We start from the raw sequence: 72,089 nt of genomic DNA on the forward strand, positions 1-72,089 counted from the left end.
CCTTCCAATTCTATATAAAGATAACAGGAGACCAATCTTCTCTTCTTTAAAGGCCATTTTGCAGAAGGGATTTTCAAGGGCATCTGAAGATTTTAGTGAAGGAAAAGTAAGAGCATTGCAACAGTCCTTGAATCATTAACAAAGAGATTGAAAAGTATCTTTCCTGAGCGTATCGTGGCCCATCTGGATCGGACTATTATCATGGCATTACTAAAACTGGATAATTCTGAATCTGAAAAATGCACACACATCCAAATTTTGTTTGGTTGTTGCCAAGGTAACAGAGAAAGGCAATGTGTCTGTGAAGAGGGATGAAGGAAATGGATAGTCCTGCTATCAGTCATTCTGGGCAGAAATTAATAATAGGGTGAGAACAGAGTACTTGAGAGGCCCAGCACAGGATGGGTGGAGGGGAAATTTCTCTTCCTGGGAGGCCAGGTGTCATCTTGATCTAGACTTGAGGTTCTCTTTGTTGCCTGGAGCATTTCCATGAGAGTGGAAGGAGAGCTGGGAGTGGTGCTTGCCATGGAAGACTGGTGAGATGGGAGGCAGACAGAGATTCTGGAAATGATCTAGTCCTGGGCAGCAATAACATACTTCAGATTACTCTTGGATTCAATTGTTGATTGCTTCTGAATCTCCAGTAGTCTTTTTAAATAACCAAAAATCAAGTCTGTTCTGTGGGTGCTCTGGGAAATCAGAGGAGGAAAAGACAAGACAGGAGGGACAATGTCCTCTCCTGGAGGCCTGCCGGGCAGTCACAGGTGGTTACTCATGGAGGAAATGGCAGTTGGGGTAAGAAAATCCAGTCCCCTGTTCCCAAACAGGAGAGAAAGATCTCCAAAAGAACAGGTAGATACGTAAAGGGCAGCTAATTTCTAAAATTAAAGTCTTCAAGGGCTCCTGGTATTTTTGAATATAATTGTATGTAGTCCTCTCTGTTGCGTCAAGAAGTAATATATTCTATTATATCTATTAATGCCACTGTTTATCCTATATAATATTCTGAAAATGATTTTGAGCTAACATCTCATGGTAGAACTCACTTTGTGTCACAAGAAGGACTGCTTAAGTCTTATCTTTCACTTGGTTTTAATTTAAGCTTCTTTTCAGAAGAGTCTCTTTCCTTGCTAGCATATTTGGCCCAAATGTCATGTAAGTACTCTAGCAGAATTTTATATGGATGTTTGTGGGGCCCACACTTGTCATCTCACTGCCCATATAAGCCACTGAGGTGTGCAAGACCAGCACCTGTTGGCTGAGTTGAGCAAGGCTGTCTTCTCAGTGGACAATGAGTCAGCTCCTGCCTCCAAGGTGACTCATTATTCTTTTTTGGCCAGAGTTTCCACCTAGGTATAGAGGGTACTCTTCTCAGTGATCTTAAATCTGTTTCCTACTGAAAATAAGGCGAATGATCTGCATTTCTGAAGTTTTGTACTTTAGTTTAAAATCACTTCTCATTTTGATCTTTTATCATTGCTGTTCTCACCTTTCAAATTAAGAAAATGACAAGGGAAAATAATGTTTCATTCTCATTTTTGTATATTATCTTTTTATTTGTGACATTTTAGTTGTGAATTTGCAGTATGGAAGAAAGGGTATTAAAATAAAAGGTAATAGTATTAAATAAAAGATAGGGTATTAAAATAAGAACAGTCCAATACACTTCTATGCTTTTTGATATCTTATAATTATTTAAAATTAATTTTATTATAGAAGGCATCCAATAATAATTATATTCAAACTGAAGCTCATATTTTAAATAAATAATTTACATAGGAAAAATAACAGCAATTTTAACTTATCTCCAAGCATATTATAATTATAACCACCTATGAAGATTCTCTAGATTATAAAAATGTATTGCTCTTTGTTAAGACATAAACTACCACACTCATAGTGGACAAGTATATGCTATAGCAAAACAGGAAATTCCAAGATAATTACTACATCTAATTATTATTCAGCATTCATATTACACTTAGAATTTAACAGTACAGACACAAAATATCCTAAATATGCTTTCTTACAGTGTTTCTGGAATGGATTCCTATAACTTTTATGTTGTAGAAAATGAAGAATAGAAACATAGAGTAACTATCATACAATCATATAGTCAGTAAGATTAACAGTCTCCTGGTCTTCACAGCACAGCTGAAACAAGCAGAAGATGGTTATCTTGTGGTTTTAGTCACTAGGAAGACTATAATAATCAGGTTAGACAAAGCTGAAGTCATTGAAAACTGGGACTACGAGAAAAAAAGAAAAACACTTCAAAGATTTTTATTCCTTAAGTATTAAGGAAAGCTATATCAAGGTATAAACAGTTTGATTAATGAAGTTAATGAGCTTACTAAATCACAAAAGGTGATAATTTTGAAACTGTAGTTAGTAATCCTTTTTAAAAAATTGAGTGGGGCCTCCCTGGTGGCACAAGGGGTTAAGTACTGCACTCTGAAGCAATCCACAGCTTCTGCAGCATGAGTTCGATCCCTGGCCGACCAGGGAGCAACCCACATGGCGAAGCAGACCTCTCCTGACTCACCTGCTGCTCCTCTCAGGAGTGTATTTCAGTCCATCTGCCTGTTCTGTTTCCCACTCTGTCTCTGGTGAATCTTCTCACCCCCCTGCATCTCTGGCCTGCGCCCCAGCTCTTGTATGCATAAATAAATAAATCTTTAGAAAAAAAAAATTGAGTGGATGGTTCTCCATTTTTTCCAGAATGAAAGTCAACTCCTCAGCCTAGTATGACATGAGACTATCTGGCTAACTTAATTTCCAGCCATGGGGTTTCTTCCATCCAGGGATTTGAAATAACGTCTTTGTGTTTCCTTGACTGGGGGAGCTCTCACAAGACTCTCAGTGCTGAACTAGTGCTGCTGTTATTGACTTTGCCTGGGACACACTCATCCTTATCCCCTTTCGTCTGTTGGTTCTTTTTGCTCATAGTTCTAGAGGCTGAGGGTCCAAAGTCAAAGGTCCTGGCTGAGTTGGCTTCCTGCTTTTTTGACAGGAGACTTCTTCCTGTGTCTACACATGGGGGTTGAACTCTGGTGCCACTTCTCATAAGGACAATAATCTCATCAAGTCTGAGTCCCAATCTCCTCATTTAACCTTAATTATTTCATAATAGACTCTACCTTTCAAATATCGTCATGTTGGGGTTAGAGCTTCAACTACAAACGTTGAAGGGACACAATTCAGTCAGAAACAGAAGCTAAATGGCTAAATTGATCACAGACCAAAAAGAAAAAAAACTTCACTGAGACTTGATTTTACAGGCTTGGTAAAGGCTGGTGAAACTTGGAGTTGCGCTCCGAAGCCAGATGGGGACTGAAGAGGAAGAAATCTCCCAGAGGAGGAGACACACCAAAAGAAATTGAAAACTCCAGTTTTCTGAAGAAAAACTGTTTCATACTTCATGTATGACATACCCTGTGACTACAAATGAACTTCAGCCAAGCCCACATTTCTTTGCTCCTACCTGTTTTTCAGATAGTAAAATTTAACTACTTTGTTCTCAACTCTGGTTCCCCAAACTTTAATTACCTCATCTCCTTTTTTAATAGGGGAGGTAGATTTGAGTTACCTCCTTGCAATGGATTCTCAAAGTTGATTTTTCAAATACCTGATATCATTTGTTGCTCTATACACAAGTAGAGGACTTCACTGCTCAGTAACAAGTCCACAACATCAGCTATATTGGAGAAAAACCATTATTCACTTGTGCTTCTAGAGCCTGACTGGGTCCAGAGAATATGAGAGACTTTCCTTAAGGTAGAGGCTTAGGTTTGCAAAATGGGAAGGGAAAAGTGTTGGAGTAATGAACATTTGGAGAATTTTCTGTAATGTCAGAGCGACTCTTGTATTAAGAGGCCTCCAGGGGTGAGAGAGGTCTCTGGTAACTTGGATGCCTCAAAGAAGGAACAGAGTAACTGAATTTAGTGTTCGAGTCCTAAGAACTGAAGCCTGCAGGTTTGATGGAAGCCCCTGTATAAATTTAGGCAAACACATGACTTTGACAAAAAGCTGTTGGGGGTTTGTGGAGAAGGGAGGTGATGAAGGCCAAAGCATCTTCCCTATTTAATCTGGATTGCCTGAGTATTTTGACATTGGAACTTGCACATTGACTTTCAGGATCAGAGACATATATATAAAGGAGTCCCTCTTGAATTTAGCCTAGGGGACACAGAACTCAACCTAGAGAGAAATAGAAGAATATATGCTTGGTATAGCAAGCTACCTATTAAAAAAACATTAATGTACTGGTCTATGTTGATTGCCTTATTTCCTCTTAGACTTTGGGCCGGGAAGTGGGTTTGGTCTGTCTTCTTTCCTCCAACCCCTCACACATGCCTGGTAAACTTTGGACCCTGACATGACACTCATTTGTTGAATGGTACTAAATTTCTAAGCCTCATTACAGAGTAGAGGTGTGGTAGGTTTTCCTTTTCACACAAATTAAAAAATTGCACTTTAGTATAATTACCGTGTAATTACTTAAGCAATAATAAGAACAACAAATTCTTACAAGGGTCATATAAGGCAACAAAACTGCCAGTAAAGACTACTCAGTGTTAATCATTCATATTTTGCATATCTAAAAATAGTCAGGTATCCGAATTTCTTCCATTTTATTTTTTGGTATACCAAATGCCAGCTTATTCATGCCACTTGGGATCATTTTCCTTCCCTCGTTTATCTTATCAAGTAAGTCAAATTTGAACAGAATACACGCATTTTGTACTGACAGAAGACATTGCCCAGCATCTGATCAGAAGTGGAAGGGAGGCTCTTCTGATCTATTCACCAGTGTTCCTGGCAACCAGGAACCCGTGACCCGACCGGGACAGGGATCCCTGAAGGCGGATTTGCGTTCCCTAGTGGCAATACAGGCACAATTTCCGAAAAGGGGACGCCCGGGGAAGATGTGGCATTGAGCGCAGCTTTGAGGGCTGGGTTTGCCCCGGGGCAAACAAGGGGCGTGGGAAAGCGGGCAGAGGGTGGATCTGCGACCGCTTTCCAGCAAGCAACAGCCCCGAGCCGGCGCCTGGAAGCGGGGGGCAGGCTCGGGCAGCTCCCCAGCTTCTCCCGCAGTGATAAAACTTGAGAAATAACTAGGAGGGGCCGCTCGGCATCCCTGGGTCCAATCCCGTCTCAGGAACCAACAGGATCCGCAGCAGGCAAGCCTGAGAGTGTCTAAGGTGTCTTAAAAAACGCCTGCGAGAAACTGCTCCCGCGCGCAGCTGCACCTCCCGCGCGCCTCTCCTTGCCCTGCACCCCCGGGATGGCTGCCGCCGGGCTGCGCCGAGCCCTCTGTGGGCAGCTGCTGCTAACCCTCCTGGTAAGGGGGAGAACGGGCGGGTCGGGGGCAGGCAGCCACCCAGAGCCGAGATGGGGAAGGATGGATTTGCCCTGATCCTGTGTAGGGAGCCTTGGGGAGAAGAGAACCGAAAGGTGACGTCCCGGGCGCAGTTCATAACCACCGGGCTGGGAGGACCGCACCTGGGCCAGTCGGGGTGAGGCCAGGGCGTGAGTCTAGGAGGAACCGACCCAGGACTGCGCTTTTTGTTAGTGACGCCACGTTCGCTTATTTGAATTACGGTCGAGCTCCTCCTTGCTGTCAGGACTAGTGAGGAGTGTTGGGGCGCATTTGGGGGACAGAGATTTGGTCAGTATTGCAGGATCCCTGAGTGAGCAAAACAGACATGTGAGATGTGGTTCCAGGGACTCTCCTCTAAGCGCCCGCATCCCTTTTGACCTCGGATGGGGACCTCAGTGAGCCGAGGGGTGGGAGCGGTGCCCCCGGGTTCCTGGCTGGAGTTTTCTCTGAAAAGGAGCTTCCAGGCTTTCTCTTCTCTATAATTTATCCAGCGGGTCACCCAAGCCAGTCAACCCCGGGAGCCACTTGGTGGCAGGCACAGGGTGCCCGGGGTGCGGGGGCAGGAAGGCTGGCTGAGGGCTGAATTGGGGTCGGTGGTGAGAATGGGAGGGGGTTGGCTGAGAATAGTCAGCATGGCTTGGGGGCAGGAGGGGGGGTCTCCAGTGACCAGGAAACTTGTGACAGATCTGCCTGCAGAGGAAGTTAGGAAAAATTCTCCGAGAACTCGGGAGGCATAAAAGGATTTGGTGGCAAGATTACTCGTGGGGCTTTATACTAAGACCAGACCAGCTTTCGTGGGGCTTTATACTAAGACCAGACCAGCTTTCGCGGCGATTCGGTATGGAAAGGACCCGCAGACTCGCGACTTCTTGGCATCCAAGGATGAGCTTGGGATGTATCACTAGAGAACCTGCTTTATTTGTAAATGGGTGAACTTGGACTATGTGGATTCTTGTGTCTTCTCTACTCCCAGGTGGGATAGTGGCTCCAAGCTTTGTCCTATTTTTTAATCTGTGAGTTGTAAATATTGGATTGTATTATGTTCTAAGATATATGGGCAAGGAATTGTACCAATGAGCTCGCTGAACAGCCAGACAACTGTTCCAACAAAATGTCTCAGGTGATGAAATAACCCTTTATAAAAGGGATCTGTTCTAAAATGTGTGTGTGGGTTTTTTTTTTTTTTTTGTATTTAAAAGTTTGTGTATTTCCAAGCATACATCTAGTGATTTGTGTTTCCTCTGTGGAAAAGATTTTAGAGTGAGGAGAAGGATGTGCAGAGGTGCTGTGTTCCCATGATTTCCCATATTTGCTGGAGGGGAGGGTGTGGAAGCTGTAGAGCTGTCTTGGCATTGGCTTTGAGCTGTGTATCTGAGTGGTGTGTTGGGGGGCATTTTGTGTTGGGGTGTGGCCAGGCAAGAACCTGCATGTAAGTCTAAATAGAGATGGCATCAGCTCTGGTCTATGATGAGCTCATTGAGGATACTTTTGAAAAAGAATCTTAACGTTTAGATTAAATGGTATATCCAGAAATTTGAAAGCTAGAAAGTGTATATAGAATATTTTTTTTCAACTGTAATCACCAGTCTACATGTGCACACTTTCAATTTCTGTACAGATAGATAAATTCAGAGCTCTGTTGTTTATCCCATGTTTTCTTTTGATTCATATGACTCTTTTTATAATATTATAATAGTATAATATTAATGCCAAAACATGTTAAAAACATAGTGTTGAACTAGCTTATTTTAAAATCAAGATTCTAAATAAGTCAAAGTTTTAGTATGTTTTTAGCTCTGTGCATTAGCAGATACCTTTAAAAAAGGAGACTGTTGATCATATTGCAACACAGCTAGATCTACAGCACTGTCTGAATCACTAAATACATATAAACCCATACAAGCACACTTTTGGTCCTGTTGTAATCCTCTTGACAGCTGACATTCTATATATGGTATTTGTGGCGATCTGTGATTAATCATGCTTTCCATTTGTATTTAACTTTCTGTTCTCCGTTTCATTTGAGTACATACAGGCATACATTCCAGGTTACAGAATTTTGTTTGAACAAACTTTAGTAGACTCATCAAAGTACTAAGAATACAAGAGCTAAATCACATGATTTGCCATCAAGTGACAAGAATTTATAAGCTAATATTCCCATCTTGCAGAAGGAAATGTCCATAGGAGAAATGACAATTTAAATATTCGGCAACTATTATGCCCTTTCATTCTTGCCTTTTTTAAAAAAAGACATTTCAAATTTCTGTTCTTTAGTTTCCTTTACCTCTATCCAAAAAGGTATTTTAGAAAGACTACCTTGTGTATTCGTAGTAAGATTAAATAACAGCACAAAAGTGAAACAATTTGAGATAACTCCTTTAATTTTCACTCTCCTTTTAGCAGTAGATCTTTGTATCAGCATTGATGATTTGTATAATAAGTTTTTTGTCATATAATTGATAAATTGTATGTTAAATAATAGATAAATTGTATGATAAATAATAATTGTATGATAAATTTGGATAGCGCTATAAAATGAAACAAAGCAATTTATTTTTCCAAGACTACAGTAGACAAATTATTATCTTTAGAGAAACCTTAACTTTTTATATTTTTATTTAACCTTGAAACTCCAGGGCTTTATAAATCAGATTGTTAAAATTATCCTGGAGTGTTTTCTTTTATAATTCAAATAGCTATAATTTATTAATCTTAAAATAATATTTTGTATGTATCATTTTATGGATATATAAGAGTTATTTTAAAAGTAACTTTAAAAGTGATTAACTTTTCATTGCTAATCAAATACTGCCTTTACAGTTTTCATTTATTTTATTAAAAAAGTCCAATTCACACTTAGTATCAAATTATAATTTCAAGAAGTATAATATATCTGAAATCTATTTATGACTATCATTCCCTTAAAATTATATAACTGAATTAATTTGATGTCCTGTATGCAATAATTGTGAATGGACTTCTGTTATGTACTCAGCATGGATAAATTTCACAAAAATAATTTTAGCAAAGAAATCAAAATGCATACAAATGACCACATATATTTAAAAGTTAAAATTTGGCAAAATAAACCTGTATCTTTTTTAGGGTTACATAAACACAGGATAAAATCAAGCAGAGTGAGGAAAAACTAAGATTAACACAGAAATCTTTCATTAGTATTATCTGAATTTTTTAGATGGAGGGAGGAAATACAATCAAGGAGAGGAATATAAGGACTTAGAAAAGAATAGTAATGGTCTATTTCTTAACTTTGAAGAAAAGTGTTTTATATTTCTTAAAACACATATTTGCTATGTATAGTTTTCAGTAATTAGCATATATTTTGCAAAGGACATTTAAAATAAAATAAATAAGCAGTAGAGAGGATTAACAAAACCAAAGCTATTCTTTAAAGCTCTAGAAAAACCCTGCTATGATTGAGCAAATGTAAAATAGAAAAAGCGCACATAGAGAAATATTTGGAATAAAAGGTGGTACAGTTATAAAGTGGACAGATGTTTTAAAAAACAGACTATAATAGTAATATATTATAATTAATTTGAAAGGACAGACAAAATGGACAATTTCCTACAAAATACAAATTACTAACATTGTCTAAATAGACTTACAATCTTTAAAAACTGATTACAAGACACATTTCCACACTAACACATGCCTCACATCTTTCAAGATCAGACTTGGGTTAGGTAAATTCTTCTGTAATTATATGAAACATACAATCTCTACCTTATAGGAATAGTTTCAAAGAACAGAAAAAATGTGGAACTCCTCTTAATTCATTTTATGAGGATTGCTATAAGTTGAAAAGCAATATCATAATGTCAGTTATAGGTATATATTTGAAATGCCAAAGTAAATAACAACAAATCAAACCAATAATTATTATATCCTTGCAGATTTTTCCCAGGATGGCAAGATGATTTCACACTAGAAAAATCTATTATTGTATTTTAATATAGTTACTTTATAGCTATATATTTAGAACTATATACTGAAAAGTTTTACTACAATAAAAAAGTTAATGAAGCTAGGAATACATGTATATATATATGAATATATATATATTCACTTCAAAATAAATAAGAAATCATATTTACTATTATAAAAAAAAAATCTTAGCATACTATTCCCCTATTCTTCCCAGAGAGGGAGCTAGGGATCACAATATTTAGGCTAAAGGTTAAATTGGGGAACCCCCTAGACCAAGGACATGCTGTCAGTCTGATTACATCATTAGCTACCCACTGCCTACGGAGCAGCTGCCTGCTGATTTGTGAAGTGAAGACAATAAGTCTAATGGCTAAATGCCAACCATGTAGGCAGTGTCTCCACTTTGGGACACCACGTTGGCACCTAGGTAGTTGTCAGTTAGGGTGCAAGTCTGCCCAGGAAGCATTTCTCCTAGTGTCTAAAATACATCAACAAACAAACAAACAAACAAACAAAAAACTTAGCAAACTTAATATATGGAAATGAACTTTCTTAACATATAAGTGTGTCTAATAAAAATGAATGAATGCATGAATGAATGTAAGAAAGAAAGAAACGGAATTAATGGTGAAAAGGTAAAAGGATCCTTTTTTTAAAGTTCGAAACAAATTCATGTTGGTAGCTATTGCTGCTTCTAGTCAGCATTATGCTGAAGGTCCTGACAAGCACATGAACAAGATAAGAGTAATAATGAAAGAAGTTAAGGATTTAAAGGAAAGACATCTAATTGCCATTTTGCCTACTCATGGGAGATCCCATACTATCTTGCCAAAGTACTGGAACTAATAAAAACTAATAAAAGTAAACAAACTTCCTAGATTAAATGCTTGAAAGAATTTGTCGTGGAATTGGTCAGTTTATTAGCAAAAAAAAAAAAAAAACCCAAAAAACAAAAAAACGAATCAAGAAGGCTAAAAGAAGCAAAATCTTTAAAGGAATATAATAGGGACTGGGGTCATCAAAACAAACAAACAAGCAAACAAGCAAAACTAACAAACCAAGATTGAAGGTAAAGTTATATTAATTAAAGCTGTAGAGTACTGATGTAGAGATAAACACATCTACTGATGAAATAGTCCAGAGAGCCCTGAAATAGCTGTTGTATATGTGTGGTTATGTATATGACAGATGGGTATTATCTTTAAGAAAGGAAGAGTTATTCAGTGATGTTTCTAGATCAGCTGGCTATTGACAAAGCATTTTGGACAAGGCAATAGTTCATGAAGGTAGAGAGGCTCATGTTTTTATTAAAGGAGTATATCTTGATGTCTTGCACCAATCAGGGTCATTACAATATCATTTGTAACAGAAAAAATGAAAACCAAAAAAGAAAACACTGTAAATGACTATCATAAAAGAATAATTAGAATAAAACAGTATATTTATGGAAAAATCTTAAACATACTGAGTGGAGAAAGAAAGCTGAAAGGGCTACACATAAACACACTAAACACACTATCAACTTGTATTTTTTAATCATGTAATAAAAATATAAAAATATAAATTACAACTTAAAAGAAACTTCTCTGATAAGAGAAATGGAAATGGAATTGGGCATAAAATTCTAGCTACTGGGGCCTCCCCGGTGGCACAGAGGTTGAACGCTGGGTTGCGAAGCTTCCCGCAGCCTCTGCAGCGCCGGTTTGATCCCCGGCTGCTCCCCGGCCACCGGAGGAGGGTCCCACATGGCGCGCAGACCTCTCCTGCCTCCCGCTGCTCCCCTCAGCAGTGTACTTCGGTCCTTCTGCCTGCTCTGCTCCCTGCTCTGGCTCTGATGAATTCTCTCACCCTCTCGCGCTTCTGACTGTACCCAGTGCTTGTATGTATGTATGTATGTATCAATCAATAAAAATAAATCTTTAAAAAAAATTCTAGCTACAACTGTAAATTTTAGTTAAAAAAAAGTAGCAAACATTACAAAATTTTAATATTTTGAATATTGACATAAGCATTTATTATGTTCTCATGGATATATTGATATATAAATATTTCATAGTTAACATATTTTGAAAAGAGTTGTGATTAAAATACATTGACCATATTTTGAATGTGGCTTTATTTTGATAATTAAAAATAGCAGATAGCATGAAGATATTGAATTATTAAATTATTACTAAACTTTCTGGGAGTCTTGTCAAAAATCAGCTAACCATAAATGTAAGGGTTTATTTCTGAGATTTCAGTTTTATTCCATTCATCCTTACTTATCCTGTATTGTAGTCCACTCAGTCTTTATTGTATCTCTGTGGTAAATTTTGAAACTGGGAGGTCTAAGTCTCTAACTGTGTTTTCCTTTTTCAAGTTTAAGTCTTTGGATCCTTTTAATTTCTGCAATGATTGTCAACTTCTGCTAAAAAGCTGTTTGGGATTATGGTAGGGTTTACTTTCAATCTGTCAATGGATTTCAGGAATATGTCTGCTAATCCTTGAGCATGGAATATCTATTGTGAATGAAATTGTTGGCTTAATTTCAGTTTTATAGCTCTTATTGCTTGTGTACTGGAAGGCATTTGATTTTTTATGTTGATCTTGCATTCTCAAATCCTGCTGAACTCACTTATTATTTTTGATAGTTCTTTAGTGGATTCCTTTGGATTTTCTATGTGTAAGATCTTGTCATTGGTAAAGGTAAAGATAATTTTTTTTCTTCCTTCCCACCTGGATGACTTTAATTGCCTTGATTAGAAACCCAGTGCAGAGTTGAATAGAAGTAGAGAAAGTAGGCATCATTTTCTTCTTCCTCATGTAAGAGGAGAGCTGTCCTTCCCCATTAACTATAATGCTTGTTGTAAGTTTTTCATAGATGACCATGATCATGTTGAACATGTTTCCTTGTATTTCTACTCTGTTGAGGATTTTTTAAAGTGTAAGTAGGTCTTGAATATTGTCAATTGCTTGTTCTATATCTATTAAGATGATCATATGGCTGTTCTTTAAAAAAAAAGCAAATCTTGTTGAGGTTTGATTGACATATAGAAAGCTGTGTGTATTTTGTATATACAACTTGGTCAGTTTGGAGATAGGTATATATTTGTGAAATCATCACTACAATCTATGCCATATATCCATCACCTCCAAAAAGTTTTCTCCCACCCTCATTATTATTTTCTCATGACAGGAATAATTGTGACTAACTCTTTCAGTAAAAATTCAAATATACAGTACACAGTGTCATTAACTGTAGGTACTATGTTTTATAGTAGGTGTCTAGAATTTATTCATTTTGCATAACTGAATCTTTGTCCTTTAGACTACATTCCATTAATGTGAACTTTCTTTAATTATAGGTCTTCAGGTTTTCTTGTGATGCCTGCAAAAATGTGATATTTAAATTACCTTCCAAACTAGAGGCAGACAGAATGGTTGGCAGAGGTGAGAATTTCAAAACAGTGTTTTTTAAAAATAGACATTTTAAATAGACACTGCAAAGATGTTATCCAATATTTACCTTTTGTAATTAGTCTGAATCTATTTGTTATTAGATACAACATGAAATAATTTAAAATACATGGTTCTGTTTTTTTAAATTGAATTCTATAGCTGATTCTAGTGCAAATGCTCTAATTCATGTTTTGTGGATATTTATGTTTAAACACTAAATATTACAGAAAGAATTATATGTAGAACATGGCCTTTTCACTCTAGGATTCCAAGCACTAGGACTACAGATAAGCTGCTGAGAGAATCAGAGCATTTTTTTGGTCAGACTTGACTGCATCCAGGAACATCACACAGTGAGCCGTTCATTCGAAACTGAAGTCAGTTGGCTATTTGTACACTGAGAAGTTGGGGGAAAATTAAACTTTCCCAACACCTGGAAAGATCTGCCTAAGTGTACTTTCTGTGTGGTACAGGGGAAGGCATAGGACCTTTTTTTGTTCAATAATTTTATTGAACAAATATTACTTTTTTCCTAGGGAAAAAAAGAAAGGAAAGGTTATAAAGAGAGATTAGGGGTGTTTTCTCTATGGTACCAGACCAGATGTTATCTGCTAAATAGATATTTTATGTTTACTGTTTTAAATGTCTATCACTCTGCTAAAAGTGTGAAGAGCAAAGTATATCATCACTTCTAAGTATGTCCACTCCTCCTTGACTAAATGTTTCCAAGTGTGACAGATTTGGATTAAAGTGAAAAGTTTAAACATGGGTAGTATATGAATTTTATGGGACATTATTTCTTAAGCATCTATTTATCAGTTTGGTTTTTGTTAAGACAGTTTAAGAATAGAATGGATTTGATGCTTTTGAGGTAAGTATCAAAATACTTAGATGGATACTTATATTTTAGTAGTTTACTAGACAGCAAAATTCCCAGGGAGAGAAGACTATATAGAGTTTCAGAGGAGAGCCCTGGAAAAGTAGGAACATATAAGGAGTTGCAGGCTCCTGGAGTTCGGGTTGGGGGGTGGGTATAAGGGAAAAGCGCCATTGTGAAGAATTTAGATTTCTTACTTGACCATATGCCTAACTCATATACTTTCTCTTTCTTAAGACTTATGTTCCTTCTGGCTGACGGCAGGTGTATTTTATAAGACCCAGACTATATTGCTAAGGAAAACTTTTCTGTTTATTCAGGCTTTGAGGCGAGTGCATATAACTCAGCTTTACCATGATTGAAACATGCACAATTTTTTGTTTTTTTAAAGACTTATTTTTATTTATGCATGCATGCAAAAGCTGGGGTGTAGGCCAGAGTTGTATAGGGGGTGGTGAGGGGCTTTGAGGATTCACCGGAGATAGGGTGGAGAGCAGAACAGGCAGATCTACTGAAATACGCTGCTGAGGGGAGCAGTGGGTGAGACAGGGGAGGTCTGCTACACCATGTGGGTTAGCTCCTGGTTGGGGATTGAACTCATGGTACAGTGGCTGCCTATAGCTTCATAGTGCTGAACTTAACCCCTTTTGCCACGAGAGAGGCCCTTGCACATTTCTTTTTTAGCAAGATCATTTCCATAAGCCTTTTAGAAGCATAGAAAGGTTTAAAATACCATCTTTAATACAAGTATAGGACCAAAATTTTTATTTCTTAACTGAAAAAAAATACCATTTAAAAAAAAAAACATATAAAGAGACTGGTTAAGATACTTGGTAAATGCAAAATATTTTGTTAAATTCATTCCACTCTTCTGGTGATTGTATAAATGATTTTCACAGTTGTTTTCTTTTTGCCTGTGTTTCTACTTTAAAACTTGGATATTTTTATTTGCAGTTAATTTGAAAGAGTGCCTGAGCTCTGCAGACCTTCTCCAGTCCAGTGACCCGGATTTCAGAGTTCTAGATAATGGGTCAATTTACACAGCCAATGCTGTCGTGTTGTCTGACCAGAAAAGGTCCTTCACCATAAAGCTTTCTGACACAAAGAATCAGAAACAGAAAGAGATAATTGTGTTCCTGGAACATCAGAAGAAGGTATTTAAAATACATTGATATTTTCAGACATTTTTTTTCTATTTATTTAAATACCTTCATTAAAAATTGCAAAGACAACTGAAGGATGAATATAGCCTTTTTCTCCTCTTGCAACCCCCCCCACCGCTCTTCTTAATACTAACTTGGGGTTCAATTTAAATGACACGTCCTCCTTGAAGGATGTTTCCACCTCTGAAGTCTAACTGCTTTTGTGTCTCAGTATAAGTTTGATTACCCCTCTATTAGCATTGGGAAGCTTTTATTAGTGTGAATAATTTGCAATTGCTTGATAGCATAAATCATTCCCTTCTGACCCATAGTAAATGTATGTGTTCACGTTAATAGCAGTGATTCTGATGTTAAAATAGGATTGAAATTCCTGAGTGGGCATAAGAGTATGGACGGCAGGATATTGACCTTTATTCAGGAGATTATTCACTGCAGTTCTAGATAATGCACCCTGGAGAATACTACTATGACAGTAGTCACAAAGATGATTAAAAGCTTAGACTGGATTACACTAATCCGTGTTAAGTGTATTAGTGATAAGTTAATTTAAATGACTGTTTAGCATTTTAATAAGTATTTAATAAAGTCATTTATTACTTATCAGGAAATGGTCATTCTTGGAAAACCATGAAATGAAAAGTATATCACTGCAGAGCTAATAGAATATTTTGCAGTGATGAAATTGCTCTATAATCTGCAGTGTCTGATATGGTATTAATATCGATATTAATGACTCCTGAGCTAGTAGCATATGGCTAGTGCAAAATATTATATTTTATTGATTTCAATTTAATTAAATTTAAATAGTCACATGTAGCTAGTGGCTACTATATTGGACAGTTCACATACAGTGTTAAGGCATTGAGGGCATATGTTTTCTTTATCAGGTTCACTTTAGGAGTATAAGGTTTGAGCAGAAACAAATTACTCCCTAGAAATTGTTCTGGAGAGGATGAGTTATCTATCTCCATTTGGAACTGAACAAGAACTAAGAATATAAGATTTTCTTAACCTGAACATATAGTCAGTGTTAGAAAAGTATACAAAACAAAATTTTCTGCTTGATAAAACCTTTCAGATCTGGGTGTGTTCTTTCTTACTTTTTGATGCAAAAGGACCTAATTGTTTGGTCCTAATTATTTGGACCTAATTATTTGGAATCTCCATGATTCCTGAAACTGAACTTCCAGGAAGGTATTAGGATTCTAGGCTGCCCAATAATTTATAGCAAAGTAGGCTTGGATAGTATTGTTTATTTATTTTTTCTCTCTTTAAAATCAGGTACTGAAGAAAAGACATACTAAAGAAACTGTTCTCAGGCGTGCCAAGAGGAGATGGGCTCCCATTCCCTGTTCCATGCAAGAGAATTCCCTGGGTCCTTTCCCTTTATTTCTCCAGCAAGTAAGTTTTACATCCCTTCTGATGAGGAGTGCTTTCATTTCAGGCGTCTGTTCTGTTTAGGTTTAATAACTCTTTGAACTTTTATAAATAAATGGACGTGATCGAAGACTTTTTTAAAGAGATTTATTTATATGAGAACTAGGGTACAGGCCAGAGGTGTGGGAGGGTGAGAGAATTCACCAGAGACAGAGCGGGGAGTAGAACAGGCAGACTGATGAAATACACTGCTGAGGGGAGTAGCAGGCAAGACAGGAGAGGTCTGCCGTGCCATGTGGGTAGCTCCCTGGCCAGCCAGGGATTGAACCTGCACTGCAGAGGCTGTGGACAGCTTCACAGAGCTGTGCTCAACCCACTGCACCACTGGGGAGGCCCAATTGAAGACATTTAAACATATAACCAGAGTAAAATAAGAAAAAGAAAATCACTAAAAATCTAGTAATATGAGGAAGACTTGAATCCATTAAATATTCTTTATTAATTTATCCATTCTATCAGCAGCTAGTTTTTTAGCACCTACTGTATTCTGTGGAAAGCACTGCTCTAAGTTCTAAAGATAAAAATGAATTTAGTTATAGCCTCTGCTTTCATGAAGTTTATGAATCTAGTGAGGAGACAAGTAGCAAATACTTGCAATCCTGAGTGATGAGCATTCTGATAAAGGTAAGCTGGGCTGATCTGAGGATTCATGGGATGAGCAGTAAGTCCTGAGATGAAATATGGAAAAACAACAACAAAAGACTTGGAGGAGGAAACATCTGGGCTACGTCCTGAAGGATGGAGAAGTGTTGTGGAGATAAACATGGAAGAGAGGGGCGGGGCACAGAGGTGAAAGCCAGCATGACTCCTTGGAAGGGCTCCTGGCAGCCTAGTCTTCTTAGGAAGAACACTAGACCATAGTGAGTGCTGTGTGTTCTCCTAGGAAGTTTAATTTTCAAAAAAAACAGTAAGTTTATAAGTAGGGTCATTACTTTTCACAAAGATAAAAATGGGATATATACAATGAAAACAACTGCTGGAGTGAGGCTATCATGCTTGCCTATCTCTCCTTAAGTTTCCCCCTTAAGTTTCTTTTTTTTTTAAGATTTATTTATTTATACAAGGACTGGGGTACAGGCCAGATGTCGGGAAGGGTGAGAGGATTCACCAGAGATAGAGCAGGGAACAGAACAAGCAGACTGACTGAAATACACTGCTGAGGGAAGCAGCAGGAGAGGTCTGCCGTGCCTTGTGGGTATCTCACAGGCTGGCCGGGATTGAATCCGCCTTGCAGAGGCTGCAGATAGCTTCACAGCGCTGTGCTCAACTGCCTGCGCCACCAGGGAGGCCCTCCCCCTTAAGTTTCTATTACTATGGTTATGTCAACTATCAGTGGTGTCACCTACAAGCTACTTTTTAATGTTTTTAACTAACCTGCCCATTCCTTTCACTTCCTTTCTGTTTTATACAGTCCGAGGCTCTGGATTCTTCTTTCTCCCCATAGCTCTCTGCTCTGACCCCAGTGGCCTTCTTTCTTTCTTTTTTTTGAAAAGATTTATTTATTTATGCATACAAGAATTGGCATACAGGCCAGAGGTGTGGGGGGTGAGAGTATTCACCAGAGTGGGGAACAGAACAGGCAACTGACTGAAATACACTGCTAAGGGGAGCAATGGGTGAGTCAGGAGAGGTCTGCCATGCCATGTGGGTAGCTCCCTCGTGGGAGGTCTAATTTGTGCTGCAGTGTCTCAAATAGCTTCATAAGTTGACAACCCCTTGAGCTACCAGGGAGGCCCCTCAGTGGCCTTCTTGTTGCCACTTGAACACTCCAAGCTCACCCCTCACTTGGTCCCCTTACACGTTCTGCTCCTTCTACCAGGAGACTTATACCAGTTTATTCTCATAGCTCAGTCCTTAAATTCTTGTCAGCTTCCCACCAAAGAAACACACCAATTGGGGGCCTCCCCAGGTGGCGCAGGCAGTTGAACGCCGCACTGTGAAACTGTCCACAGCCTCTGCAGCTCCAGTTCAATCCCAGCCAGCTGGCAAGGGTCCCACATGGCGAGGCAGACCTCTCCTGTCTCACCTGCTGCTCCCCTCAGCAATGTATTTCAGTCACTCTGCCTGTTCTGTTCCCCACTCTGTCTCTGGTGAATCCTATCACCCTCCCGCGCATCTAGCCTGTACCCCAGTTCTTGTATAAATAAATAAATAAATCTTTAAAAAAAAAAAAGAAACACCAATTTGGCATTCCCTTCGCAAGTGTATGTGAGGCCCTCTTTGCCTCACCCCTGCCAACAATGAGTAAGCTTTTTTTCTAGCTCTACAAATCACCAGATGGAAAATTATGCCTTATTGTTACAGTAAGATTTTCTTTGGCTACCATTTGTATTGAACATTGTTTTCATTAAATTTGAACATTTGAAAAAATATTTTGCCAAATAGTCATTGCTGTTTATTGATGAAGGGCCAAATGTGATTATTATCTTATTAAACTCTTCTCTTTAAAATAGAAAACTGTGAACACATAAACTGCATTTATAGAAATAGCATTTTAGTTAAAAAATATTTACCTGCATTTTTCTATTTAGGTTCAATCTGATGCAGCACAGAACTATACCATCTTCTATTCATTAAGTGGGCATGGAGTTGACCAAGAACCTTTAAATTTGTTTTTCATTGAAAGAGACACTGGAAATCTATATTGCACTCGGCCTGTGGATCGTGAAGAATATGATGTTTTTGATGTAGGAGTTTTATTGATATAATGACTACAAATTATTAAACTATGTTTCTTTTGATACTTCATCTGCTCTTTCCTGTCTTCTTGCATTCTCCTCCTAAAGGGTATTCTGAAGTAAAAGGAAATAGTATTTTGAAATATTTGGTCAGCTCTTTAATCTCAATTTCTGTTAGGTAAGTCTGAAATGAAACCAAGAGGTTGAATTGTATTTGAATGTAAATTCCAGTAAGCCTTTGGGAGGTTGGTTTTATTTATGTGATGCTCTTTCTTACTTTCTCTCTCTCTCTCTCTCTCTCTCTCTCTTTTTCTTTTGTTCTTTCTTTCTTTCTTTCATCACGGTGCTTTCCCTAAGCAGGCCATGTCCTGCTTCCTCTGCCAGAAGGGGTCCTCTTTCCTCTTCTGCTATAACTTTTTTTTTTTTTTACTTCTTTCAACATGTATGACGCTGTAATAATTTCTGAGAACTAGATAAGAAACCAAGTTGGGAGACCAAACAAGGGTTACTATGCCAGCATTCTGATATGAATGAATTTACAGTCAATAGGGAGTAAATCAGACAATTTTTAGTGTAATACAGTAAATGCTATAGAGGTCAAGTGGTCATCCCTGTGGTTCATATAGAACCCCCTAGGCAAGTAGGGTTTTTTCCTAAAAAAGGGAAGAGAATCAATCTAAGCAAATGTGATTGACATCTGCCACATGACATTGCTTTTAGCTAGAAAATTTTCAACTCAATATTGTAATCACTTGCTAAATAGCAATACATTCTACTTAACATTACATTGCTTTTGGTTAATTAGCAATGTGAAAATTGGTAAATGTGTTTTGTTAGAAAAAATTCTTAACAATATGTGATTGTGAAGTACAACAATAAAAAGGATAAAGGGATTGGCAGTGACAAGAATGGGAAATGTTATTTAGATGATACAGTAGGGTTTTCCCCCACTGCAGTGAGTTTTTTTTCTCCAATAGAATATTCTAATTAAGGAGAGAATTTGGACTGTAATGCAAGTCTCTATATTTACATTTAATTCTTCAGTCAAATGGACAGAATGGTCTCTGCCTGTGATGTAATATGACATAGGTTTTATTTTATTGCTACCAAATACTAGATGCTCTTCATAGTACTTAAAATGTTTTCTCCATTTGATCATCGATGATTAAAATTATATTGAACTGAAATTTTTGAAGTAGTGTATTATAGAAAAGATTTGCAAAGAGGGTACTAGATAAAGCATAATATTCTCTCTAGTTAGAACTTTTGGTTTATGGATTTTTAAAACTTTTTTTCTTGTTTTGCAGTTGATTGCCTATGCATTAACTGCAGATGGCTATTCAGCAGACTTACCTCTTCCACTGCCCATCAGAGTGGAGGATGAAAATGACAATCGTCCTATTTTCACAGAAGCAGTTTATAATTTTGAAGTTCCAGAAAGTAGCAGACTTGGTAAGACAACTTTTAAGGGTAAAATGTATTGTGTTAAGAATATGGGCCTCCCCGGTGGCGCAGTGGGTTGAGCGCAATGCTGTGAAACTGTCCCCAGCCTCTGCAGCGTGGGTTCAATTCCCAGCTGCCAGGGAGATTTCCACATGGCGTGGCAGACCTCTCTGTCCTGGTGAATTCTCTCACCCTCCCGCGCCTCTGGCCTGTACCCCAGTGCTTGTATAAATAAATAAATCTTAAAAAAGATAATTCAAAGAAAAAAAGGAATATTTGTGTACATTTTGGAGACACTGAACTTTTTATACTCAATGTTAGATAATTCTGAAATGACACTGGGCCAGTATCTACTTACTAGGATACATTTAATTTCATCAAAATCCAATAATTGTACAACTTACAGGATATTTCAAGAGTTTGTGGGGTGGTCAATATTCAGGATAGAATATACAATAAAACTAAAATAAATATAGGCATTTTATTAGACTTTAGTGATGAAGGTTTTTAATGACAATTGGACATACAATTTTAACTCTTCTCTTAAAACTAGTACTTTTCTACTTCTGATTTAGAATAAATACTGATGTAACTTTAGAGAAATTTACTATCACATATTCTGCATCCTGAGCACTTGCTCTCAAGTGTGGAAAGGTGCTTTAGCTTAGTTGGTCCTTCATGTGGTATTCACTATGTCTTGTGAGACTTGCAATATGGAAAATAACCACGCGCAATAAAGCTGAAAGAACATAGACTCACTTGCCTATCAACGTTCCTACTCAGATCTTCACTGCACTATTATATCTGCTATTTCCCTTAATATTTTACTTTGATAAATTGATGTCATAGATGTTAACCTCTATTACTCACATGGTACAATTAAAAAATGAAAATCACTGTTTTGGAGTTTAGGAAACCTAGGTTTTGTTTCAGGGTCTGTTATTAATTTACTGTGGGAACTCATGGAAGTCCCTTTGAGTTCTCTGACCTGTAAAATGACTTAATTGCATTAGATGACCTATAATGTTTCTGTTTCACAAGTCTATGACTCTATTACAGTTTTGTTGTTGTTTTTTTTTTTTTTTCAAAGAAGGGTGGGTGGTTTCAAACTCTTTCTTGAGGATTCTATTATCTTTGGCAGTAACAGAAGAATCAAGACAAACACTTTGATGCCCAGGTCAACCCAATGTACTTTAAACATCTCACATCAGTAGGTTCAGTTTTTAAGACTGTGATATTCTGAACTAATTGGTGTGCATTGGGTTCGTCTAAACTCACAAACAGGGTTTGGACAAAGGATACCCCAATATTTGCCTCTATATTCTTTCTCAGGCCAGCCTTACATACAGGGCCATAGGAAAAGTGGATCACATTGTCATGGGAATTAGAACACCATCCTTAAACTATAAAAATACCACCTGTGTACTCTGATACAGGAAATACTTTGTATTTTATCAGGGCAGTATTCTTACATTCCATATGTATAACAAATACTAATAGCACTAACTGAAGAAACAGGTGTCTTAAATTCTCCCCAAGTGGTAAGTAGTATGAATACCCTTCTAGAGAAATTAATGGGGCTGACACTGTAGGATAGGAATCCAAAGATGGTCAGAACATACCATAGAAGGGAAAATTGGGCTGTTGAAAGTTAAACTTTACCATCTATATAATTATACCCCAAATTGGTCATCATTAATCTATTAATCAAAAGTTTATTTTAAAGAATCTGATGCTTGTAGACATGATTTTATCTCTCCAGTAAGGCTGGTTATTGAAATACATGGAAATGAGTGTTGAAATTATTCTTGAGTGACACTTAAATACATTTTTAGTAATTTATTTCCAGCAAAGTTAAAGTATACCTTGATTCCTAGCTTCGAAGTGTTTTACATGATAAATTTCAAATCATCTTCATCAGTACTATCTAAAGATGGAATTCTTCTGGTAAGAAATATATTTTAAATTAGGTTTCCATCATGGTTAAAATTTCAAAAATGTAGATACTTCTATAGAGGCATGTTTTTTTATTTATTTATTTTGTTTGTTTGTTTGTTTTTGTTTATACAAGCACTGGGTACAGTCAGAAGTGCGGGAGGGTGAGAGAATTCACCAGAGCCAGAGCAGGGAGCAGAGCAGGCAGAAGGACTGAAGTACACTGCTGAGGGGAGCAGCGGGCGGCAGGAGAGGTCTGCGCGCCATGTGGGACCCTCCTCTGGTGGCCGGGGAGCAGCCGGGGATTGAACCGGCGCCGCAGAGGCCGCGGGCAGCTTCGCAACCCAGCGCTCAACCGCTGCGCCACCGGGGAGGCCCAAATGTAGATACTTCTAAACGCATTTTCTAATTCTGGAAGCTAAAAATTTTTTTAAACATGTAGGTACAACAGTGGGCATGGTTTGTGCCACAGACAGAGATGAACCGGACACCATGCACACACGACTGAAGTATAGCATTCTGGAGCAAACACCAAGATCGCCTGGACTCTTTTCTGTGCATCCCAGCACAGGTGTAATCACAACCGTCTCTCATAATATGGACAGAGAGGTAACTTTCACACTCTGCAGATTATTCATTTACTGAGGGTTGAGCCCCCTCCCTCCCACCCATTAACTGGAATTTAATATCCTGTGAATTAGGAGCTTCTCATTTTATTTTATTTAGTCATAAGACAATAAGAATACCTGGTCATGTCACTTATTTTTAATATTACTTTTGTTTCCTTATGTAAGAGAAGTTATAAGGTATAAAAGTACCGATCCACTAGTGTTTAGGAGGAATGGGGACAAAAGATATTTCTAATGAAAGTTGTCAATATTGAATATTGTTTTATTTTTTGTGTGCAACTGGTTGGCTCCAGCTCAGTAAAAGCTTTACTTCTCCTGTAGACAATTAATGTTTTGTTCCATGAGTATAGATCCTACCCTAATTCTTTTCCAGTTATTCCAGATGTATGTTTTTTATCAGGAAAGAGTGAGTTGAGATAAAGTTGATGGATTATTAAAAATCTATAATACCATTTGAATGATAATAATAGCATATTTCATGTAAATAACACTTCAAACTTTGTGCATAAAGTTATCTTCATAATTTCCTTGTTTGTCTAGAGAGTTGTTATATCCAATCAATGAGGGGCAAACATGACTGTCAGAAAGATTGGTTTACTCGTGTCAAATTATTGTACTGAATATTGTAATTTTTGTTGTTATTTGTGCATTTTGTCAACCTATATTCAACCTATATATGCATTGAGTGAAATAGATTAATCAATTTTATATGTACAAAATAACTTTGTTAGAACATCTCTGGTTCCCATTACAAATAAAATAAGTAGAAGGAACAGTGTGACCGGAGAGAGAATATAAAGAAGAGATCAATGGGGTTTGATGCTTAAAGCAAAAAGAGTGAAGGTGAAATCGCATGAAAAGGAATCAAAAATAGAACAAAGGCTTTAACATCATTTTTATGGGGTTACAACATCTTATGTGATAAAACACATAATGGTAATAATGTAGGGGAAATTTGGGAAGGACAGAGTGAATGTGTTTTTGTGTCTGTTGAATAGCAGAGATATATGTGTGAATCCAGCAATCAAATGCATTTTCCTCACTTTTTACATACTGAAAAATTAGACGTAGAAAATTTAGACAATTCGAGGTAGACAGCTTGTAAGATACAGATCGGGGTTAAAAGCAGGTCTGTTTGCTTGTTCAAAAAAATTGAATGGGATTTTGTGGGGAACAACCACAAAGTATGTTGTGAGAACAAAAAACGAATGAAAAAATATGAACAAGTGAGATAGAGTCAATTTAGAAAAAGAGAAAACAGTAGCAGAGGGTTGTGGGACAGTTTGTGGAGAACCATTTCAGGGTGAGAATGGTTTCCAGTATGGAAGGGAGATAAGGAAAATGAAGACTGCTGAAGAGGGAGAAGGAAACCAAAAAGGAAGAAAGGTGAAAGACTATAGGGGTGGCTAAAGAATAGCAAGCTAAGGTAGAAATGCAACACAGGTGATTGTCATAAACTGATGGCAATCACATCGCCAAGGGGACTGTATTTGCATAAGTCAACAGTAGCTTTCTATTTGCCAATTCAACAACTGATAAACAATAACTATTCTCCTATTTATTGTTGGTGTGTACTATAACTCCCCCTTGCATTTCTAGTTGTTCTCTCGTGTCTCTGATTATTTTTTCTTTCTTTAGTATTCTTTGCTTTGTCTTTTTATCTCCCATGCTTGTTTGCTGCTGTCCTTTTATCTTCCACTTTTCTTTTAAACTCTCCTAGATAATCAGATTGCTATCGTAATTTCAACTACCATCTTGTAGGGGGCAGGACAGGACACGGTGCAGGTTTTCTGATCCCATGCAGACAGGGTAAAGGAGGAGTCAGAGTCCTCAGTGGGTTTTTGCAGGTCTTTTATTGGGGTTCACCAGGCATATGCAGGCAGGGGTGCTGGGGGGCTGGGAGGCTGGCAGTCCTCCCAGCCCCCAGCAAGTCTTCACTCTATCTGGGCTCTCTGGTGATCTCTCTCGGCTTCTCTTTTGGCTTCTTCTGCTTCTGCTGGCGTCCCTGTGACACCGCCCTTAAAAAGCACAGTCTTAGTGCAGGTGTACCCACTTCAGGTGCCCGCCATCAGGCATGCATTCAGGATCACAGGGTTCCCTCATCTATCCTGATGGCGGGAGGGCAGAAAAGCCTGATTTTTTACCTTACCCTACATATCTACATACTGATCACTCCCTGACACTCCCTGATTGGTTTTTTCTGGCTATGATCTCTCTTATAAATATGAGACCTTGTATCCACATGGCTTTTGGTCCTTATTTCTTAGATTTCCCATAGACTCATATAATTCAATATATGTCAAATAAAACTTATTCTTTTCACTCCTCCTTTACAACCTTGAGGAAATGTTAACTTCTTCAGAGAACTGTCTTTCCATCTGTATTTGTTGGCGATTCACCTATTTACTTATCCATTCACTGAAGACACCTGAGCATCATTCTTAACGCTCTCTTTTTTTAAAACATTATTAAGTTCAACTAAATTCTGACTCTCAAATGACTTTTCTGTCATCCTTACTCTCTGTCTTAGTTACTCAGCCTCAGATTTTTATGCACCACCTTAGACTATTTCAGAAACTCTTCAACTGATTTCTTTGACTCCAGTTCAGTTTGCTCTAAATTATACCAGACTTTTTTTTAAATGAATATTATTTCTAATAAAGTCAGTTTCTATCAACACCCAAAGAGAAACTAAAATAGAAAATTGATAATTATGTTAACTAAAATAATTCAGAATCAGATAAAACTTCAAGATGCCAATTGCACATTTGGGGACAAAAATTCCTTGAAGTTTCTTCACTACTCTTATTAAAAAAATAACTAGTCTTTCTAAAACTCAAGTGTTCTCAATTTGTCCTCCTCTATGCTTCCCACAAAGCTTTTTCCTGTTACTGCTATTTAAAGCATACATCTAAATTCTTACTGCTGCTCTTTGTAATGTAGCTTCTGTCTACCTTTTCAATTCTATTCCTATCTACCAAATGCAAATATAAAATCAAATAAATGCATGGCTATGCAAAGACAGAATAATGTACAATGAGGTTTCATTTGTAAATCTAAACAAAGATTTCAAAACTAAATATTTGCTTTGTTTTCAGGTTGCAGAAAAATACGTACTGATAATGAAAGTGCAAGACATGGATGGCCAATTTTTTGGACTGATGAGTACATCGACTTGCCTCATAACAATCAAAGATTCAAATGACAATCCACCCACTTTCAGACAAAATGCTGTGAGTCTGTTTTAGTACAACCTCTCTATACTTGGTCAATTGTCATTTGTTATTTAATTGGAATGGATAGAATATGTAGCATACTTTGAAGCATATGTGTTTATTTTATGAATACAATTAGCTGACATATAAGCCTCTTGTTAGTCAGAGTAATTTTCATATTACTTTTTACTTGTTAAAGATTAGTAACATTAATCTTCATTTATAATGAAGTTTTTCTTTCATTAAAATATAACCTTTATTAAAGAATATTATCACTTATGTTTTTTTTTAATTCAAGTAAAAAGGTCTAAGAACAAGTATTTTTGTTTTTTTTGTTTTTTTACAAGTATTTTTGTAGTGCAAGAAATTTTTAACTTTCTTTGTAAAAGTTCTTTTCATAAAATAAATTTTTAATGAGTTCTTTCTGTTTCAGTATGAAGTGTCAGTAGAAGAAAATTCATATAATGTGGAAATCTTACGAATACCTATAGACGATAAGGATTTAATTAACACTGCCAACTGGAGAGCCAATTTTACCATTTTAAAGGGCAATGAAAATGGACATTTCAAAATCAATACAGACCAAAAAACTAATGAAGGTGTTCTCTGTGTTGTAAAGGTACAGTAATAATGAATAATTGACAAATAGGCAAGTTTACAGGTTTAAGTAGCAGTGGGCACTAGGAATTAGAGTCTTATGGTGAGGTTTTTGGGACCAATACAACATAATCTCTAGCAAACTTTTTCAAAAGAATACATTCTTAAATAAAAAAGCATAATCAGTATGTCTATATCCGCACAACCAGCTTTTTTTCATATTCAGTATTCAAGGGTTTTTTTTTTTCTCCAAGAAGTTAATTATAAAGATATTAGGAAAAAATTTTCCAAATATCTTTGCACTAAAGCAATATTCTGCCAAAGTCTCAGAAAGTCACCTAAAGTAACTGGAAGGCTGTAGAAAGTGACTCTGGATTAACTGTACTTGCTACAGAGCGGCAGCTGTTTCCAGAATCCCCATGCATTTCTCATTGCCAGCATTGGCCCTGACTCTGCATGACCACAACAACACTTGGAATTTGTGAGCTTGTGTTCATGAACAACAAATAAACAGATATTTATCTTTTACCTCTCTTAACTCTCCAGTTTCTGAGATATGCATAAAAAATAAAGTTTTCATACATTTTGTAGATTCTAAGATTTGCAAGTTTTCTTGACCTCTTATTGAAGTAATGATATTAACATCTCAGCCTGCTGATACCTACCTGTGGGGAAAGGTTTTAAACAAAAACTTGAGAATTCAATTTTGATTTTGTTCTGTATTTAGCCAGTACTTGTTTTGACTAATAGAAAGAAAATCAAAGAAAAGTGCTTCAACTTTTCAGTAGAGTGTAAAATAGGATAGTAAGTGTTTCAGCTGATTTGCTGTTTAAAAATCTCTATCAAAGGATTGATTTTAAAAATTTTAGAAACTGGTGAACCAATGAAATAGTGTAGACTAGCAAAGGGACTATGATCTGGGCGTTAAATGAAATCAAGCCACACTACTCCAAACTCCAACTCAGAGTACCTTTGAGCTCTGGGAAAAATCTGTTTATCTTCTCTTATCACTGCCTTCCTGCTGTGTGAAATGGAGTGATGATGATAATAGTTTCATTAAGCATATAAGTTTCATTAAGCATATAGTTCTCTAACTCATCTGCACTTTCACTTTGAGTCTCATTGTTTGAACAACTGAAGATAGCAAAGAATAATCCTTAAATTGTCAATTTATAATTTTCATAAAAATAGTGAGCACAGGTAAAAGTTTTATTGAACTCACTAATGAAGGAGCTAGCAAAAAGGCAAAGCAGATTCCTGAGAAGAAATGAGAATCTGGATGGATTTTGATAAAATGAAAAGCTCAAATTAGACTACTCAGTAATAGGACAATTGAAATATGCATTTGGAATAGCTTTCCTAAAGAGAGAAAATAAAGTCATAGCTTCTTTTCAGTTCTGTTTAAATCAATAGCTAATTTTATATGAGCTGTGAAATGTCTGTGCTCTCATACAAGCAACGAATCAAACATACTCGCCTTCCCCTAAGAGTCATATGGCTGTTCCATTACAGATAATGCTCTAAGTGAGGCCCTAAGAACACTGTTATCCTTTTGCTTTACCTCCAGTTCAGGATAACTTTTCTTAGTAGGAATGAACTATAAAATTACTTCAGGCATTGCTTTTCCATAATTCTATAAAACCACTTGCAGGGCGTCCCCTGGTGGCGCAGGCGGTGGAGTGCAGTGCTGTAAAGCTGTCCACAACCTCTGCAGTGCGGGTTCAATACCTGCCGGCCTGCAAGGGTCCCGCATAGTGCGGCAGACCTCTCCTGTCGCGCTGGCTGCACCCCTTAGCAGTGTATTTCAGTCAATCTGCCTGTTCTGTTCCCCACTCTGTCTCTGGTGAATCCTCTCATCCTCCTGCGCATCTGGCCTGTACCCCGGTTCTTGAATAAATAAATCTTAAAAAAAAATAAAATAAAACCACTTGCAGATACTTTTGAACTAATTGTTAAAGGTTTAGCGATTACTCACCTCTTTTTTTAATAAAGGCTGAAAGACAATATTGATGAACACAATATATATGCAGAACTGTTCATATTGACAAAAATTCACTTGCTGTTTGAAATACCAAATATATTTTACTTTCAGTCTGATATACATGTACTTTATTTTACAGCCACTGAATTACGAAGAAAATCGTAAAGTGATGTTGGAAATTGGAGTAACCAATGAAGCTCCATTTACTAGAGATGTTGTGCTCAGAACAGCAACCATGGGCAGAGCCCTGGTCACAGTTCATGTGAAGGATCAAGATGAAGGTCCTGAGTGCAGCCCTGCGATCCAGTATGTTCGGATTAAAGAAAACTCAGAAATGGGGGCAAAAATCAACGGCTATAAGGCATATGACCCTGAAACTAAAAACAGCAATGGCTTAAGGTACAAAGGAAAATAAATCACATGCTAATGATGGACTTGTAATAATTGAGACGATAGCTATTCGAATACATTTTTGTATTATTAAAGACTTTTTATTTTTTACTAACAGATACAAAAAATTGCATGATCCTAAGGGATGGATCAGCGTTGATGAAATTTCGGGGAAAATCATAACTTCCAAAATCCTGGACAGGGAGGCTGTATCTCCCAGAAGTGACTTATATAATATTACAGTCCTTGCAATAGACAAAGGTAAAGGAAAAGTTTTAATCTGCTATTTTGTAAGGGAATTGGAGGCCAAAGTACAATTATTCCCGTGCAGAATTATTACCTTTGTAAGTACACGGAATTTTTGAAATTTCATTTTTTTTCCTTATTAAGTTGTATTGTTTTTACTGAGGTAACATTGGTTTACAACACTGGATATGATTCAGAGGTACAGTATCACACCTCTTCAGATGTTTGCTACATACTGCACCCACTTTTAAAGCACCTATATTTTCCACTATAGTTCATTGGACTCCTCTTCCCTTTGTTCTCTACCCCAACCTCCCTCTCTGGTAACCTCAGTTCTGCAGTCAGATTTTTAGGGTTTATTTTGGCTTAGTTTTATGTTACTATTTTATTTTTAAAAAAGATTTATTTATTTATGCCTACAAGAACTTGGGTACAGGCCAGAGGTACGGGGTGTGAGAGGATTCATCAGAGACAGAGTTGGGAACAGAACAGGCAGATTGACTGAAATACACTGCTGAGGGGCACAGTGGGTGAGACAGGAGAGGTCTGCTGCACCATGTGGGTAGCTCCCTCACTGGGGATTGAACTTGTTCTGCAGTGGCTGTGGATAGCTTCATAGTGTTATGCTTACTCCCTTGCCCCACTAGGGAGTCTCATGTTACTATTTTATTTCTTAATATTCCATATATGAGTGAAATCACAGAGATTCTTTCTTTTTCTTAGTCATCTAACAAGGTGAAACTTCTTGGCCACAAGCTGTCTTCTTAACTTTATATTCCTAGCATGGAGTGACCTCAAATGCTTAAATATCTCTATGTCAGAGGACAATGATGAAACTTAAGTCTAATAGTAGATGAAATGCTCTCATCAGATTCTTCTGGCTCTGTTTATGTCACTTTAAATTGAGACTTTTTTTATGTTATTTTTTAATATTGAAAGGACATGTTTATTAGGAAAAGGAGAAAGAAAAAGAGAGATAGCTGCATAATTACAGGCAGGCAGGTGTTTTGTCTAAATTGAGACTTTAAATGACTTAACTGACGATTAGGTCAATATGATCCTATTCATGTGTTCTATTCTTTACAGTAATCAAGAATTTCTCAATCTTAACTATAGTTTTGAGGCATTTTAAAAAATATCAAGGTGTGGACACTACTCACTACCTCTGTAGACTAACTGAACCAGAATTCCTGGTTGAGAAATCTGGAATCATGTTTTTAACATTCTCCCTAGGTGTTTAAAATGTATACTAAGATTAGATGATATTACTGTAGTTACTTTTCTGCTCTTTAATATCTACCCCAGAAGAAACTCAAGGAAATAAAGTTTGAAATTCAGACATTTATTTTTATTGTTTGGTAATAATTCTGGTAAAAGTTTTATTAGCAGTTGTATCTGATGTGATCAACAGCAATGTTCATTTTAGATCATCTGCAGCTTTCATTTATTTGTTTTCATTTACAATTTCCTCTAGGTCTCAGTTTATTTTAAAAGAACTCCATAAATCATAGGTATAATCCAGTTGATTATTTTTTCTTAAGAAACTACAAACAACTTTGTAAATGACACTAAATATTTTTTTCTTTCTTTCTAGATAATAGATCATGTACTGGAACACTTGCAGTGAACATTGAAGATGTGAATGATAATGCACCAGAAATACTTCAAAATGATCTAATAGTTTGCAAGCCAAAGATGGGGTATATTGACATTTCAGCTGTTGATGCTGATGAGCCTGTTCACGGTGCTCCATTCTATTTCAGCTTGGCAAATTCTCCAGAAATCAACAAAATATGGGCTCTCACCAAAGTTAATGGTACTTAATCAAAAATAATGATTTACATGCTTTGAGAGAACTGAAAATAGATTGACTTGTTTATTCACATGAACTGTAATGCAAAATAGATTCTCATTAACTATTTTGAGAAGATTAACTTAAATGTATATAAATATAATATGGGGCCTATGTTATATATTGTGGTTAAGAAAGATGATGAAGGGCCTCCCCTGGTGGCACAGTGGTTGAGTGCTGGGCTGCGAGGCTCCCTGCAGCATCTGCAGCACCTGTTTTTCCCCGGCCACAGGAGAGGGTCCCACAAAAAAAAAAAAAAAAAGATGATGAAAGAAATCATAATTTTCATGAAGGCAAAAAGTAAATTTACTACAAAGAAAAAAGTCTTTGTTAAAATAATAGACAACTTATTATTAAGACAAGGTGTTTTTACTATGTTTTTTAACTCCAGCTAGGTGAGAGAGAACATAGGATAGGCAGTTTAAATTTTATTGTAAGCAAACTCTCGAAATGAAGAATCGGTCTATGCAATTAGCACTCTGTGGCATTCTGGAAGGAAATGTGGTGAGGTATGAACAGAGGAGTGGCTCTGGAGCCTTCTGGGAAATCGCCTATGATAGTGGTTTCTGGAAGGCTGAGGTATAATAGTATCTATATAAGCCATAGTTGCTCCTGCTTTGTTAATATGTCATACTTTTTCATACAAATGGACTTTTGTGTAATATTTCCCTTCTGCTGAAAACACCTCTCTCCATTCCTTAGTTTTGTATTAATTGATGATATTTCTAGAGCACTTACTACCAGGCACTATTGCAGAGCCTGGGGGGTGCATATAGAGGTTAACTAGATAGACAGGACTCCAGCTTCAGTGCTACTGTCCATGAAGTCTTTCTTGAAGTAGGAGTAGCACCATAACCTTTTGCTACCTTTATTAGAACTCCTTTCATATTATATTATCATCTGTTTTTACCTTTCCTCTCTAATGCATGGATTTCTCAGGATGTTTGTAATCCACTTCTGTATTTCCAGTATTTAGCGCAGTACTTAGTAGATACTTAGTACTTAGTGCTAAGTAGTACTTAGCACTAATTGCTTAATAAATACTTAATAAATAAGTGCTAAGTACATAGTTGTCTTACTTAGTACTAATTGCTTAATAAATAATTGTTTAAATAATGATTTATTAATGCATAAAAGAAGGAAATATTGGAGGAATAAGTAAATCAGTGTGGAGTTTAGAAGGTCTTTGTAGGAACACCAAGAGACTGTTGGATAGGAGGAAAGGTGGAATCTAATGCTGAAGATCTTGTGCTGAGGAGACTGACCTTTGTATAGTAGGTGATAGTGGGTGTGACAAGGCAATGTCATACCCTGATTTATATCTTAAAAAGATGATGTTGGTAACAGGAGAACACTTTCAAGAGGACAGAATTGAGTGGCAAGGAAAATCACAGGCTGCTGTGTATGAATGAATGAGACATGATTATGTCTCAACTGTGGTCTTGAGGGAAGTGAGGGATTGGAAGGATTTTTTTTTTAAGATTTATTTATTTATACAAGCACTGGGTACAGCCAGAAGTGCAGGAGGGTGAGAGAACTCACCAGAGCCAGAATGGAGAGCAGAACAGGCAGACTGACAAAGTACACTGCTGAGGGGAGCAGTGGGCAGCAGGAGAGGTCTGTGCGCCATGTGGGACCCTTGCCCAGGGGCAGGGGATCTAATTGTGCTGTCTGCGCGCCATGTGGGACCCTCGTTTTGGCCAGTTGATAATAACATCATTAAGTAAGGCATAAGATTTGGGAAATATCACAGTTGAAAACATCTATTGGTATAATATAGATTGGTCTGTTTTTGTATATTGCTTATACCTGACTTATGTGACATTTATTGACTTTCTGGTACTGAGATTACTTTGAGATGCAAGCCATCAATCTCAAAGGGTCTGTTGTGCTTTGAAGAATTACCTTATCAGTAAAAACAATGGACAGGTACCAGAAAGTAAATGGATAAAAAAATATGAATTTAAGTCTCCTTTGTGTGAAACTGTTATTGCTAATCTGTTGAATGTCATAAACTAGTTCTCTGGAAGTGTAAATTTGTGTATGTTATGTGCATGTTAAGTGTTAATCTAGCATCTTCAGTTTGTAGTTAAGGAAAGACATAAAAGAATATTAAATACTGCTGAAATGCTACTGGGTTACTCCAATGCCAAATTTTTTCTTCCAGTCTCTCTTCTGGTATTACTGATACAGTAATATCAGTGCTTAAAAGGCAGAAGATAATCATCATCCATTTTTATTCACTTTCATGTGTCAGGAGGTTTACTGAGACAAATATCTTTAACAAAAAGTGTGCTAAGGAAGGAATAAATGACGATCAAACATATATTTTATTTTCTTTTAGATACTGCTGCTCGTCTTACGTACCAGAAAAATGCTAAATTTCAAGAATATAATGTTCCTATTACTGTGAAAGATAGAGAAGGTCAATCTGCAACCAAAACTGTGAGAGTCCATTTGTGTGATTGCACTCACCCTAGTCAATGTAAGATGGCCGCGAGGAGCTCGGCGGTTGTCCTTGGAAAGTGGGCTATCCTCGCCATCCTGCTGGGCATAGCCTTGCTCTCTAGTAAGTCTATTCACTTACATGAAGCTCAAGTGTTTAATAACTATCTGAGTGAAGAAAAAATTTTTTAAAAACAATCTTGCCTAACCATCCATCAGGCATGAGTCCCCTTTTGCATTATTGTCTGAGTTCTGATGGAAGGTGTTTTTATGAGAAGGAGTGCAATCGTTTTGAGATAAAAGATTGGACCAGCTATTGAAAATTCCTTAGATTGCACCAAATCTGTCAAAATAAAGCTTTTATTTCTTGGTCTTCATCCTTTTAGGACTAAATAATGCTATCTAAAACTTCTGCCAGATGAAAGGATCCCCCCAGGTCACTTTCATTTCATGTCTTCTTACCATTTCAGCCCCATGGAGATGTTTATGGAATTGTTTAGATCCCAGTGCCCTCTCTTCATGGGTGTATCTTCCCAGTTTTGATTTCTGTTCACTTTCTTCCTGCCACTTGTATATTTCTGGATACAGCCATATTGTTTTCCTCTCTTTTTATTTCCATCCAGTCCTCCAAGCTAGATTAGCTGTTTTTCCTTTGTTCTGTGATAGGAGTAGTAGTTAAGATCAAGACTTTGTAACCAGACTGTCTAGGTTTATTCCCTGCTCTGTCATTTACACAACATGTAGTTTGGGGCAAGTGACTTACTGAGCTTCAGTTTCCTCATCTGTAAAAGGAAATAATTGTAGTGGTCTACTTTATGAAGTAACACTAAGGATTGATTGAGTTAATGCATGTTAACAGCTTAGAACAATGCATGTAATTTCAAATATGTGTTCACTCTTTTTAGTCAACTCAACACAATATATATTGAACACCTTGTATGATGATACGTATTAAACTGTGTCTGGTGCTTGGAATTCATCAATGAACAAAATAGACAAAAGCAAGGAAAAACCCAATCTGTATTGTAAAAGTAAAATAACAAATAGTGTAAATGTTGCAGAAAAGAAGAGTGAAAGATTTAGGAACTGTAGTGTTGTAGGGGTGTGTTTGTGTGGGGGAATTCTTGCTGGTGAGCACCATTTCTAATAGATGGTTAGATTATCTCTAACTCTCAACAAGGTAAAAGAAGAGGTGAAAGAATCAGCAAGTGGAATACCCATTGAAAGAACTTTTAGTTAGATGTGAAAGCCAGCGCTAAGGTCCTAAGAAATTATGGCGTGGCAGGGAGACTACTGTAGCTAGAGACTACTGTGACTAGTGGATGAGGGAAGAGGATTCTGAATCAAAATTAATAAAGGGTCAATAGCATAGGGCTTGGCACACTTTTTCTATAAAGAACCAGAGAATATAAATTTTAAATTTTGCAGGCCATATGGTTTTGGTTGTAACCACACAAATAATATGTTTAAATATTTTTAAATTTAGCAGAAAAGCAGCTATAGAAAATATTTAAAGTATTTAAAATAAATATTTAAAAATGATTTAAGTATGGCTATGTTCCCGTAGAGTTTTATTGATGGACACTAAAATTTGAATTTCATGTAATTTTCATAGATAATGAACTATTATTCTTTTGGTTTTTTCCACCAACCATTAAAAAAATATAAAAACCATAGCCCTGAGGCCATATGTTAACCTGTAGGTAGCTGGATTTGAGGCTAAAATTTGCCAATCTGTAACATAGTGGTTTAATCATTGTCATGATTACTTATTTTATTATCACATATTTCAAACTTCCACAATTATGATGTAGAGTGAAAATTCTGAATAGACAAAATAAAAAGTAGGTTTAAGGAATACACTTGCAGAAAATCAATTCTGGGAAAAAAGTTTGATTCATCATGTTTTCATTATAAACAAACCATCCTTTAGAGATTAGTAAATCTCTTTAGAATTTTTGTCTTAAATATATATCATTAACTTTAAAAAATTAATTAAAAATAATTTACCTTTTTACTCAAAATACTGAATACTTTAATGTGGGTTGCATTCAAATTTTTCAAGATTATGCTCTGGAAGAACATAAGCAAAATATACATTAAATCACTTTAAATCTTAAAATCTAAGCTAAGTCATTGCCTGTAACTTAGAAAGGCCAAGGTAATTCTTGGACACCATGCTCAGTGGGTTTATTTCCCTCCTGTGTATTTTAGATAATAAGAAGTAAAAGATGAGCATTTTATTTTGTAGATATTAAACTTCTTTTTTCTTTTGTAAATCAGCTGTGCTGCTAACTTTAGTGTGTGGAGTTGTTGGTGCAAGAAACAGAAAAGGTTTTCCTGAAGATTTAGCACAGCAAAACTTAATTATATCAAACACAGAAGCACCTGGAGATGATAAGGTGGTAAGTAATATTTTTAAATGAATATATTTATCTCAATATTTCTAAAGATTTATTTTTATTTATTTTATGCATACAAGAGCATACAAGAGCACTCTGGGTGTAGGCCAGAGTGGGGGCGGGGTGGGTTAGAGGATTCACCAGAGTGGGGAACAGAACAGGCTGATCTACTGAAATACGTTAATGAGGAGAACAGTGGGCAAGACAGGAGAGGTCTGCTGTGCCATGTGGGTAGCTCCCTGGCTGGCCGGGGGAACGAACTCATGCTGCAGAGGCTGAGGATTGCTTCGTAGTGTGGTGCTTAACCCCTTGCGCCACCAGGGAGGCCAGATTTTAGTTTACTTTCAATTCTCCTTTCATTTGCTTAGACTTATGTCTAAGCACAAATTTCTTGTGTGTTGTGTGTGTGTGTGTGTATATATATAAAACACTGTATATAATATATAATATTATATATAACACACTATATATATAACACACAATGGTATAACACAAAGTTATACCATTAAGGAGATTTGATAATCTAAAATTTATTTTTTGATAATACAAATTTACTGTAGCAAGAACATAATCAAAAATGAGGTAGCAGCGCCACCTAATGGCTACTTTCAGCTTTCGTCTCCGATATTTTTTCCCCCTTAAGGCAATGTGATTGATTGATTGATTGATTGATTGTGACTTTTATGAATATATTAGCTATTCAATAAATCATCTGAACTCCAGTTAGTTAGCAACTCTGAATATTAAATAGAAAAAAAAAAACCATAAATTGGTAAGAAGATGGCACGGTGAAACCATAATGGCGATCTTATTCTGAAAGTATCCTTCCTGCTAGAACTGACCTACTGAGGTTTTTGCTGTTAACTAAACTTCTCACTCACCTATAGCCCAGAGAGTTGGTGTAAAACTTCTGTATTAAGTTAATGTTTAATAAAGTCTTTATCTTTTTTTAAACTTGAATTCTTTTAAGTCTTTTTCATTTTAAACATTCCTTTGACTCTTTTTTCCCCTCTAGTTCCCTTTATGTTTTGTTTTGGTTTTTAACTGAACTTTCGGAAAAAAGAAATATACTCCATATCTCTATGACATTACTTTGTGTGCATTCGACACTATCTGGAAATGATTGACAACGATCACAAATGGCCAGTTTTTTACTGAGTCCAGTGGCTGCTTACATAATTTGAACCAGTTCTCCTATTTTGCGTTTTTTTTTTTTTTTTTTTTTTTTTTACATCACTGACCACTGTAGCCTTCTCTTTGCTTGCTTTTAGAGCACTTTCTTCTTGGGTTTGTCAGCAATGTCAGTAGTTATTACAGATCAAGTCTGTGATACATTAATTCATTTATCTGCCTCTTAAAACATGACCATGACTTTTCTTATGGTCCTCTTATTAACCTTTTTTTCTTTTAACCTTCAATTTTCTCTGGGTCATCTCTTATTTCCACGACTTCAACTACTACCTATTGGCTGGTAACTCCTAGAATTCTATCTCCTGCTCAGATCTCCCATCTGTGTTCCAGATCCACATATTTACACACTCATCTTGACATCCCACAAGCTGTTTCAATTCACCATGCCAGTAATTGAATTGTTCACTTTCCTCTTGTCCACAAGCATGTCCTCTTCCCCGTATCAGTGAGTTGTATCATCTATATAGTTGCACAAGCAGCACACACAGCAGTATTCCTGACCTTGCACTTTGTTGCCTCATACATCTAACCACCAGTAAGCTCTCAATGAAGTCTTTCCACTTTTAATTATCACTATTCTACTTTGACGTATGTCATTATTCATCACCTAGAGTAATTCAGTGACCTCTGGATCTTGTGACTCTAAACTTGTCTCCTTATTGTGTTTTACATTATTGTCTAGAATAGCTTTTAATAATGTGTTCCTCCCTATTATTAAAACCCTCTTTGAATCCCCCTGACATTCACTATAGCCTGAATTTTTAGCCTAGTGTTTAGATCTTTATATCATGTGGCCTTTTAGAACCTTCCAGTTTCCTCTTTCTCTGAACTCTGTGGTAGTCATTCAAAACGGGATAAATTGAGAACCACAAAAGCCTCTGGCTGTCCTTGTCTCTAGATCCTCATCTGGTAGTGTATTCTCCCCACTTTTCATGAAGAATTCCTCAATTCAGCGTTTCCCAGTCTACTCTACCTACTCTCCCTGGATTTGAGTTTTAATGCTTTTCCTCTGTAGCATTTTCTATTTACCTATTTTTCACAGTAATCACATTCTTTAAGTAATTACCTTAGAGTAATTTTTCTTTCTCACTGGAATAAGAACTTTTTGGAGCCACTGAGAGACTATTTATCTTTGCATCCCTACACTGGGCTTATAATTGGAAACTGATAAATGTCTGTTGAATGAATGAGTGAATGAATGAATAAAAGATTAAACAAATGTTTTCTCTCGACTGCCTTCCTGTGGCTTTACTTAGAATCCATTTCCTCCCAAATTGAATTGTTTTATTTTATTTCAGTGTTCTGCCAATGGGTTTATGACCCAGACAGCCAACAACTCTTGCCAAGGCTTTTGTGGTACTCTGGGATCAGGAGTGAAAAATGGAGGGCCGGATACCATTGAGATGTTCAGAGGCCACCAGACCTTGGAATCCTGCCGGGGGGTCTGTCACCATCACACCCTGGATTCCTGCAGGGGAGGACACGTGGATATGGACTCCTGCAGACATGCTTATTCCGAATGGCATAATTTCACTCAGCCTCGACTTGGTGAAGTGAGTTTCCCTAAGTGATCTGACTCTGTAATTTAAATGTCCTGGTGGACAGCAATGAGACATAGACATTAACATATACTTTTCACCTGCTTTTCCATATTCTTCAGTGTGTCCTCTTTTTCTCTCACTCTGGTCATTTTTATCCCCTGTTCTTTACATTTTAATAATGGAAATGTACATGATAATAAATAAATAATGTTATATTGTTTATTATACAAGGGATTTTATTTCACCTGTCATATTCTTCTTTCTAAAATTTCATGAAACTTCAGTTTCTAATATTTCTCCCTAAAGTTACATTTCATTTTTAGACGTGGCCAGCAATAGGACATAGAAATTAACAAACATTTTCACTTGCTTTTCCATATTCTTCAGTGTGCCAAATTTTCAATATAGGAGAATATAAAAAAATCTCATTCCACACAATCACAGTGCTCCCCAAATCACATCTGCTTTTCTCTGTGGAAACCAAGCAACTTTATTCAATTCTAAGGTGAACATAAAAATAATATGATCTATATGAATTATTTTTAATATAACAACACCAAAAATACAAAGTATTTTTATTCAAAGGAAACCAAGAATGTGGAAGAAAGGAGGGATTAAATATGGGATTTTCTGTGCTGGCAGTACATCAAAATTCTCTGGGGAGCCTTTAAAAGCATTGAAAGACTCAGGTATAATTGATTTGACATATTTTGCCTTTAAAGCTCTTAGGTGATTCAAGGTAGAGAATCGCTGGATTAAATACTCCTTCTGGTACTCACTGTTCACTTCTTTAGGCAGAGGGTGCCATTATCATCGTAACACAAACATAGGACCAGAAGTCTGTGTTTCTGGTCCTTTGAGGGACTGCAATGGCAATATTCTGTGACCTGGCTGTGGCTTTATATATGGTATTAATGTAAGATCAGGTTGAGAAGGGGCACTTCAGCACTTTCAGGAATATTTTTCCATGTGTACAGTAGGTAAGGTAAGGCTACCTGGGTTATGAAGGAAGACATTTTATGATTAAGTCAGAGATGAGGGCTGGGTTACAGAGGGAAAAGGTTAGGGAAGGAGAAGGCAAAGGAGTTAGACAAGGTGGAAGATGGTCCAGTAACAGAAAGTAAGGGGGGAATCTGGCTATATACTGGGACTCAGCATTCCAAAGACCTGGAATGCAGTATGGGGTATGAGGATTAATAACAATTTCATTGAAATGTTTTTATGCTTCTCTTTGTCATGTTTTGGCTATCTTGGAAACATTCTGTAAAGTTGATATGGTAATTTTTATATGTTACATAACTACATATTATAGCTGTTTTAGTTAACATTTGTTGCGTATTTACTATGTGCTGGGCCAAATGGGGGTGTTTTTCATGTACTGTTATTTCACCATTTGATAATGATCTTGTGAGATAGTCTATATTCTCATTTCAAACAAGGGAGGGTAAGACTTCATAATGTTTAGTAACTTGCTCAAGGTCATATAGCTAATTGAGCAAGCCCTCTCACTCAAAATTATGAATATTTGACTATCCAAGGTCAAATTCTTATCCTCTATGCATATTGTCACCATTGTGGACTAACTTGACCTCTAGATATAAAATTTAAGGAAAATCCTTTAGTGATAACTAAAATGTACTTAAATATAGTATATGTATATGTGATTTTGTATTCATATGGAGTAATAGAAATGTAAAATATATTGACTTTATGGTACGGTTGTGATATCGACCAATCATGTGCATTTTTTATATGTAGGACTCCATTAGAGGACACACTGATTAAAAATTAAACATGAAAGGTAAATAAAAATAAATTTTATGTTCATATGTTTAAATGTGTTTAAAACAATAATACAATCCTTATTTAATTTTACAGAAGTTGCATCTGTGTAATCAGAATGAACACCACACCCCATGTCAAGATTATGTCCTTACATATAACTATGAAGGAAGAGGATCTCCAACTGGTTCTGTAGGTTGCTGCAGTGAAAAACAGGAAGACGATGGCCTTGACTTTTTAAATAATTTGGAAGCCAAATTTACTCCATTAGCAGAAACGTGCACAAAGAGATAATTTTAAAATGTTCCAATTAGACATGTCTTTTCCAGATGTTCTGGAGATTACCAAAGGGGTTATTATAAAAGCCATTCTCAATGTTTAACATGCATAATGTGTATAGGAATTTTTCAAAAATTTTAATTCTGTTACTTCCAATTTGTATTTTTATAGAAATTTGTTGCTTATCTTTTCTAAGAAGTTTAAAATGTTAAAACATATTTTGCCCTTTTTACTCCTGAGTAAATAGACAACTAGCAAATCTCATACAGTAATACTAACATTCAAATTAAGGTCTGTAATAAGCCTTCTTTCCTTTACAGTTCAACAATAGCTAATCTGTACTCGATTGAATATGGTAGAATAATTACCTGGGATAGAAATTCTGTTCTTGATCTAGATTTAATTTAAGTATAATAGGATTATATCAAACACTGTGGCAAATTGTGTTGAATATTTTAGCTCTAAAAAAGTTGGTAGTGCTTAGTACCTCCTATGAATACTAGAATTTTCTTTCCATACTGGTTAGAAACAAGATCATAAAGAGACATCTTATCTATTTGATTGCCCTAATAAGGTCTCAAAAATTTATATAGACATAACTTAAAGCACACCAGGAAAGGGTAGATCAAAAAATTGTGTTGTTTTTATGCTTTTGAAAATGTGCTTTATAATTGACAAAAGGATTATTATGAAGAATATATTTGTTTCCTTATTCTCAAGAAACAAAACTGTATACACCATACAGAGAGTTATTGCCAGTATTTTAATGAAAAATACTAAAAATCTTCTCCTGAGGTTGTAATCACCATCTTAACATTTTTTTTTCCCCCTGAGATTCAGGACTACTGTTGATAATTTGCTAGTAAAGCAAATAATGCTGAGAAAAAAATTGTTTTCTTCTCTGGAGTATTGTACATTCATATTTTCATTTGCAAGTTTAGCACATGTGACTTTTTATTTTTTTCTCTATAGTCATTTGCAATTAGAATGTTATCCATACGTGAATTGTGATTATGCCATATGGTTTGAAGAAACAGATTCCCAAATTAGTTGAGTAGCAACAAGAGATAAACATGCATTTTCATTCACTACCATTTTCAAATAAAATACTTCAAATAAAATATTTCAAATAGAACACTCCTCATTAAATGTTACAAAATGCTATAAAAATGAAAAGAATACATAGAAACTTTAATCCTTGGTGCAATTTATAACATATTCTAAGTATGGCTTCAGTTTAGTGCTCCTCAAATTTGTTCACAAGATAGATCCTCTGAAAGGCCTTGCAAAATACCCCAAAACAATGGTGTTTAAACTTAAAATAATTAATATCTAATCTTACGATAAATCTAAATGCACAATATTGTATGCTCACTTTAAGTGACCGTTTAAATAATAGACAACAAATATTAGGTTCCACTAGTTGAAGACAATTTTGGACAAGAATAATTAAGATTATATTAATTTAAGAATTTTGCAACTCTTAAGAACTGGGACCTATTCCTCCCCCTCTTCCTACACACCTGCAATTTTTTCATAACTTTGGAGGCATAATTTTTTGAAATAACCCATGAAGTGGCAATGTTCTATATGAATATATAGATTGAACTGAGGTTACATACACACACAAATGTATATATGTATATATACACACATACATATGTACTCACACGTTTACACACATATACATATATATTGATATAAACACATACTCATATACCAATGCAACATTTAATATTAAATGAAAAAGGGATGATGATGGTAATTTAAAAAAGAATGAGATATGTCTTATAAGAATGCAGCTTTTAACAAGAGAGAGGTTCTTATGTCTAGATCTTATGTGCTACATGATAACCAAGTTCATGTACTTTTGTGCAGTTTTTTTATTTGTATACAGCTAATTCAACTTTTCTGGTTTCAGTGGAAGTGAGAAAGGGAACCAGGTAGAAAAGTACATTTGCTATGTAGTCTATTTCTGTATGTACAAATTAGGAGCAAGTTGGTTAATGGGTATCACAGCTAGGGTCCCTTGATTTCCAGTAGTGAGATTCCAGAAATGAAATGGTTTTCTTGGAACTAATAATGAAAACTTTTTCAAACTTAATTCTGGTGAAAATAAATCCTTTATCACCATTTTTTCCCCTCTCTCCTATCAATTGACATTTAAACAATAACCACGTCTACTTGGTCAGATTTGAGAGGATAGAGTGAGCTGAAGGGTTTGAGTGGGACATGATTGTCTTAAGATCAAAGACCGACAGATTTGTACTGTGTTCTAATCAAAACCTGGAAACTATTAACTGTCATTTCCCTAGTCACCACCCTGTTTTCAAGTGGTATTGATGTGATTCAGGGAAATACAGCCCTCCCATCAAACACATCAAACTCTTACTTTAAATCTCTCTTCCAGTGTTGTCAATGACATTTAAGTGGCAAGTACTCCAGGCTGTCAATCACCCTGCAGTTGGAGTTATTTATGAGTTTGCTTTCTTCAGCAGATTTTCAAAATACAGGAAGAAATAGGAATTTTGAAAAAGACTAAGTAAGATCATCTGGGGACATGGAATTGTGGAGAAGGCAAGCCCTGTGAGGTATCTGGAGGGTCAGAGAGAAACATGAAAATCCAGGCCTTCAAGGGCAAGGAGAGGCGGATATAGGACATGAGTGGTAGCAAAGGCAACATAGTTTGCTTCATCATTGTTTTCAGGCCAGGCCCTTCCTGTCCCTCTTTTCTCTGGTCCCTGCAATTACATTTTTAGACTTAGACTCTGCAAAGGGTTATTTTTTTTTTAAAGTCTTATCTTTAAACCTTTTTCAACATGCAGTATTCTTCTTCCTGATATGTATAAGCTTAAAATTGTGCAAATTCATTGTGAAAGAAAATATCGTTTTAAAGTTTTCATTTTTTTCCAGTGAATGTTCTTATTTTTTAATGTAAATAACCACATTGTTCTTTCTTATTTTTACAAGGAAGCAGTTAACTATCTAAAATGCAATGAAGCTTGTTTTAAAAAGTTCTTAACAAATCTTTGATTTTGCTATTAATAGAAGTTACTTTTAAAGAAAATGGTAGGTTAAAATAAGCAAAAATTGGATGTGTAAAATCATATTTACAGATACAGGATGTAATAAAACAATGCAACTTGATTTCTTGACTTTGATATATTTAGAGATTAAATCATTCTATAGTGGTCATGTTGTAAGATTGTGCTTAAAACTGGCATGGAAATAGAGATTCTCAATAATGTTTTTGTTTGGAAATATTTTAGAGAACTGGTGATTTTGAAATTATCAACATCATTAATATATACCTTGCTATCTGGGGGGAGATTACTATCTGGGGCACAGCTTTATAGATAATATTTATCTGTATCCATCAATCATCTGATTTTGATTGATAAAGGAGCATTAGAAGGTGGTTGTAACTGCAGATGTTCTAGAAATAAAACACCTATAGTTTCCTTTTTTATTTCATTTTTCTTCTCTATGTTTGTTTATTTTTAACTGAGGTGATATCAGGTACCCCATCAAGTACCCCACCATAGTGCACCCACTACCAACTCACTCATATTCCACCACCATAGACCATTATGTTTCCTCCCCTCTTTCTACTCCCCCCTTCCCCCTTAGTATTTCAGTTCTGTAGGTTTCTTACTTGGATGAACAGTCCAGTCCAGGGGAAACAGGATTGATAAATTCAAAATTTTATAGCAAAAGTTTTAAATTTTAATATAATTTGAACCACAATTTTAATTTCAGGAACACTTACTGTAATCATGTTTTGTGTATTTGCCTCCAGAAATGTGTATTTTTGAATTTGTTTGTGGAAAAAAAAAACACAATGGAAAAATTGTAAGTGTCCAGCATAACTGATTTGGTTAAATATTGGGTCATAGTGTCTGGGAATTGTGGACTCTTGTGTCTGACTTTGAATTTGAATCCTGGTTCTGCCACTTACTATCTGTGAGATTTCAGAAATGCTGCTTACGCCCTAAGTCTCAGTTTTCTTGTCTTTAAGATCAGAGTGATTTCTGTGTAACACCCTTGAATATCAACAGTAAGTTCCTCTCTAGATTTCTTACGTTCATGACTGAGAAGGGTCCATGCAAAAATACTACTTCCTGCTTGAAAATAAATTAACTAGAAAAGGGGCATCATCTCTACTACTGAGATTATCAAAGGAAAGCTAAGAAACATACTTCTTATAAGTATATAAATCACATTTTCATTATCCATTTCTTTTTTTTTAACTTTTTTTTTTAAAGATTTACTTATTTACTTATTTATTTACTTATACAAGCACTGGGTACAGTCAGAAGCACGGGAGGGTGAGAGAATTCACCAGAGCCAGAGCAGGGAGCAGAACAGGCAGAGGGACCGAAGTACACTGCTGAGGGGAGCAACAGGAGGCAGGAGAGGTCTACGTACCATGTGGGACCCTCACCCAGCAGCCAGCAGCCAGCAGCCAGGGATCGAACTGGTGCTGCAGAGGCTGCTGGCAGCTTTGCAGCCCAGTGTGCAACCTCTGCGCCACCGGGGAGGCCCCATTATCCATTTCTTGATGGACCTTTAGATGTTTCTATTTTCCCATTAATATGAATGAACTTGGGAGTTCAGATACCTCTTTGAGTTCCTGATTTTAATTCTCTTGGATAAGTACCAAGAAATGGGATTTATGGATCATATGGTAGTTCTATTTTTAATTTTTTGGGGGGGCCCACCACACTATTTGTCATAGTACCTACACTCCATCTAGAAAGTTGAAATAAACTAGTCAAGGACAAATATTCATGATTCTATGTATATGAGGTCTTAAAAAGTAGACAAATTCAAAAAACAAAAACAAAAAAACAGAAAGTGGAATGGTGGTTAGCAGGGGCTGGAGGGAAGGGGAAATAGAGCGTCAAGCAAGATGAAAATGTTCTCAAGACCTGCTATATCACATTTTGACTATAGTTAGCTATACCGTTACCATACTTGGAAACATTTGCTGAGGCTAGAACTCCTGCTCTTTGTTTCTCATCAAAATTTTTTATTTTATTTTTTTATTGAGAGAAGATTGGCTTATAAAACTGTAAATGACTTAGGGGAATAAGTTCACACCTTTTTAGATGTATGTTACCACACCACACTCCACCACAGACCACTCAGCCCCCTCCTCCATTATCCTCCTCTCCCTCATCCTTCCCTCCCCTTCTAGTAGTCTCAATTCTGCAGTCAGATTTCTAGGGTTTGTATTGGTTTAATTTTGTCTGTTCCTTTATTTTGTTTCGTTGTAGTCCACATATGAGAGAAACCATCAGGCATTTGTTTTCCTCCTTCTGACATAGTTCACATAGGATAATCCCATCATTAATCCGTCATTAACTTTTTAAAAGAAAACATTCTTGGAAACAACCCAGATGCCCAAAAAATAGATGACTGGATGAAAAAGATGCGGTATATATACACAATGGAATACTATGCAGCAAACAAAAAGATAAACTCATGCCATTCACAGCAACATGGATGGAGCTAGAAGGGATTATGCTCAGTGAAATAAGTCAAAAGGAAAAAGAAAAATATAGGATGGTTTCACTTTTAGCAGGAATATAGGGGAACCAAACAAGGAATCAGGGGAAAAAATAATAACAATAAAAAACACAAGACAACAAAACAAAAATAAGCAGACAACTATAAATCAGAGACATTCTGCAGGGGAGGGGGAGAGAGAGGGATCAAAATGGGAGGGAAGAGCACAAGGGAATGTGGTGATGGTGCACGGGTGAATTGGTGGTGAAAATTCTGTGGGGACTACACCTGAGAAAAGAAAGCAAACACTGTAAAAAAAAATGAACGATGAAGTAAAAGATATCTAAATAAATAAATTATTAAAAAAATAGAACACAACATTTTTTCCCTTAAAGAGAAGCTGGTTTACTGTGTTCTTTGGATGACATAGGTTCTATGAGACTTCAAGGAGGAGAGCGTTGGTGTTCTGCCTTTGCCTCTGGCTTCTTTTCCTGTGTCTACAGGAGAGTGAGGGCACGCCCTGCAGTCACTCAGCTCTCTCCTGTGCTTGAGCACAAATGGGAGACACCTGTGGCTGTGTAAATACGTGGGCCGTGCCAGCAAAGCACTGTTGTTATTGCATATGACTTCAAAGCCGAAGTATCTTTGGAAACCAATTTGAAAAAAACTAAACATTGGCAGAAACACCTGCAACCTATTGCTTCTGTAATTGCTCTCTATCTCCTGTGCACAACGCAATCATAGTGGGAGGAAAACCTGTGCTTTGTGTATTATAAGCCAGTACTTTATACTGGGACAAGCTAATAGCTGCAATAAGATTCCAGAAGAAACCTGGATGTTTGTTATGATGTTCCCACAGATTCTTTATTGGTTTTATTGTTTTCTTTTCAAAATACATTAGGTAAACATATGCTGTGAGATATAACTGTTCATGCATATATTTTATTAAAAGATAAAGTTCCATGTTAACCTTAATAGAGTCAACAGAAACACAACTGAGTGTGTGAAATTAGATTTTGTTACTGTTAAAGAGTTGTGCTGAGCCATTGGCATTCTGGTTCATGGATGATGCAGGTTTTTCTGACATGAGGTGACCGGTTCCATACTAAAGTGCAATTTTACAGATGTTCTTAATAGATTAAATGTCTGCTTTTTTCTTAATATGAATCATTAGCGACAAGTTAAAGCAGATATATAGAATTCTATGGTTATTAGGGGAATGTGAGAAAATGACTTACCTATTTCAGGCACAGAAAAAAGTCGAACAGAGAAAAAGAAACTGATGTGAATTTTATTAGAATCAGATTGGTTAAATCACATTTTTTGTTCTGTGATTCTGCGTCGGAGAGGCTGAATACATCTGATCTACTATGAGAATGTGTCTCAGACTTAAATATAAATATTTTCCTCAGTTCAGTTCTCAATACACCATTTTCTTCCATTGGAAGTCTTAACTTTCTTGATTCAGAAAGATCATACGTAATTTTAAAGAAAATTTATGTGTATAGTGTTAACCTAGAACATAAATAAGTTTTAAGATCAAAAATTCAGAAGTAGAAAATATAAATTTTTTAATAACTTCATTTGCTTTTATTATGACACTCCCCTCCCCCTATTTACTTTTGTGGCAAAAAGAAAATGAACACATAAATTTTATCAATGAGGTTGAAATTAAGACTCCTCACTTTTCTATTCAATGATTTTTTTCCAAGTTTCAGAAATAATTCAGTTTATTTCTCATTTATGCCACTTCACACAATTGTGGATCCAAATGGAAATTTATTTTCCTGAGATCCTCAGATCCAGGAACCCGCTCTCCTTCTTCTTCTTTTTTTTTAATCCATTATATTTACAGATACTTGGAAAAGTAAGCTCCTCTAGCTATTATTTTGACCAGACTTGCTTGGTAATCTAATTAAGCAAATTATTCTCTCAGGCAATCAATTAAACTAATTGTCTATCTCCAATCTGCACATCAACATACATACCAATTATGTAACAATAGAATAACTTTATTATTTTGATAGATGAGGATAAGACAACATTAGGATAAAGAAATGAAATAAAAACACATGGATAAACAAATAAAACAAATTTCAAATGTGATTGTAATTTATCTTCTAAATAGTTACAAAAATTGTTTGGCTCAGCACAGGAAAAATATTTAACTTGCCAAGTAACCTGGATAAACTACTTAAATCTCACTGTGTTCCATTTTTTGTCTAGAACAAGGCACAATCTTTCATTCACTCCTTCAGTCATCAACTTACTTCTTGGTCAACTACCATATGTCAAGCACAGTTCTAGATGCCACAGATATAGCAGTGAATTTAATAGCCAGACTGTATTCTTGTGACAATTAAGATCTAAGAAGGAAGGGAAGACAGATAATAAACAAGTGTAAAAATACCTGTATAATATGACATGTCGCCATAAATGAAATAAAGAAAAAATAATGCAGAAAAAGGGGCATAGAGAATTATGGGAGGCTTTTGTTTTATTTCATGATTACAGAAGGCCCTTTAATTAGGTGACATTTCAGCAAAAACCTGAAGGAAATTAAGTGAGCAAGACATGGATGGGGTGGGGAAAGAATGTTTTGGGGAAAGGAAAGACAGCACAAATGCTTTGGGGAAGTATTTTACTTGATATGTCCCATAAAACTAATGCAACTGAACTTGAGAGGACAGCAGGAAGAGTGGGCAGGAGTAGGGAGGGGAATCCCAGAGGGAAGCCAGATCTACTGGGGTTCTATGACTATAATAATGGTTTAGGAACTTTCTTTGAATAAAATAAGAGCCTACTGGAGAGTTTTGAGCGGAGGAGAGGTATAACAGTACCTACATCATAGGTGAAAGAGTATATATAAAATATTTTCTCTTTGGACCTCCCCTTGTGGTGCAAGGGGTTGAGTCTCAGCTCTGTGAAGCTATCGCCAGCCATTGAAGAATGAGTTCAATCCCCGGATAGGGAGGTGACCCACACATCACAGCAGACCTCTCCTGTCTCTCTCCATGCTCCCCTCGGCAGTGTATTTCTGCCTGTTCTGCTCCCCACTCTGTGTTTGGTGAAGCCTCTCACCCTGTACCTCTGGCCTACACCCCAGCTCTTATATGCATAAGTGAATAAAATAAATCTTTTGAAAATCATTTACTTCCTCTTTTTTCTTCTTTTTCTTTTTTTAAATTTTCTTCTCAGTTTATTTCTCATCCTCTTCCTTTCTCCTCCCCTCTTCCCCTCCTGCTCTCTTTTCTCTTCATCTCCATCTTCTATTTACTGTTTCCCCAAATTTGAACTGAGTTTTCACCTAGCCTTGGCCTGCCATATTCCCTCATTTGCATGTGACTTTGGTGGCCCCACATTAGTGACTTGGAAATATCACAAGGGATACATGAAAGTTCTGAACAAGCAATTGTTTTTGAGAACCTGACCTACTAATATGGGCATTTGGCAACTTGTAGCTCTTCTAACAATGGAAATCTAATTTGTTTTCTAACAAGTCTTTGCAGCCGTGAGCCTGATCTAACCGCAGATCTGATGTTTTCCTTCTGGCTAGCTGACGTCACCATTGAATGTTTTGTCCCCACCCAAAGCTGATCCATTCTTGCTACAATGCTTGAAAAAATACCCCCTTTAAACAGAATCTGTATGTCTTAACTAATAATAAAGTCATGTTTTGGCTCTCTGTCTTCCACAGTCCAAATTTTCTGTTAATTTCTGCATCAATAGCTCTATAAATGTACATGGTAAGAAAGGTAAAGGACACAAATATTTAAGCTCCAAGGAACCTATCAAATAGGTATGCAGAAAAATCTTAATGAATAGACTGTTTAAAGGAAATTTCTCAAAGAGATTAAATAGGGCAATTTATCTGACTCTCACTCTAAGTTAAAAATCATCTCTATTGCATTTATTGACATTCATTATAATGAGATAAGGATATTTGTCAAATTGCTTTACTACCGAGTTAATTTTACCTTTGAGTTTATTTATGTGTCCAAATAATATGTTTCAGATAATTTTAGAAAGGCCTCAAGTAACATCATGATACAGATACAGTATGATGCAGTGACTATTAACTCATTTTATCTATTCTTAATTACATCATCTTTACTTAAACTCACAGTTAATTCACTGTTTTGTTTTCTTACCCTTTCACTGTTAAAAACCAAATGCTTTATTTCACATACTATAAAAGCTCAGTATAATTAAGGGATGGTGGATAGTTATTTTAAGTATTTTTTTGCTATTGATGTTTATATCAAACACAAATCAAATCAAATCAGTGTACTCAAATCAAATGATTATACTTGTGGTATTTTTTATGGAAAAAGTTATTTTTTATACCTGCCCACTTCAAGTGAAAACTCTAGTTCTGAACTATGGTTTATTTTTTAAAATTCCATTTTTAATTTAACGAGATTAAGACTTCAGGAAGAGAATAATCTAGTGTTTTTTTTCTTCCTTTTTACTTTTTACCTAAAATATTACTTGCTAAATATGCAGATATTTTTGACACTCATTTATTATTTCTGTTGGTGAGATGAGTTATTTTTCTTTCAAATCTGGGAGTTCATTTTGGAGAGTTAATGGGACTGTTTTAAGTACGACATGCTCCACAGGCTATAGATGATGTCTACAGTGATCCTTGCTCCAGTTTCATTTATTAGCCTAAAATATCCCTCTCTTCTTTTGCAATTAATGGCATTTTTTTCCCTCTAGGTAGTGCAAATCCATTGTCATAAGGTGAAATGGATTTTATTCAATTAGCTCATTGAGAAGGTTCCTAGTGATGAGAAGGAGGGCACAACCAACCCCCGAAATGAAGAACTTCTTTCTTTTTAGCTTCTTACAGTTATGGTGTTCCTGTGCTATTCTTTCTATAATTCTGCATTCTTTTTTATCAACGAACTAACTTAGATCCTTAATAGTAATTGTCTAATCCAAGATCTCATACAATTTTTGAAAATAAGTTCCAAAGATTTTGTACTTTAGGATGAATTCTCAATTTCATGGGACGTGTTTTTATTAGCATTTTCTGAGGTTTCCCCACTGGCCCTTTCAACTTAATAATGCGTCTTTCTTCCTTGAAGGGAACATTCCAGATGCTTCAGTAGCCCTTGTTTTGCTGTCTGAGGATCATATCTGTATGTTCATTTTCCACTGGTCTGTAACAAATTACCACAACATTATTACCATAAACAGAACGTATCTGCCCTATTTTCTCATAGCTTTTTCAGGATATTTAAAACTGAATTAAAGTCTTTGGTAAGTTTGATTTATGGGCTTCCTCAGGGAAAATTTCTGTTGATTTATTTTGTTCCTTTTTTGTTTTGGTTTGTTTTATTTTCTTTTGTCTAGTTCGTTTTTTTTTGGTTGAAATTTGGGTATTCGATTATTATCATGTAATAATTCTGCAAATCATATTTTCCCTTTTCTCCAGCATTTGCTGTTTGTTTGTTTGTTTTTATTGTTAAAAACTGTAATGGTCTGTTTTGAGACTTCTAACTATGCAACAATTATTCCTTGTCATATATACTCATCGAAGTTTCTGTTCCTTTAGCTTCTTGTGTCTTAGACAGGCTACCCAAGATGCAACAAGTTAGCATATTGATTATTTTGAATTAAAAAATAATGGGAATGATACCCTAAGCCTTTCTTAGAAAGCAGGAATTTTCTCTGATCCTCCTTATCTCTGTTCCCCCTCAAGTCAGTAAATAATCCTCCATGTGAAAGATGCTCTCCCTGCACAGAGCTGGAGAGACACCCTTGTCCTCAGAGATAGAGACAGGGAGCAGAGTAAGCAAGCTCTGCTCACCTCACTAATTCAGTTGTCCAAACCAATACTTTAAAGAATACTTTTGTCCCCTGTCTGTTCTTCATAGATTTATTGTTTCTTTGTCTGAAAACAATATGAACTGGCTCATTTAGTCATTCACCAGTTTCCATATTTTATGAAACTTTGTGCACATGAAATTAAATGATTTTTCTCTTGCTAATCTCTTTGGTGTCAATTTATTATATAGCCAGCCAAGGAAGTCAAAGGAGGTAAAAGGGAAAGCCCTGAAGATTTCCGCTACAATATCATATTTAGAAAATTTTTTGATTAAGTTTATCTTGGATGCCAGGAGCTCAATATGACAACACACACTTACACACACACACACACACACATGCACGCACACACACACAGAGCAAAGCAGAGAACAAATGAAAAACTATCTGTTCCTCCAAAAAAGATTTGCTCTGAGCATTGGGTGAAAATCTAAAATCTCTCCAGAACTTCTCTGAGCATTCACTTTGCCTGCACAAGGACAAGACCCTAAAATTCCCCAGATAAGCAGCTGCTTTTGAATGTTCTATTTCCAATAGTTTCAACACCAGATTCTCTACCAGTCTTTAGTTAAAATCCTTTTGTCCCCTGATTTTGGAGATTTTTTTTTTTTACATTTTTGTATTTAATGGAATGCCATTTTTTCTTCTGAAAAATCGTAATACGTGGACAAAGCGATTGTCTTTGCGGAAGTAATTTCTAACATTGTATTGATTTAATCAACCTAATTAATGTTGTAATTATAAAATATCCTCACAAGTAGGCTTCTGAGTTGGTTTTTTTTTAATTTCAATTACCTTTTCAATTAGCTAAGAAGTGCTTCATGGATAAAAATGTGTCCAAACAAGACCTTTGGGAATAAAGGGGTCATTTTGAGAAAATGACTGACTGGTACTTTTAAAGGATGAGTTTAATAAGAAACAAGGATAAACATTAGAGAGAGATGAGCTCTCCCTGGTGTTGATGACCTGTGAGAACAATGTCCAAGTCAATCACCATTCAACATGACAAACTTCCTCGGCATATATTTTATAAATAGCTCTGATTACCCCATTAAAACTTTGCATGTTCCTGTTTTTTTTTAAATATTATAATAAAAATGACACATGATTATTAATGAAAAGTACAAACATTGAATGCAAGTATAAATAACAAAGCACCATTATCCCCAAATGTACCAATATATACTATCCTACTTAGGGATGTTTCCCATTCTTATGGCTTCTATTCTTAAAGTTTCATCTTCCTTTTAGTCTAGTGCCTTGGTAGATGAAAAGCTGTGTGTGATCCTCCTGCCTAAGCCGAGGTCTCAAGGTGAACCACAGGAGCTGCTACTCAAAGTGATTTTCTCCAGGGTTTTTCCTTTGTAATTTCCGAGTCTGCTCACTCCAAGTGTTAGCCAACTTATCTCAGAACTGAGAGCTATTAGTAGAAATACTCAGGATTTCTTTTTAATAATTTATATTCTTTTCTCAATATGTTCTCTTTGGGAGTGGGGTAAGGGTTGGAAGCTGTGCTACATGGAAAACTCACAAATTTTTTCTTTCCTTACATTGGTGTTACTTTCAAGGTTTCTGATATAAGATTAAACTTCATTCTTGTCTCGTAACTGAGGAGATTATTGTAACTGGTTTTATACTATATTATAATAAATTCAGTTTGAAGAGAAAACATTATATATTTAGTTAGCTGTATATACTGTAAGATGTCATATTCTAGCATATTTATCAATATCAATACACATGCATTATATCCATATTGTGTCAAGAATCCAAGTGCTTTCACTAATTGACATAATAGATTATATGTCCTTGGCCCATGAAAATAATGGTAGTATTTGTACAAAATATTCCCCCAGTCTGCTTTTCAAATAAAAAAGAACAAAGGACCCAATCAAAAAATGGGGAGAGGAACTAAACAGACACTTTTTCAAAAAGGCAAATGACCTACTAGAACATGAAAAGCAAATTCAACATCACTTGTCATCAAAGAAATGCAAATCAAAACCACAGTGAGAGACCACCTCACTCCAGTGAGAATGGCCCATATGAAAAGAAACAGAAACAACAAAAGTTGGTGAGGGAAAGAGAGATAGAAACTCTTATGCACTGTTGGTGGGAATGTGGACTGGTCTGATCCCAATAGAAAATAGTATGGCGGTCGGTCAAAATAATAAAAATAGATTTACTATATGATCCAGCAATTCTGTTCCTAGGCATTCTACCTGAATTACTCAAAAACAGTAATTCAAAGGGATATTTGCACTTCTATGTTCATTACAGCACTATTTATAATAGCTAAGTTATGGAAACAACCTAAGTGCCCAATGACAGATGACCAGAGTAGGAGGATGTGGTACATACAGATGATGGGATCTTATTCAGCTATAAAAAAGATGAAATACTGCCATTTGCCACAACCTTGATGGAATTAGAAGGGATTGTGCTAAGTGAAATAAGCCAGAGGGAAAATCATCACTGGATGATTTCACTCATCTGAAGTACATAGAGAAAGGAAACAAAAATCTGACAGAACTAAACCAAAACAAAGCCTAAAATAACTGCAGAATTGAGGCCACTAGAGGGGAGAGGGCTGGGAACAAAGTGGGGAAGAGGCCCAATGGTATAAAATAAAGGGGCTTGAGCACTCTGGGGTGAGTGGAGTGCAGTGATGAACACCTGGGGAGAGGTGACCCTATTGCTCTGGATCATACAGTGATGTCAACCAATGTCACCTCAGATAGATGAATAGAGTAATTGAAAAAGAAAACCTTTTAAAAATATATCAAAAAATAGTTTACACCCAAGAGTTTAGTTGAATATCAACAACTATTTAGTCATTTAGTTTATTTTTATTCTTACTTGTTGTCTGTTGACTTTTTATACAGATGTTACAGCTGGAAAAAAATACTGAAATATCTCAATAGCATTTTCATATAACACTTATTTTCTCCCAAAATATATTGTAAATTTTGGACATGGTTTCTTTCCATTGGAGATGGTGCCAGAGGAAATATTTTTAAAATATAAATATTTATAAATATTTAAGACTGTATTTTAAACTACCTTGTGCAATGTGGGAGTTTCCTTTTCCATGACGGAATGGATTTATAATCTTTGTGTGAGCATAGTGAGAAGGGGAATAATGCCCAACCGGAGAGGAGCAGTGAGTCTTAACAGGACACAGACGGGGCCTTCCTGGTGGCGCAAGGGGTTGAGCACAGCACTGTGAGGCTATCTGCAGCCTCTGCAGCATGGGTTTGATCCCCGGCCAACCAGGGAACAACCCACATGGTGCAGACCTCTTCTGTCTAGCCTGCTGCTCCCCTCAGCACTGTATTTCAGTCTGTCTGCCTGTTCTGTTCCCCACTCTGTCTCTAGTGAATCCTCTCATCCCCTGCAGCTCTGGCTTGTACCCCAGTTCTTGTATGTATAAATAAATAAATCTTTTTTTTTTAAAAAAGGACACAGATATTTCTGAAGCTTGTTAATAAGTGAGAATGTGAAGTTGGTAAGTTGAGAGGTGCTTGATGAAAAATAGAAATATCTACCAGGTCATAAAAGGCAACATTCGAGGGTATGGCCAGAGTTTCAGAAGAAAAGAATTAGCAAGAGAAATGGTAGACAAAAATCCTAATTCTGTAATTCAAAACCACATTTAGAAAGTTATTATATAAGCTAGCACAGAGAGAAGTAAAAACAAAATAACCAAGATTTTTATCTAGAAGATTTGACTCTAAGACAGTTTATGGAAAGTAAATTGGAAGCAAAAAACATTCAAGGGGATGGAATTCCCACGGAGGGTTTGGTTATTTTATATCATAGCAGAATCTACAGGAATCCCTGAGGATTTTACTGAGGTCCAACAGGAAAGGAATATTTATAGGAAAGGCAAAAGGAAAAAAAAAGGTGCTGGGGAGGAAAGGGAAATTTTCAGCTATAATTAAAAATAGGAAGACCAGTCAGATAACGTGAAATCATAAAAGTTAGTGCTTACATACTGCAGTGTTTGCATACTTAAAATAACAGTGCTTGCAGAATCATAGCATGCAAAGTGGGAAGAAGTAGGTGCAACTGTTTTAAAGTAAAAATATGGAAAAAGTCTAGCAAGCTCCTAGGCAATGTTGGATAAGAAAGGAAACTGAAGTTAATCTAGTCAACAAGTCAGGTCAGGGTGCAGCCTATGCACCCTGTCATGTGACATTGATGAACAGATTGTGAATCCTTCAATTTGTGCCTCAGCTGCTAAAGGAAAATATCCATATCTTTATATGTATCAATTGGCTTTTTTCTAAGTCACATGGATTTTTTTTTCTTCAAGCAAGTTTTCTGAAAGCAAAGAAATAGCTGAAACCAAACTTTAACAAATATATGATATTTAAAAAAACTCTTAAACTAAAACCTACTTGTTGCTGTAGGAATACTGTGTGCATTAAACTGTGATGTATCTTGATGTGGTGTTACAATCCTATATTACACTCTTCTTTCTTACCATGCTGTGTAGATGTTGATCGTGCAGCATCTGTTCCAGAATGCAACCAGGGAAGGGAGGTCAGAAGCCGGTAAAAGATGGTGAAGGGCATCTGGCTACATGGTCTTTCATCTGATATCAAGATTCATTTGAATCAAATTCAGAGGCCTGAGAAGACATCACTCATATATACCCAGAGTCTCTCAAAACATTCATTCCCTCTTCTTTCTGCTGTACCTTTATGTAGAATATAAACTACAGGGACCAAAGATACATCTCTCATATTCACTTGCATTTAGGGCTTTGGCTGTAATTTCGGTTCCATTCAATAAAAGCCCTCACAGGGGTGTTAAAAGGTGGAAGAGAAGCAGAGGACTGGTCTCTATTTCATCTGTATTTTTCTGAAAACAAGACTTTTGGGGGTGTCTTATTTTCCTGCTTTAGCTGCTTGAAAATTGAAGCTTCTTTACTATGGCCTTGTCCTGATGGTGGCGATTTTCTGAATGTGGCGGTGGTGACTTGTTTCTACAGTTGTTCACTGTAAAAGCAGCTCCTATGGTGACTTTGTCCTTTACTGTGACTCTATATAACTTCTTATATATTCAACATGTCCCGTCCCATCCCATCCCATCCCATCCCTTTAGGCCTCACAAGCCTGTATGCACTTACTTTCCTAAGTAAATCCCTTTGTTAAAACCACATGAAACAAGTATGTTATTCTCTAGAACTCGGACCCATCCTGCATTCAAGTCAATGATTAATCCAAATGTCTAATATTATTGCTGTTCCAATCAATTCAGTTAAATATCAGTGAAGTTAAATATTGCCTAGACTCTAGGTGGTGCTGACAGTTTTGAAACTGGCTACTGAAATGTACATTGCTGTGTAGCACTAGTTGCTGGGCTGAGCCACTTCCCCACTATTCCTATGGATTGAGACTTAAGACATTTTCTCAAGTCTCAAAACATGACTGACATATTGTTCAATATCAGTTAGACGCCATTCATATATCTAGAATCAGATTCAAAGCTATTCTGTGTGTGAATGTGTGTGGTACATAGTTAAAATAGGTCCTTAGGATGATCAAAAATTTCATCAAGAAACCTTCTCTCTTTTGTGGTAGGAAGACTCCTAGTGTGGTTACCAATTATACTGTATCCTGGTAGTCATGCTCTTAGGCAAGCTTCTCTTGACTACAGGTTTGGCATAGTGAATTGATTTTAACCAATAGAGTAAAAAAATCAATGAGATGTATCTTCTGTAATTTGGTCATAAAATATCACAGTTTCCATCTTGCTTGAAGTCTTTATGGCTGTCTTACCTTTCACTCTTTGATGAGCAATCCTCCATCCTTGCTCATACAGCAAGGCCATTAGTCAGAAAGGAACTACAGTTCTCATGCAACAGCCTATGGGGAACTGAGTTCTGCTTTCAGCCATGCACTCCTGGGGCAGATCTGTGCCCACTTGAGTCTCACGATTTTTATAGTCCAGTTGGTACCATGATTGTGACTGTGGGAAACACTAAAGCAGAGCAGCCAACTAAGCTGTGCTGGATTTCTGACCTGAAGAAACTGTGAGATAATAAATACATGTTCTTTAAAGTTACCAAATTTTGTGATAATTTGTTATTCAGTATTATTTTAGCTTTGACATACATGTGTATTTAGTTTTTCTGAGTATTAGCATGCTCACTGATAAAACACCTGATTTCTATGTTGGAAACCAAGAAGACTGAGAGTTTGCAAGCACCCTAATTTAAATTTCTGGAACAATCGCAGCAAAAGAAATAGTCAACTGGGTTAAAAGGGATCTGTAGAATGGAGGAAAATATTTGCAAGCTATCCCTCTATAAGTGTTGATCTCCAAAATATTTGAGGAAATGCAACTGAAAAATAACAACAAAAACAACAAAAGCTAACAACTTGATTTAAAAATAAGCTAAGCATTTGAATAGATATTTATCCAAAGAAGATATACAAATGACCCATAGAGAAATGAAAAATTGCTCAAAATCACCAGTCATCAGTGAAATGCAAATCTAAACCCCCATGAAATATCACCACACATTTATAATTATGGTATAATTTAAAAAGCAAAAGACAACAATGTACAGTATGGAGAAGCCAGAACCTGTGTACTCTGAAACTAAGAATGCAAAATTGCACAGTAAGAAAGAAAACAGTGGAAAACAGTAAGAAGGGTCCTCAAAAAATTAAAAATAAACCTACCATATGATCTAACAATCTTGCTTCTGGGTACTTAAAAGAAATGAAGTTAGGATCTTAAAGTGATATTAACACTCTCATGTTCATTGCAGCTCTATTAACAATAGCCAAGATATGGAAACACCAAGTTTTCATGTGTGAATAGATAAAGAAAATGTAGTATATGCATTTAATAGAATAGTACTTACATTTACAAAAACTTTAGCCAGTGATGATGTTAAGATTATTTCTTTTCATAATTTTGTTAGATATTTAACTCCAGCCCTTTCACTTAGTAATTAATATTTATATTTTCCCCAGGTACTTTTGAACTTCTTTCCAAGTCAGCATACTAGGAAAACTCTACTCCCTTTCTCTCCACTCCCTCCTACTCTTGTTACAGTGAAGGAAGATATTTATTAATCTTGAAAGAGAACAGTTACTCTCTAGGAAAGGTGAATGCATCCATAGTGGGTAAGCACACAAATTTTGTCTGCCTCATGAAGACTTCAAATCCATAATGACCCCAGCACTTGAATGTCCAAGAAGATTACTGGACACCTGCTGGGATGGGTAAGTGTTTCAGTATAGACTATCATTCTGTAGTTTTGGGGATAATTTATGCTTAGTCTGGGGGAAAATGAAATGGGAAGTAGATGCCATTGGGGTATAACCAAGTCTGAATTTCACTAATATCTATACATAGCATAGATAACACAATTCACTGGAAAAAAATACATATCACCCTGAAACTTTGAGTAGGAGTAGTCATAATTGACTGCTTAAGAATGGTGATATGTATTTATATACATTTATTACTGATTTTTAAGAGAGCAATATCCTTTCTACACTGAAGCTTTGAATATGATTTTAGTCTACTTGAAATTCTTCTTATTTTCTTGCAAGCCAAATCCCCTTATTCATGCTAATTTTTGTTACTCATTCAGAAATGATTCTAAATGTCATAGTCTTTTAAACTTTTAATACTGGATTAGATTTCCAATTTAGCACCTGTTCTAGCTGTGCGATTGGAGGGTATTCTCCCACCATTACCTTCCATATCACCATCACTACCAAGCAATCACCTCCAGGCACAACCTCCAGTTGTTGCTTGGGTAGCAGAATAGGTGGAAGATTTTAATATTTTTATTTCCTTTTATTCAAAGAACTGCTCAGAAGATGCCTCATTCCTAACCTGACCAGGGATACATAGGGGGAAAAAATCATTATAATTTTACTTTCAAAATATCTTCCATGTTTATGTGGTTTTTTTTTCAGTTATTTATCCAAGGGTATAGGTTCTTTACTGAATTTAATTTATTATTATTATTTTTTGTTATGTGCAAGGAGAAATCCTAGAAATTAGGCTTAAAAAAAGGAAAGAAAAATTATTGCCTGTACTGTGGGCAAGAATGAAGCACCTTTGAATACCCTATTGGTGGACAGTTTTCAAAAGGAACTGGTTTGAAGGACCAACACCTGTTCTGAAGTTTTAGACTCTATTATTGGAGAGTTAAGTTTCCTGCATGGGTTGCTAGAGGGTCTAGTAAGATCAGCATTTAAGGTAGAATGTGGAGTTTCCTTAAAGGTAATATATGATTTTATGCAAAAGTTTTGAAAAGTCAACAATTAATTGAGAAGAACATGGACCTGGGGATAGTGTGGCACTGTTAGGAATTTGGAAGCTTCTGGAGGGGCCTGTTCTAAAGGGTGTGTGTGTGTGTGTATTTTACTATGGTAAGGATCATGGTTAATGTCCAGTTTTCTATTCTAGCTATAATTCTTCAAGTTAATACTCAACAATTATGGGGGCACTGGTGGTGGGTAGTATCAAAGCATACATTTGTAGCAATTTGCACCTATACTCCTCAAAGCAGGTACAACATTGTAAACCAACTTTGCCTCTATCAACGTAATTGGAAAAAGGGGAAAAATTAGTCCTTAACATAGAGTACTGTTTTTTTTTTTTAATCCTTATAGTGTTTTTCTTTTGGTATTTTGAGACACAAAGGAGACATCCAGTAAAGAAAATTGTGTTCTCACATGTTGAGTGAATCTTGAGTGGATATAACAATACTGTAACCAGCAGGGAATAGAGAAGAAGCTGCTGAGTGTATGAATGTGTGGACATGTGAAAACCTCTTTCTCCCCAATACATGAAGGATGGGTAAGACACCTCCTTAGGTTAAACTCCAATGAAGTAATTTTTGTATTTGACTTGGTTAACATTTGTTTTCTCCCCAAAACTGGGACAGAGATTGGTTGTATCATATTTGCTGTCTATTTCTACTTACCAACACGTAAGTGCTTAAGAAGTATTTGTTAAATAAATTAAAAGATAACTATATTAAGGGCTTAAAGAAGGCACATCCCATCTTTTGGAAATCTGACCACAAGTGTTTTGGTTACTTGCATTAGCTGATGTATTTATGGCTATTATTTCTACTATTTCTTCTGAAAGACAATATGACTATCACTAACTTGACATGATTAGAAAAATTCTCAATTAGATACATATAAACACCTAGGTAGAAAGAAGAATAAGTGAGCAGGTCAAAACCAGACTATCAGCCACCACACCAGAAATAAATTATTGTTTATACTTAGATGTACTGTCAATTTAGTAAAAAAAGGGTAAATTAAATGAAATTTAAATGGAAGTTTTCCTGAATATAATATTCATTGCAAATAAATTTACAGAAGTATATATTGATTTTAGTACAGTGACGATGCTCTCCAAAATTTTATTCCTGGTTGGCGCCTTTCAGACAAAAGTCCACTCCATTTTGAGGCCAAGTTGTAATTTTCTAAATGGTCACTAGATGGCAACATATATCAGTAAGTTAGATTTCAGAGTTAGGTGGAAGTTGCATGCTGCACAATTTTCACACAGAAAAATCATTTTAGGTAACTGAATGATTTGTATTATTTAAGATATATGAAAAAATTTAAAAGGGGTTAAATATGGGTTAAATATGTTGCCTCAGGAATTCAGGAATGTTGCCTCAGGAATTTAGGAATTGATTGATGGGATTTTCAATGTTAAATATTTTGCATTGACTACTACGTGGACTGGATATTTGATGTTTTGTGATAACAAAATGAGAGTTTTGTAGGTAAAAGATGTCAGCTTTAAAGTGTAATTTTATTGCTTTCATCTGTATGTTCTAAATCCACATTTTTAAATGCATGTAAATAACAAGGCTTAAACAGCTGGATTTATGAATGACAAAATAGTTCTTATTTGTAGGATTTTTCAGAATTTTTATGTTACTGCATATTCCGCCTTTTCAAAGGAAGAGTATGTAAAATTCTTCAAATGGGTCTCCTTTTATGAAATGTGTCCTTAGGGAGTAGCACTCCACAACATTCTAGGGAAAGTGCTATTCTAAGTGAGGATTTGTGGGCATGACAAATACCATTTGAAGTAATGGTGTGCATATGAGAAAATAGGAACTATGTGTAAAGTAACAAAATATAGAATATGGGTACTGTAACAATTTAGTCTTCATAGAAAGGGGAGGCTTCAGGTTCTCTGCCCCACCCAAGGAAGAGCTAAAAAGGACTTAGAGAGGACACTGAAAAAAGAACAAAAGAAGTCTGGGAAAGACCTGGAGGAGGCACATGGAGGGCAGGCATGTGAAGAGAAGCCATGCTTGCTTTGCAGCCTTCAGCTTGTACGAGGGACTTGGCAAACGTGGAAGGAGACACTGGAGACAGACATGTGGGGAGGCTGACAATGGCAGCCTTTATCTTGACTTGTATCTTGATTTTGTTTTTTTCTTCCTTTCAGACCTGCCTGGCCTCTTCTTCCCCTTTCCTATAGGTCCCCACCAGAAGGTGCCTTGGACATTTGGCCAGCTTTTGGGCCAACACTATTTGGTTGGGCATTTACCCATGAGAGGATGGGTATCTTTGGGGGTTTCATGGGGAAACTATTTTAATTATATTCTTTCTCTTCTCTTTATTGCACACTAATTGTATTAAATTTCTTTTCTACTGATGGTCTGACATGCTAAGAGTGTGCTCTATCTTTTTTCAATAAAAGGTTTATTTATGCATAAAAGAACTGGGGTACAGGTCATAGGTGTGGGGGGAGGGTGAGAGGATTCACCAGAGAGAGTGGAGTACAGAATAGGCAGATTGAATGAAGTACACTGCTGAGGGGAGCAGGGGGCTAGTCAGGAGAGGTCTGCTATGCCATGTGGGTATCTCCCTGGCTGGGAATCAAAATCATGCTGCATTGACTGCGGACAGCTTCATAGGTTGTGTCTTAACCCCTTGCACCACCAGGGAGGCCCAAGTATGCTCTATCTTTTTGCGGTGAATAGCAGAACCCATTTAAAGTATGCAGGTTTAGGGGTCCTGTGGTGCCTTCATTCTGCCTGCTAAAGTACTAAATCTAAACTAATTTTTAAAAATTAGTTTAAACTGGGCCTCCCCGGTGGCGCAGCGGTTGAGCGCTGGGTTGCGAAGCAGCCCGCCAGCCTCTGCAGCGCCGGTTCGATCCCCGCCTGCTCCCGGCCACCGTGTGAGGGTCCCACATGGCGCGCAGACCTCTCCTGCCGCCCGCTCCCCTCAGCAGTGTACCTTGGTCCTTCTGCCTGCTCTGCTCCCCGCTCTGGCTCTGGTGAATTTTCTCACCCTCCTGCGCTTCTGACTGTACCCAGTGCTTGTATAAATAAATAAAAATAAATCTTAAAAAAAAAAAATTAGTTTAAACTTTAAGATGTAGCTAAAAGTGCCTTGAAAGTTCATAAGAAGTACCTATTAAGAACTTTGAAAGTCATAAGAAAAAATTGCACATTTGTGTGTTGATGAATGTTAGCCAGACTTATTGTGGTGTACACTTTGCTGTATACGTGGCTAGCAAATCATTTTGTTGTATGTGCGAAACAATTATAATGTTGTATGTTAATTATGTCTCCAGCAAAAATATATGGTGTGAACTCTCAAATAGCAGGAACATAGCTAGCTTGGGTGGGTAGGAAAGGAAGTCTCTGGAGGCCACCTGGGTGGTTGGTGCTCAAAGGGAAAAAACCAATGGTGTTTCTTTGATAAACAAAGGAATCCTCCATGAAGAGTCAAAGATAATGGCTCCTAGAAGGAGAACAAAAACAATGTGGGTGTAGGCAACATCCTCTGAGGCATTCTGCAAAACAAAACAAACTGAAAAATGTGCCTAAAATTTGTGACACCTTCATCCAAATTGAAGACAATCTACATCCAATTCTGCAGGGGATATCTAAAATCCTTCGTTAATAAACCTAAGTAACTTGTGTATTAGAATGGATTTTGGTACATTTTATTTTCTTTATGAGGAAGAATTCGAGCCAGAGATGGAAAACCTGGTATTGATTTCTAAAATGCAAACGCTAAGGCTGTCATGGACAGTTCTTTTGCATTTTCTTGAAGCGCTAACCTTTCTCCGTCAATATTCTTCTTCACGTTGATAACACGCTGCAATACACTATAGCATGGAAGACGGATTCTGTTATGGTTACTACCGGACTAAATTGAGAAATTACTTGGTGAGGTGTCATCGCAACCACACAGCAAGGAGCTAAAGAGCACACACATTTTCCTCATGAATGAATTTGCTACCAGCTCCTTGTGTTAGGCATGAAAGGATTCGAGTCTGATTAATAACTTCTGGTGGATGATTTTGAATTAAGGGATCAATTTTGATTTATCATTCTATGCTGCCATCCTGTGGTTACTTGAGAAATGAATCAAGTGGAGAAATCCAATGTTTAAAAGTTGGTTTGAGCTGCTTCTGTGGAAGAATAGAAATAAGGAAGACAAGCAGACACAAGCCTTCTCTCTCTAGAAAGAGTGATACTTGGTGACATTTTTTCATTTATTTTCTCTCTCTTTCATCCCTCTGAGATAGGCTGAGTTTAAAATGGTTGCTGCATAATGTATGAAGGAGAAAAATCCAGAGAGGACTTAACAGTTCTGAGAAATAATTGTCTCTTAAATATTTCCACGGGGGGAGAGAGAAAGGACATCAATTTTCACCTTAATTTTCACTTGATCAGGAGAACTCATTCCTTTCTGAACAGTTTGTCTAAACTAGCTTTTGAAAAATATCCATCATATCCACATAGTAATGAAAAGTGGAAGCTGATCCTCGGAGCTGGGCTGATTTATTTTGGTATGCGACTACTTGAGGTCTTATCTCATTTTTTTTTAATCTTAATGAAACATGGTGCTATTATGCAAGTGGTTTTGCCATTATCTGCAAAATAATCTGCCCTGTAATGGAATGAAAATCCTTTGGAGTAGATTCTATGTAACAACACTTTCATTTATTCACAGCAGATCATGAATCATCTAAGAGCGGCTTTTGATCACCTCTTTATAATTTAAAGCAAATTACTACCCCTTGAATATTTGATCTAATTAAAATTAATTTAATGAACATTATTTTAAAGATTGATGTTAAAGAAACACTTAACATTGTATTAATACTTAAAATTGTATTAATTCTCAAACCAGTTAAAGACATTACTCAATATATACTGTCAAGAATTATTCTGTTAACATTTTTATTTTACCGAAATAGATATGACGTAGGACAAAATCATCAAAGAGATAAAGTTGAAAGAAAACCAGGATCCTTAATTCTTGTTTTAGCTTTATGTTTACTCATTTGTATTCTTCTTGATACTGCATTTCAGAAAACATTAAATATTATAATTTCCTTATTAAATATTTAATCCTGATTCTTTTATGCTAAAATATTAACAAACCACAGCTTTTTTTAATCAAAAGAAAAACCATGTTGCTAAATTGCTGAAGTTCATTTTATCCCATATCTGCCTCAAGTTACCTAACAAATAATAACATTACTTGCCAGATCATACTATGTGGAAAATACTAGACTATTACCACTAAGTAACATTTTTTCTTTGTAATGCATGTTGAATTTAGTAAACACCATATTAAATGCAGTCACTTTATCAATTATAAGTACATAGTTATCATCATCATTTTAAATTATGTTTAATTTCCTTCTGTAGTTGAAAAATATATGCATAACAAATCAATATAAAATGAAAAAGGTAAACAACAGCTTGCTAAATAAATAATATAAAGCAATTCTCCATCAAAACATCGGTAATTACTTTGTGGAACAGGTTGCCCTTAATACAACAATTAATTAATTTTTTCCAAATGAATTATGCAAGTCAATATTTTTTCTTCATTAATGTTTTGTTAAAGCCATTAAGTTTCATTAATGAATAACAAAGAAGCAATTGGGTCTTATTCTAACTGATATATATTAATGTGCTTAACTTGAACTAAATATGTTTTCAGTATGTAATCAAATTTGAATCAATCAAGTCAATTTTCCAGTCAAATGTCCTTTTGGAGCTTCAACTGCTTCTCATGGATGACTCTTCCTGAGAACATGTAGAAAGTGACCCGGAAGCTTCCATGTTTCTGCCAAATATCACATCAATTCCTAATGACAATCTGTTCACTTTCTAAAAGAGGCTACTAGAGCTTCACACAGAACTCTATTATCTGATTCTAATCATGATGAATATGAATAAAAACTTAAAATAATCAGTATAAAATAAAAGACTATTAGCTGAGATCCCAGTTCTTTTCCCCAAAAAGAACAGATAAATTTATGTTAATCTTAGGTTAGCAGGTCAGGAACACAAGCAGATCTTACCATTTCATTTTCATGATAGTTAAGGTTTATGATTATTAAAAGAGTGTCTGAAGAACAATTGTTATGTATATTGATGGTGCAAAACTATAGAAAAATAAGGGCCTCCCTGGTGGCTCAGGCAGCTGAGTGCAGCGCTGTGAAACTGTCCACAGCCTCTGCAGTGCCGGTCCGAACCCGACCAGCCAGGGAGATATCCACATGGCATGGCGGACCTCTCCTATCTCACCCGCTGCGCCCCTCAGCAGTGTATTTCCAACAGTCTACCTGTTCTGTTCTCTGCTCTGTCTCTGGTGAATCCTCTCATCCTGTGCCCTGATTCTTGTATGCATGAATAAATAAATCTTTAAAAAAAACTATAGAAAAATAAAATGATGTAGAATTTAATATACACACAAATGAATACAATTAAAATGAGAAATATGAATAAAATTGGTGGATTTTTATCAATGTTAATACTGGTTATGTTATTATATATGTGTTTTTTATATATAAATATGCAATCATATTACAGTTTTGTAAAATGTTACCATTGGGGATACTGAGTACAAGGGATCTTTTTGTATCATTTCTTACAGCTGCCTGTGAAACCACAATTATTTCTACAAAAATTACAATAAAAAGAAAACAAAAAGTATTACCTGAGGACAACTGGAAACATGCTTGAATTTTTCATATTTCATGTCGTTGCTGAGTAAAAAGTTGATGTCACTGTCTTACACAATTAAATGTTAATTTCAATACATGTACTCTAGCTGCTGAGACTTTTACTTAAATGTTACTAAAGGATATATTTCTATGCTCATCCTCTTTCAAGCTTCATCTTTCGCATGATTCTGTTCAGCTATGAGTTCTCATATACTTTTCTCATGACACAATGTTTTTTCACACTAGTCCAACATTTCTTTTTAAAATCAAGACTGGTAACTTTACAGTTTGTTACAAGTTCTCCATGTTCAGAACTAAGGGACTAAATTTCCATTACTATTACTTTTACAATCCATGCTAGAGAAGAGTAGGTGTATAGACATGATGAAGTTGGGACATATTCTTTGCAAAAGTTAACTCCTTCTTGGGAGTTAGGAATGCAAGAATATATGAAAGTATGAATAATGGTATCTGTTAGGTGAATAGCTTAGTAAATAGCCAAAACCCTTTCTTTGGGAAGAAGACAGTGAAACTGTAAGTGCAGTAGAGTAGGGTATAGGGGAGGAATTAGGAAAAAGAAAATTCTGACTCATTAGGAAATTCTTCAGGCAAAAGCCTATTGCGAGTAACACCATTCTATAATATTTTATCCAGGAATAGACCATTAGGGGGCATTGTTTCTGAACTGTGCTGTTACAGGATTTGTTACAGTTCCAGCATGTACCATGAAAAAAAGCAGTTCTTAATCCTGTAGACTTCCTGTCTTATTATGTGCTAGTGGGTAAACGTCATTGCTTCCATTTTATGTCCTGCCTAAAAGAACAGGAGTCTGGACTTCTGTTCCTCTGATTCTCCTCAGAATATATTTCATTAACCCCAGTTCCTTAGTTCATGAAATTGACTCTAGACAAGTGATAGTTCTCAGATTGCTTCCTCCTTCAGAAAGAAATAAACTTTAAAATATACCATTACACAACTTCTGCTTTTGTATCCTTGTAACATCAAAAGTTTTAATTACAGGGCACCTCATAAAAGGTGATAGTGTCTCAGATTCAATATTATGCTTCAGAAAGAGCAAAGTGTGCCTCGAGGTCCACTTGGAAAAGCTTGAACAGCTCAAGTTTGGTTGTGTTTATGTTATGACATTTATAATGACAAACCATCTGGATGAAAACTAAAAGTCTGTGATTCAACCAAGTGTGTCCAAGTATCTAAATTTTCATCATCCAAAGACTGAGTGCATTTTTATCTTAAGATAATAGCTTCTTGCTTGACTATAAGCATGCATGTTTCATGCATGTTTCATTTTCTTCACAAATTAATGTCTTTAATGTCAGGAGTTTCCCCAGTGCCTGACAAACAGGAAATACTCAGTAAGAATTTAATAAATTATAAAAAATATTCTTATGTTAATGGCAATGCCCCCTTTTAATATGAATTAGGTTTTCAAGTCCTCTGTAACTTGCATCAACAGATTCGTGGTATCTCCTTTGAATAAGGAGGTCACAGTAGATATATATATATATATATATTTTTTTTTTAAAGATTTATTTTATTTATACAAGAATGGGGGTACAGGCCATATGTGCAGGAAGGTGAGAAGTTTCACCAGAGACAGAGCAGGGAACAGAACAGGCAGACTGACTGAAATATACTGTTGAGGGGAGCAGCGGGTGAGACAGAAGAGGTCTGCTGAGCCATGTGTGTTGCTCCAAGGCCGGTGGGGATTGAACCGGCACTGCAGAAGCTGCGGACAGCTTCACAGCGTTGCACTCAACTGCCTGCGCCACCAGGGAGGCCCCGAGTAGAAATGTTTTTAAGAAGTTTGGCTGGAAACTAAAAATTTCTCACTACTAAAATTTAAAATAGTGTCAAAATGGCTCATTTTATTTTCTGTTATTATGATAGCATTGAACTGAAGGCAGTGAGGTAGAGATTGGTGAAAGTGATCCAGCAACCAGATGAGAGAAGTGGGATTCAAACCAGGAATTGCACAACTCCTAAGACTACTCATAATCACTGCCTTCTACTAACCCTTTATCATCAAAGGATGATGGGGAGGTGTCATCTGAGTGCTTCAGACCAGTGACAGGGAAAAAACCTTTCACTCTTACTATCAAGCAAGAAGATAATTATCTTAAGATAAAAAAAAAAAAATCCAACAAATCTTCTGATGGATGCTAAAGTTTAGGTATTTAGATATTGTCACATTATTGTGGCCAAAGGTCACATTCAAAATATGAGATGGATCCTGTTAAAGCTATTTAAGAATATTAAGTGAATTTGAGTTTGATTTTATTCCTTTGTATATGTATTCTATATGCATTTATTGGGTTCTTTCTAAACAAAAAACTCTGGAGATACAGAAATAAATTAATATGGTTCTTGTCCCATATCTAATCTAGCAGACAGCTAGAAGGCAGCAGGCACAAAAAAAAATTATAATACAACCTTAAAGCAGTATTGTAGCTATACATGAGATATACCAGTGGTAAAACAATAGAAGATCCTGTTCTACCAAGGGGAGAGAAAGGAAAGTTCAGAACAGGAGTAACAGAAGATCTGATACTTAAACTAAATATTCAAAGAGCATATCTTTGGTGTCAAAAGCAAGAAGGTCATTATTACAGAGAGAGGAATATTAAGAGAAAGCAGAGGTAATATTACTCAGCAATCAAAAAAGATTAACTCATGCAATTTGCAGCAACATGGGTGGAGCTGGAAGGGATCTGTTCAGCAAAATAAGCCAGAAAGAAAAAGAAAAATACCAGATGGTCTCACTCATAGCAGGAATTTAGAAAACCTAAATAAGGGACCAGGAAAAAGACTAATTATAATAAAGTAAAAATCAAAATCAACAAGCAACTATAAACTAGAGACACACTATGAGAGGGGGAGGAGGGAGTAGGATCAAAACAAGGGGAGTGGGAATTGTATGGGGACTATAACCAAGATGAAAATGCATACATTGTGCAAAAAATGAAAAATGATGTAAAAATATATAAAATAGAAGGAATAATAAAAAAAAAGTTTCAGTAACACTAAATGGATTATTTCTACAGATGTGCTGTGCAAGTGTGTCCATAGGTAACAACAGAGGTTACATACTTTAAAACTTGTTAGAGGGTATATCTCATGTCAAGTGTCTTAACACACACACACACACACACATGCACATGAAACAAAGATAAAGGAACACAAGGAAACTCTGGGAAGTGCTGATTATGGTGATGGTGTCACTGGTGTTGGCATGGGTGCAAGCTTGTCAAATTGTGCAGTTTAATTATGCACAATTCTTTACACACTATATTTTTATAGTGTGCAAAATTAAAAAAATCACAATTATACCTCAATAAAGTTATTTTTTTAAAAAGTACAGAGACAATGGCACAAAATGCCATAGTTCATTTGATGAGCTGTGAGCAACTTGGTTTGACTGTGATGCAGATGAGCACAAGTTGAGGAGAGTCTGTGGTGAGCACAGGTGGCTGAGGCTGTGTGTGTCATGTTATAGTGCTTGTGCTTAAAGCTGGAGTCAGCATAAGCCACTGAAAGGCGCTAAACACAAATATTCAAAAACATGACTCTACTAGGGAGGAGGAAAATTAGAGGAACTGAAGACTGAGGGACAAGTTAGGAGACTATAATAATCATGGAGTTAAAGGGTAATTAAGCCTGGATGGATGGTTCTGGGCACTGGCTACATAGTAAAACAACTTTGGTGGCGGGGTTAAAATTACTGATTCCTGGGCTCCTCTCTAAAGAAATCAGATTCTATAGCATGGATTTTTATAAACAGTTCTCCAGATGATTGTAATATTCAGCTAATTTTGAAAACTCCTGACTCGGATTATGAGAGTAGCAGTGGAATGGTGAGTGACAATTGAATATGCAAGCTTTTAAGGTATGAATTATAGAGCAGTGTGTCTTAAAGGTTACTGTATATAGAATAAACTGAAGGCTTTGCAAATAATGCAGATTCTGATTTAGCAGTCCTTGGGTGAAGACTGAGATTCTGCATTTCTAACAAGCTATCAGATGAGGTCAAAGATTTTAGTTCCTAGGTCATACTTTACAGAGCAAAATGATGTATTTTGTAGGGAGAAGAGAGAAAAAATATAAGAATGGTTTCCTAATTCTGACTGGGGTTACTAAAGGAATGTGGTGATAACAGTTGCGGGAAAGATTGTGAATCCAATTTTGAACAAATTGAGCATGATGTGCTTGTGAAAAATATGAAAAAACATGCATGTTCTAGAGAGTGGAATAGATACCTGGGTAGGAGACAAAGGTATGTATGTCATCAGCCTTTTGAGAGTAGTTGAAACAGTAAGAATCAAGGAAAATGCAGGACAAAGTGTACCTCAAGATAGAATCAACCATAGGACATGGAAGCAAGCCAGTGAAACGGTGCCTAGGACACAGCCCCCAGGGACAATGATGTGATGGAATTCTGTATTTATAATGAAGGAAGGGAGCACTCAGCTTAGAGTGTCAGGTTGCTGTTAGGAAAATAGTCACTACTTGAAACATGAAGTTACATCTGAATTATAGACAGGAATAATCTTGCTTTTTTCAAAAACTCAAGAAACAGCCTATCTAAACTAGAGCTAAAGCATGTTACTAAGTAGGGCCTCTCTGATGGCACAAGGGGTTAAGACGCAATCTATGAATCTGTCCATAGGTGCTGCAGCACGAGTTCGATGCCTCAGTCAGGGAGCTACCCACATGGCATAGCAGACCTCTTCTGTCTTGTCCACTGCTCCCCTTAGCAGTGTATTTCAGTCAATCTGCCTGTTCTGTTCCCTGCTCTATCTCTGGTGAATCCTGTCACTCCCACACCTCTGGCCTGTACCCCAGTTCTTGTATGCATAAA

The 72,089-nt window shown here is 36.2% G+C and overlaps 1 protein-coding gene across 1 annotated transcript; it reads left to right on the top strand.

Annotated features, from left to right (window-relative positions):
* Window positions 1–5,287: 5,287 nt before the first annotated feature.
* On the top strand, window positions 5,288–40,959 carry DSC3 (desmocollin 3). The gene is made up of 16 exons (XM_037509720.2): window positions 5,288–5,344; window positions 12,685–12,769; window positions 14,610–14,809; window positions 16,100–16,219; window positions 18,787–18,942; window positions 20,241–20,385; window positions 22,754–22,920; window positions 26,039–26,173; window positions 26,589–26,774; window positions 28,873–29,132; window positions 29,242–29,384; window positions 30,964–31,185; window positions 33,566–33,790; window positions 35,950–36,071; window positions 38,558–38,812; window positions 40,679–40,959. Exons 1-16 carry the CDS (start codon window positions 5,288–5,290, stop codon window positions 40,874–40,876), a joined length of 2,676 nt encoding a protein of 891 aa, XP_037365617.1. The 3' UTR covers window positions 40,877–40,959.
* Window positions 40,960–72,089: the final 31,130 nt, after the last annotated feature.

The sequence above is a fragment of the Talpa occidentalis genome, unplaced genomic scaffold, assembly GCF_014898055.3.
Source record: "Talpa occidentalis isolate TD23 unplaced genomic scaffold, MPIMG_talOcc4v2.1 talOcc4.13, whole genome shotgun sequence".
In the NCBI taxonomy this organism is placed as follows: Eukaryota; Metazoa; Chordata; class Mammalia; order Eulipotyphla; family Talpidae; genus Talpa; species Talpa occidentalis.

Excerpts from the sequence above, each read along its gene's own strand:
- DSC3 (XM_037509720.2), top strand. The coding sequence starts at position 5,288 with ATGGCTGCCGCCGGGCTGCGCCGAGCCCTCTGTGGGCAGCTGCTGCTA. Across the intron at positions 29,385-30,963 it reads AGTCCTTGCAATAGACAAAG|ATAATAGATCATGTACTGGA; the intron begins GTAAAGGAAAAG and ends CTTTCTTTCTAG. Across the intron at positions 33,791-35,949 it reads GGGCATAGCCTTGCTCTCTA|CTGTGCTGCTAACTTTAGTG; the intron begins GTAAGTCTATTC and ends TTTGTAAATCAG.